A 72,089-nucleotide genomic window follows, 5' to 3' on the forward strand; every position below is an offset into this window, starting at 1 on the left:
GGGTAAGCTTCGGTCCCCTAATCCTTGTTTTATTTTTCAACCAAGCATTCTGACCTTCGGTGTCTCATGTAGGCACACAATCAAATGGGTCAACTGGCGGCTCGGGCTGAAGCTATGTGCCTAGACCTCGAGGTCGTCGAACTAGAGAAGGCTGCCCTAGAGAATGAGCGTTCGGTCCTCCTCGGGAAGGTAGAGCACCTGGAGACGGATCTCCTCCTCGCACCCCGAGAATGCAAGCGAAAACTAGCGGAGCCGAAGTTGTAGATGAAGGCAAGTGTTCAGGAGGCCAAGGCCCGAGGGGTCGAGAAGTATAGGTCCTCCGAGGACTTTCGGGAGGAGATTAAACGTGCCATCACCCCTGGGTTCACAATGGGCGCTACTAAGGTCCAAGACTGGGTCCTCGAGCGTTACCCAGGGGTCTACTTCAAGGACAATGGGCTCATCTTCGAAGAGGAGGATATTGAGGCGGCCCCATCAGCCACCGAGGTTGCCGATGCCAACGACGGAGGCTATAGCGAGGAGGGTGAGGTTCAGTTGCAACGAGAGGTCCCTCTGACTCCTGATCATGGCGGTTCTGATCAGGAGACCCACCCTGCCGAAGAAGAGGCCTTGAACCCGACGGACGCCCCTTGAAGTCACCCCGGGTCTCGGCTCAGATAGCTCTCTTTGTTTTTGATATGAGCCTTCAGGCTTCTTCTTGTAATCTCGGCCTTCAGGCCTTCTTGTGTAACCATGGCCTTCGGGCCTTTTTATGTAATCTCGGCATTCGGGCCTTCTTCTTGTAATCTCGGCCTTCGGGCCTTATCAATGAATGCATTTCTTTTCGTTTGCTCCGACCTTCATTTTTCTTGCGTTCTTTGCGTTCTTTTGGGTAAGGTGGTCTTTAGTCCGTAGCTAGGTGCAAGGAGGCCGAAGCCCATCGTTGCCAACCTTAGGATCTGCACTTCTACTTAAGCACGGCTCGGTCCTTCTCCCTCGGCTTATCCGAGAGGTTTCCCGAGTCCGAGGACTCTGGACTTAAGGGATCTGGAACAAGTATCAAGTGGTTTTCACCAAGTGTTCCCCCTCAGCTTCCAGTCGAAGGGTCTGTTAAACTGGTATTGATCCGAGGTCTAGCCGAGGGCCGATCCTTCGACAGTTGTCGCTCCCAACAAAATCGATGACCTTTGGTCAAGTTCCCTCGGCTATTGGCCTGGGTGCCGAACCAGGTCGGCCTGGCCTTGCCCGTGCCTCAGTCGAGGGGTGGACGCTCTCCCAGCACAGCTTGTTCTTTGCCTGAGCCCCCCAACCGAGGTGAATACCTTCGGTCAGCTCGGCTCGACCTTTGAATGAGCCCCGACCGAGGTGTGGGACTTCGGCCAGCTCGGCTCGGCCTTTTCCTGGGCCTTGCCTGAACCCCGACCGGGGTGAGGGCCCTCGGCCAGCTCGGATTGGCCTTCGCCTGAGCCCCGATCGAGGTGAGGGCCCTCGGCCAGCTCGGCTCGGCCTTCGCCTAGGCGCCCGACCGAGGTGAAGACCTTCGGCTGTATCCATTCAGTAGAGTTAAGGTTACCAGATGGGAGAATTCCTCTTAATTGTCATAAACCAACTTTTGTATTTTCCATGAATAGGATCCTCCAGAGTTTAGGATGAGGAATTAAAACTTAAAAAGTGTATAAGAGCGAAAATTGTAAAAATTACAAAAAATAAGTGTGCTTGCTACTTCACTACTGATAGAATTTTCTTAAGTTCTGAGAGTTCCACGATCGGGGTACCCTTTCTCCCCCCGTAGTCTCCAGGTGATAGGACCCTGGTCGTATTACCCTTGAGACTCTAAAGGGACCTTCCCAATTTGGATCTAGCTTCCCTTGATGTCTCGGGTCTGACACTTCAGCCCTTCTAAGGATGAGGTCACCCATTCTGAACTCGTTCTTTCGAACCTTGGTGTTGTAGTGCCTCGCAACCCTCTGTTGGTAAGCGGCCATCCTTTCTTGCGAAGTGTCTCTGATTTCGGCCAAGAGGTCTAAATTCACTCGGAGCCCTCCATCGTTTTCGTCTTCATTGTAATACTGAATCCGATGGGTAATGACCTCTATCTCCACTGGAAGTACAGCTTTAGTGCCGTATGTTAAGATGAAGGGTGTTTCTCCGGTGGCCAATCTCTCGGTAGTGCGGTAAGCCCAGAGGATGTGGTGCAACTCGTTTGCCCATAGTCCTTTGGCGTCATCCAGTCTCTTTTTTATTCCTTGAAGTAGCATACGGTTGGTTACCTCTATCTGCCCGTTGGTCGGTGGATAGCCGACAGAGGTTTTCCTGTGGTCAATGCCGAGGGCATCACAAAACAAGCCGAAAGTCGGATTGACGAACTGAGTTCCATTGTCCGTCACCACCACCCGAGGGATTCCAAATCTATAGCCTACCGCCCTTTGGAAGAAGTCCCTTACGTTCTTTTCGGTTATCATCGCTAGGGCTTCGGCTTCTGCCCACTTCGTGAAGTAATCCACTGCCACCACGACAAACTTCCTTTGTCTCGTGGCCAGGGGGAATGGGCCTAGGATGTCGATTCCTCACATGGCAAATGGTACTGGGCTCGATAGAGAGGAGAGCTTGGTAGAGTGTAGCCTAGGAACGGGGGCGAACATCTGGCACTTGACACACTTTTTGACTAATGATTCCGCGTCCTTCTTCATTGTCAGCCTACAGACCCTACCTTAGAACCTTATGTGCCAAGGCCTGGGCTCCTAGGTGTTGGCCGCATATCCCTTCATGCACCTCCCGAAGTGCGTACTCGCCATCGGTGGAATCCAGACACTTGAGGTACGGCATGGTGAACCCTATTTTGTACAGTGTCTCGTCCTTCAGAAGGAAGCGTGCCGACCTCATTCTTAGTTTCCTTACCTCGTCCCTATTCTCTGGGAGCTTTCCTTCCTTGAGTTATCCGATTATGGAATCCATCCAGCTTTGGTCGTTCTCGCCTACGAGTAGTACCTCTCGGGGTTTTCGGTGCTTGACTATGATAGCACTTCAAAATACACCGATTGTCCAAGATCTGCGAAGTCGGAGGTGGCCAGCTGTGACAGTGCGTCTGCACTAGCATTTTCTTCTTGTGACACCTGCCTTACCTCGAATTCCTTGAAGGCCGCTATCCTATCTCGCACCGTCTTCAAGTATTTAGCCATCCTCTGTTCTTTGGCTTCGTAGTCTCCGTTCACCTGTCGCACCACGAGCTGTGAGTCGCTTTGCACCACCAGCTCCTTTACCATCAAAGCCCGAGCTAGATTAATCCCTGCTATTAACGCTTCGTATTCTGCTTCATTGTTGGAGGCGTCGAAGTCGAACCGTAGGGCGTATTCTATCTTGAAACCCTCAGGGCTGACCAACATGATTCCTGCGCCGCTTCCTGCACTGTTGGAAGCGCCATCCACGTATAATGTCCAAGTGTCTTCTCCTCGGTCCTCAGCAAACTCCTGGGGGTCATCGGGGAGCGTCGTCTCTGCGATGAAGTCTGCGAGGGCCTGTGCTTTAATTACGGTTCTTGGTTTGTACTGGATGTCGAATTCTCCCAACTCTATAGCCCAGTTTACCAGGCGACCAAACATATCCGGCCGCTACAGTATCTTCTTCAGGGGCTGGTTTGTGAGTACACATACCGTATGTGATTAAAAATATGGCCTCAGCTTTCTTGCTGCTGTCACTTGGGCATACGCCACTTTCTCTGCCTTTCTGTATCTTGTTTCAGCATCTAGAAGGGTTCGACTGACATAATATATTGGCCATTGTTGCCTTCCTTTTTCCTTTGTCAGTACTGCGCTTACCGCCACTGCTGATACAGCAAGGTATAGCTGCAAGGTATCCCCGGTGTTCGGCTTCGTCAGCAGCAGGGGTGCGGCCAGGTACTTCTTCAGTTGTTCGAAGGACTTTTCGCACTCCTCCGTCCATTTGAACTTTTTAGTCCCTTTCAGTGCTTTGAAGAAGGAAAGGCATCTGTCTGCAGACCAGACATGAATCGGCCCAAGGGCGGTGACCTGACCCGTTAGCTCCTGGACTTGCTTCACATTCTGGGGTGACCTCATATCCCGAATGGCTTGTATTTTGACCGGGTTGGCCTCAATTCCTCTCTCTGAGACGATAAAGCCGAGGAACTTCCCTGAGGCTACTCTGAATGCACACTTTGCTGGGTTCAGCTTCATACCGTACCGTCTCAGCACCTGGAACGCCTCTTCTAAGTCTTGGATATGTCGTTCCGCCTTTAGGATTTTTACGAGCATATCGTCCATGTACACCTCCATAGTTTTGCCGATCATCCCTTTGAAGATTTTATTCACCAACCTTTGATAGGTGGCCCCTGCGTTTTTTAGCCCAAAATGCATGACCTTATAGCAGTACAGTCCTCCCTCGGTTACGAAGGATGTTTTCGGGACATCGACCTTGGACATCTTGATCTGATTGTACCCCGAGTATGCATCCATGAAGCTCAGCGCCTCGTATCCTGTCGTGGCATCGATGAGGAGGTCTATTTTTGGCAGGGGGTATGCATCCTTCGGGCAGGCCTTATTTAGGTCGGTGAAGTCGATGCAGATCCTCCACTTTCCATTTGCTTTCGGGACCATCACCACGATGGATATCCACTCCGGGTATTAGATCTCGCGGATGAACTGGGCCTTCAGCAGCTTCTCCACCTCCTCGTCTATTTTCTACTGCCTTTCGGGGGTAAAAGTCCTCTTCTTCTACTGCACCGACTTCTTCGTCGGGCTAACATTCAGATGATGCTCTATTACCTCTCGATCTATTCCGGGCATATCCGAAGCCGACCAAGCGAAGATGTTAGCGTTGTTTCGGAGGAATGAGACGAGTCTTTCTCGCTGTAGCCTTGGAATGGTAGCCCCAATCTGAAATTGCCGAGCGTTATCCCCCTCTTCGGCTTCAACTTGCACCAAATCCTCGGTCGGCTCCCCCCGTTGATAACTGGCATCATCGTGCAGATCCTCTATTGGGAGTGCCTTGCTCGCCTTTTCTTTTCCCCATAAGGTAGTGGCGTAACACCTCCGGGATGCCTCCTGATCGCCTCGACATTCCCCGACACCGTTTTTGGTTGGGAATTTCATCTTGATATGGGGTGTGGAGACGACAGCCTTTATTAGGTTCAATCCAACCCTTCCTAATATGGCATTGTATGCTGAGGTAATGCCTACTACCAGGAAGTTGATGATGACCGTCACTTGGCGATCTCCGGTGCCGGCTCTTACTGGCAACTCAATTGATCCTTCCACCTTCACTGGGATGCCGGAGATTCCCTACAACAAGTGTTCGAATTTCTTTAACTTTCCCTCGTCCAGGCCCATCTTCGGGAAAGCTTCAAGGAACAGGATATCAGCTGAACTGCCGTTATCCACTAAGATCCTCTTCACTTTGCAATCCGCTATAGTCATGGTGACAACCAGGGCATCGTCGTGCGGAGTGTGTACCCCTTCCAGATCATCATCTGAGAAGGAAATAACCATCCCCGTCCTTGCCTTCTTGTTCGGCCATTCCGCCATATGTACGCTTCTTGCGTAGGCTTTTGCTTTCCTGGCTGAGACTGAACTTTCTCCAGCGGCTAGGCCTCCACAGATGGTCGCTATAACTCTAGTTGGGCTCTTATTCTCGTCTCGGAGGCAACGTTTAGCTTCCTCGGGTGTCTGGTCCCTTCGTCATTCCTGATTGCCTCTACGGGCAGGCCCCCTCTTCTCATAGCGACCTCTGCCATCTCTTCGACGGTTATCCCTACGGTCATTACCGTCTTGGGAATCCTCCTTTTCACGGTCTACAAATCGGCCTAGATATCCCCTTCGGATCATCCCTTCTATCTCCCCATTGAGGTGCCAACAGTCTTCGGTGTCATGGCCATGGTCTCTGTGGGAGTGGCAATATCTGTCCATGTTACGTCTCTCGGGGTGTCGCCCCATCTTTCCTGGCCACTTCATGGCCCTGGCATCCAGAGAGTCCTTTATCTGCATCAGTACCTCCGTTCGTCTCTGGTTCAGGGGTGCGTATTTCTCGAACTTCCTTGGTGGAATGGGTGCCCGACCGTGCTCAGACTTTCGTCTTTTACCTTCTTCGGAGGTTTGTTGTCGGCCCTTGAGAGCCTCTCCCTTACCGCCTTCCTTTCGGCTTCTTTATCGGCCTAGAGGGTTTCTTCCATCTGGATGTACTTATCACACCGAGCTCTCAGCTCAGTCAGATTCCTAGGCGTATGCTTCGCCAGGGACCTTTTCAACTCCTTATCCTTGACGCCTCCTAGCAGGGTTGTGAACTCTTCTTTCGGGTCCAGGCCTCTGATCGTGATTTTCTCTTGTTGGAAGCGCTTCATGTAGTTCCACAGTGACTCTCCTTCCTGTTGCTTGACGTTGGTCAAATTCAAAGTAGTCTTCTGAAGGGGTTGGCTACTGGAGAATCCCTTCACGAAGAAGTAGTTAGATCGCTGAAGCTGTGGATCGACTTCGTCGACAGACGGTTGTACCATAGCCTTGCCGCTCCTCTGTACGTCAATGGCAGGGCGAGACACATAATATTTTTTGAGACTCGATGGAACTACATGGCGACCTTGAAGCCTTCCAGATGATCGATGAGGTCCCCAGACTCGTCGTATGTGTCATACTTTGGCAGGCGAAAGCCGATCGGGAGCGGGTCCCTCATGACTTCATCAGCTAAAGCTATGTCATTAGTGAGGTCTGGCTCGCAGGCTCCCGTTTGATTTTCTGCCACCTTCTTAATCTCAGCTTTCAGGTTCAAGATCATCTGCTTTAACCCCGAGTCCTCATGTCTCGGCTCGCCTCCTTGGCGTGGTTCCCCATGTCGATCCTCGACGGCACACCGCGTCCTTCCCCTAGGTGCGGGACTTTCCCCCGTTGCTCGATTTCAAGGATTACGACCAAACCTTATTGATCCTGTACTGCTCCGGTCCTCGTCTCGTCTTCTCACGGGCTGGATGCGGGGGCCTTGTGGCGCTCCGCCGATCTTCTGAGAGACAGCTTTGGAGACCTCCTTCATTGCCTGGGCCATTCGGTCATATTTGTCCTGGAGGGCTTCGAACTACTCCCTTATCACATATTCCTGTGCTCCAGGAGTGGGTGGAGGATCACTATCTCCGTGCACCGAATATCCGACTGAATGCTGGTACCTCACGGAACCTTCCCGACCATCGTCCAGCCTTTCTCATCCGTTTTTCGTTGAGGGAGGGAGCCCTCCTGAAGGTTTCTCCTCCCCCATTTCATGTTTGATGCTGCTCTCATCTTCTTACGATTGTAAGTTCTCCCCACCATTACGGTCGTTCCCACAGATGGCGCCAATCTGTTGCTGCCAAAAATCCGTATGAGTTGACCTGCACAAGCATAGACGGTAGAGGCCCAGAGCTTTGTCCGGCGTTAGTCCTCTGACGCTCAAGTTAGGGATTGGCCGCACGGTTTTTATATAGGAGTAATGGTGTGGGTATTGATGCTTACCTTCTTCCTTCCTCTCGGGCCCTCTTATATAGTTCTTAGGGTTTAGGGTTTTCCCTTTCCTTCCCAGTGTCCTTCTCGGGCCCACCTTCCTCCCTTTTAAAGTTCCACCCGAACACGTCCATCCTTTTGGCGGGGAATATTCTCTTCATGCAGGTGACGTGGTAGAGTCTTTGTAATCCCTATCTGGTTGGCGACACGTGTCCCGGTGGGTGACGCATGTCCTTACCCTACTGAGCGATCGATTTGACCATATCACTTTCCATCACGGATCCATATAGTCGACCTCATTTAGTTGAGATAAGACTGTTGTTATTGTTGTAACCTTGTCGGCTTGCACGATCACTGCATCAATCAAGATAGATAGGTAGACCATTACTAGGAGCAACCATTCTACTTCAATTTGTATCTATCCATGTCGAGCGATACCTATTGCTCAATCCATAACCTAAAATCCTCGACTTACGTCCTTGCTCAAAGTGTGTGTGTCTTACAGTCAAGCTCTTTTCTGCCTTTGCATCACGTAGACCAATGAGAGATTGTGCGAACGTATTTAAGTGGGGGGCAACGTAGTCTTTTCATGTCCACTTATGTTGCAAGCAGGCATGGTTATTTTCTCTTTTGTCTTTTTTTTGTTTCTTTCAGTGAAATAATAAAACAAATAATTAAAAAAAGAAAACCCCAATATCCAGTACATTGGCTTGAAATTTCAATGCTTTGATTCGCCACATGTATAATAAGATAGAAAATTGAAATATGAGCAGGTCAACTAGAGGTCCATCTCTTTACAAAATTTGAGCTAAATCAGTTTTATTACGTGATAGTTGTTGGCATTTAGAATGATGGTGCAGGATTTGGACTCTCTATCATTTCTACTACCATAAAAAAATATTTGCATGGGTGATGGATAACTCAAATACTATTAATATTGAATTTGTTTTAATAAGTCACCATTGCACATGGTCCTCCAAATATTCCATAGTACACTATACTTACGTCGGTGTTTTAAAGCACGAGGGAATAAAATAAATCCATTAAATCGAAGATCACTAGATCATATAACTAAGATAAAATATAAAATTCAACATATTAACAACCCAAGACATGATTTTTAGGAATCACCAAATTTCTCTTTCCTTCATGATCAACAAAGTAGAGATCCTAGTGGGCAAAGAAGCGGGTGGTACTATGACTATCTCCCATCTATCTGGATTGCCTTGATCTTCCTTTTCTCTATAGTAGTAGTGTTGGTCCCTCTCTTTTAGGTTGATACCTGATAGTCTTGGTCAATATCGGATTGATGTTACCAAAATTTAAGGGTAAAAAGTCCACCCCTCCCTCTTCTCATGAAAAACAAAAATTCCACCACAATAGATGCTTTCATGGTGCTCCCCTTGATTCCTGCATTGATACATGGAATCCTCTCCCATAAATAAAATAAAGAAATTCAAATATTACCTATTTGTCGTATAAGCTTAACATTAGAAACTTTTGTTTTCCAATAATACAGGTACATCGAATACTAACCCTAAAATGCAATTGATGATTGATTTGACATGTAACGTTTCAAATTTAAATGAAAATACTAAAGTAATCTTTGATTATGTAAATATTTTCTTTTATTATTAGTTGAATTTTTTTCCTTTGATAAAAAAATAAAATAATAATACACATACATTGAATTAAGAATGAAATTAATTATTTTGAAAATTTACCAAAAAAGAAATTAATATTATGAAATTTATTTTTCAGAAAATATTCTTTTTTCTTTCGATTTTACTCATGATTTGATACCACTAATTGATCTAAAAGATTCATCAGATATCGATATTAGCCTTGGTTGATACTGATATGATCTAGTCGATTCGACCAATCCAATACCATACTTAGAACTCTGAATGAAGCCGTTTCAAATGATGTGTCCATGTCAGAGGGAGAGGCTTCTAAAGAGAATCTTCCATGTTATTACCAATGCTAGAATGAAAAAAATGGTATAATTTATATATAAAAACAATAAAAAAAAAAATTTGGACAAGAGAACCTTGTCCGCTTGCACAACTACTGTACTAGTCTGATAGTTAGGTTGGTCATTACTGAGAGCAACCAATCTACTTCAATTTGTATCTAGCCAAGTCGAGCGATACCAATTGTCCAATTCATAACTTGAATTTCTTGACTTTCATCTTTGCTCAACGTGTGGGTTTTACAGTCAAACTCCTTTCTATCTTTACATTGCACAGACCAATAAGAGGTTGTATAGACATATTTAGGTGAGGGGGTAGCACAGTTTTTTCACGCCCATCTGTGCCTGGATGTAGAGCCACGAGAGCTGGTAGGGGGCTCTTCTCTCTCTCTCTCTATCTCTTTTTTATTTATTTTTTATCTTTTCAAATAATAAAACAAATAATTAAAAAAGGAAAATCCAAATGTCCGGTACATTAGCCGCGGGGGAAACGTTTTCCCTTTATGAGTAGTTAAGAACAGAGAAACGGTCCTCCTACGTCCTGCCACTCTTCCCACCTAAATGTTTTTTCAATCTTTTCTTTCCTTTCATCGTCCGTTTCAAATCTCTGAAGATTTTCTGTTACAATTGCTTCGAAGTTCCATTTCTGCTCTTCTCTCTCTCTCTCTCTATAAATTTCTCTATCTCTCTCTCTGTTTCTTCCATGGCTGGTGGTCTGTACAACGCAATGAGACCATCGCAACCTTCGTCTAATCAGAACTTCGGTTCAAGGCTTATTCTGTTACTCACAGTTCTGCCGCTGACCCTCGCAACCTTTGCTTTCGTTCTTCAATGGAGAGGCGGTCTCAACGACCCAACAACGCGTTGGTCTCCCGACACCCACGAATTTCCTGGTGGTATGGGAAGCTCGGCTCCTCAAGACGTTGCCCACTCCTCCTCCTCCTCGTCTTCTTCTTCTGATTGTGTCAAGCTTCTTGGTCGGAGCTCATTCCCCTCGTTTCCTTACTACCGCGATTGGAAATTCAATTACAATGCCGATCTGAAACCGATGGTGATATTCCAATAGGGATTTGATTGGATTTGGTTGTTGATTTTGGTTTCTTAATTGCGTCTTTTCTGTTGTTTTGGGTTTATCATTTGTGGATTGGAAACGATTCGGTAATCTGGTTTCTCTGCATAAACTAGTTTATAGATATTCTACATTTTTTTCGGTTGGAGGGGGTTGCATTGCAAGCAATAGCTTTCCTGATATAGATGTTTTGTTCCGATTTGTTTTGGGTTGGAATCTGATTCTTCTCTGCGGATTTGGGTATCTGGGTAAGCTTCGATGCCCTTAGTCATTTTGGAGAATAATCGAAGTTGACTTGCAGAATTTTTTTGACTTATAATTTTCCACACGTTTGTTTGGTTGACCGCTTCTGGAGTGGAGATGAGGCGTTATCTGGAATAGACTTGATAGGGATTTTCTGTTTCATAGAAGCTTAATTTACTTATTTATTTATCTTTAGGTGAATGGAAAATTAATTATCAGAAAAAGCAGAATACAATGACAAAGCCCATAGGCATGACAAAAGGGGGACCTGTATGAGAAATACTTTTGCCATAGAAGCACAATTGAATTCAACTGTACGTTTTCAGTTTAGAAATGCTTGGCAATGTGATGGTTTACGCATTCCTGAATAGAATTAGTAAATGAAAATTGAATTCTAGTCCATATTCCAAGAAGCTTTCTACTTGAAATTTGTCTTATGCTTACAATTTGTGGTCAGCAACACCCAATCGACTCTCTGCCTTTCAGGATCTGTTTTTATATGGTTAAGTCAAGGCTATTAAGCTGGCTGCCAACTTGACAACACCTCATTTTAAAGGGAAACATAGGGAATAAGGATTAACCCAAATTTCCAAACTCCACTTACAGCAATATGTCTACTGCTAATGGTATATGGGCCAATTGAAGTGCTATGGAAGTGAATGAATTATGCAACGTCATTTCGTCAAGGAGTATATTTTATATATGTATACAACTCATGTTACATTTGAATGATTAGTGTGCCTATGACTTTAATTTGCATTTTGCTGTTACAATACAGATATGTATTACAACGAGCACTTCAGCTGGCTTGGAGCAGATTCTGCCTTGGATCTTTTACCATAAGGTTCTGGGGATTTCAACATTCTTCCTATTTGTGGAAGGGAAGGCTGCATCTCCCACTGTGTCTCGTGTCTTGGAATCGATTCCTGTAAGTTTCTATCCTCTGTCTTCTGTTTTCTTCATTTTCTGTCTATATAGGAAAGTGGAACTCATCCCCCACTCTTTCCTTTTTCTTTTGGCTATGGTTCACCATTCCAGAATTATATTCATTTGTTCTATCTTTTCAGGGTGTGAAAGTTATATACAGAACACGAGAGCTAGAGGAGCAACAAGCTAGAAGGTTAGTTCATACTGCCATTTGTAGTTGGATTCAGTTTTAGCATAAGTTGATATTACATTGTGCGTTATGGAATGGATTGGCAGGGCTAACATGATTTGTTCTGAACTAGGTAAAAAATATAGACAAATGAAATGCAAAAAAAATTTCAAGTGATTATAGATGCTATACTTTCACATACATACATACATTAATTTGCAAAAGAATGGAAATATTTATGAGGCATTCTATCTACAGCTTAGTAACAACTAGAAGTTCTGCAAAGTCCCTTTAAATATGATATTAAAGAAGCTATGACATGAGATTTACTACTAGAGAAACTATCTTGCACAACCACTTAACAGAACCCTCAAGAAATTGAGTTGATCATTCTTCTTCCTTTGCCTACTCCTAAACACACTAAAATGGAGTAAGATCAGATGGAGGTGGTACTTCCTTGTTAATTGATATTAGGGTCTTATCCATATAAATATTCGATGGAAGAACGATATATTTTTGGCAGTTATGTTTATCATTTGTAGGAGAAATTTTTATTTGACCAAGTCTCTTTCTTAGATGTGGGTGGAAGAACTTAAAAGTTACATTACAATACCTAGATAAATAATATCCAATCAATCTTAGGGAAAATTCATGGAAAGGAAAGAGTTTCTTGAATCTTAGACGGTCTAACTTTATCAAATACTCTACACAAGTAATAAAAAGCACATTTATCTTAGAAAGAAAGAAAATAATCCTTTATGTTTGTTAGAGGTAGATGAAGATAAATTTCAATGGAATAGGTGATAACTAGGTTTTGGAATGGCCAGGTGGAACTAGATAGGCTTCTATTATGTATAGATACAATTTCCAGAAAGATTAATGATCTGGAGAACAATTCCAATAAAGTAAGCCATTGGGCTATCATCTTTATTGATTGTAATTCTTGAACTCTCCTTGCAAAAGCATGGGTCTCTCGAATGTGTGGCTCTTGGACCCTTGGCTAATTATAATCCTGCACAGTGCACCCAACTCACCATGTTGTGCTTCTAGGATTTTACCTTTTCTTTTGGTTTTTCAACTTGCATGCATGTGTGCCACAACTCATTTCGTAAGGGCATGGTTTCAAATCCCACTCTCAAAATTTATTCACTTATTTTCTTGCCATTACCCATTGTGATGGGATAGATTTGTGCTGCATACATGGCTCTAAGCTTATGAGGTCTCCTTGACAATACCTGCCAAAATTGGCTGGTTGGAGCCATACTAAAACCCTTATGTGGGAGACCTGGAGTTGAACAATGTGGCCTCAATTACTTTTTCTTATCATACTATGAAATTGTGGAAGAAGGTTATTGAAGTCCACTTGTGAAGATAAACTACCATCTTGGAGAACCAATTTGGTTTTATGCTAGGTAGATCCATGACATATTTATTTACTTATTCCTGAGACTCATGGAAAATGTTAGAGCCTACAAGAAGGAACTCCATATGGTCTTTATTGATCCCAAAAAATCCTATGACAAAGTCTTAGAGAGCTAATCTTGCATGTATTAGAGATGAGAAGGGTATTGAGAAATATGTAGATATAATTAAATTTGTGTATGAGGACACAATGACTAGAGTGAGAACCCTGGGAGGGCAAGGACGTGATTTCCTAGTTACAATTGGGCTACATCAAGGATTTGATTTAAGCCCTTATTTGTTTGCACTTATCATGGATGATTTAACCTGGGAGATTGAAGATGAGGTTCTGTGGTGTATGCACTTTGCTAATGATATTGATTTGGTGGATGAGACAAAAGCTGGGATTAACACTAAGCTAGAGTTATGAAGATCAACTTTCGAATCGAGAGGTTTTAAGATAAGTAGAATGAAGACAGAGTATTTGATGTGTAACTTTAGCCACACTAAGATGGATAATGATATGATGAAGATTGAGGAGAGAGAGGTAACGCATAAGGATCATTTTAGGCATTTGGGTTAATTATAAAAAAAGAAGGTGATATAAGTATGATGTTTCACAAAGGATTACAATGGGATGAATGGAATGGAGAGGCATGCCTGGAGTCTTGTGTGATCAACACATTCCTTTAAAGCTTAAAAAAAGGTTTTATAGGATAGTCGTTAGATTGGCTATGATGTATGGGGTGGAATGTTGGGCGGTTAAGAAGTGTCATATAGATTTGCTTTGTGTAGTAGAGCTGAGAATGCTGAGATGGATGTGTGGCAAAACTAGGAAGCATAAAGTAAGGAATGACCATATCAATGCTAATTTGGGAGTTGCTCTGATTCATGATATGCTCCGAGAAAGCTATTTCAGGTGGTATAGCCATGTCCAACGGAGGCCTGTGGATGCACCAGTAAGGGGGAGCATTGTTTTCAAGGAGTTGCCTAGGTGACACTTAGGCGTCCAGACGGCTCAGCCTAGACTAGTGCCTTGGTCATCTAGGTGCCTAGGCCTCGACTTGATTTTTTTCCAAATTCATCTCCTTGGGTCACCTTATGCCTCGACAACTATGAGGAGGAGTGATCTGATTCAGATTGAATGGGCTAAAACCTAAAGCCAGACCTAAATGCCCATAGGAGAAGTAGTGAGGAAAGTCATGCATAGTTTAGGTCTTGTACCAAGTATGATCTTGAATAGATCTGATTGGAGCCTTGGAGGCAAGAATCCATGTACCCAACCCCATTTAGGTGAGATTTACTGATTTGTTGTATTATTTCCCTTCCCTTTTACGTATACTATTCTTCTGCTGTCTTTGATCGGATCCATGTAGCTGACCCCATTTAGTTGGGATAAGGTTGAGCTACTGTTGTTGTTGTTCTTGAAGGTGTACTAACCTCTCTAATAGCAATGGACTGGCAAGGAAACTATCTAGTTAAAAGATTGGAAGTCCAGAAAGCATGAGGGAGTGGGGCAGAGTTGTTTCTTCAATGCCAAAAGACTCCCTTGCAGATTTTCTTGCTTCCTTCATTATTTCTAGTCATCTGTTTTGATGAATGCATTTCTCAAATATGTGGAGAGGCCTGTTTGGTAATACAGGGGGTTTAACTAATATTAGAATGCTTAAATTTAACATAAGATTTTATCTTTCTGTTAATTTTTTTTTTTTTTTTTGGGGTACAATTTGTTGGTACCAAGTCTACTTCACTTATTGAGTTTTCTTACTTAATTGGTTTGCCAAGAATTTCTTCAAATAAATGTTTCTATTTGGCAAAAATTATTTGTCACTCTTCCTTGACCTATGTGTTGTAATGGATTCTTATTTATGTGTTAAAATGTCTTTGATTTCTTATCATTAACATCGTCTCTTTTGGATTTTAGCCGGATTTGGAATGAGACTTGGCTGTCAAGCTTCTTTTACAAACCATGCAATCATGAACTTTTTGTGAAGCAATCTCTCAATATGGAGATGGCTATTGTCATGGCAAGGGTATGAAAAGTTCTACTCTCAACTGTTATGTTTTGAAATCATCTTTCTTCTATCTTGGAGAATTTTCTTGACAATGGAACCCTGGATTCTGTGCTGTATGTATTTAATCTTAGGATGCTGCTATGGATTGGATTATCCATCTTGATACCGATGAGTTGATACATCCTGCTGGTTCTCCGGAGTACTCCTTGAGGCAATTGCTCTCAGATGTGCCTTCACATGCTGATATGGTTATCTTTCCAAATTATGTGAGTGAAGCAAGTTCAAAACCATTTTTTCCCCCTTTTCACTCCCTAATCTGGCAAACAGATGATATTTATTCAGTTTGTAGTAAAGAAGTGATCTCTTTTATCTTATTTTCATAAATGAATTAAATATATGTTATTTTCAGGAGAGTAGTGTTGAACGAGATGATATTAAGGAACCATTCAGTGAGGTAAAGTTCGCTCATCCTTTATTCTCTTTCTGCCAAGTCTATTGCTAATGCTCTGCTTAATTTGGCATAAAATGGGCAGAAGTAAAAAAGAAGAATGTAAACATTTTAATCTTACAGTTTGTTTTATTGGAAATGGAAAGAAGGGATGTAAGTACCATAGTGGGAATGTGGGACCAATGTCCAAGACCTATAAGATATGGGAAGTAGAATATTTCCACTACTATATTATACCATTGGGTATTTTATGTTGAAAAGAACATAGCCTAAGAAATTCAATGAGTAAACTTCAAAGTTTGGTTGGGTTGATTGTTGAAATAGACTTCTTTTGGAATCTTGAAAGTTTCATGTATCAAGCACTTATTTCTAGCCAGACTATTTTGTTATAAAAAAAAATTATGCATTAGACACCTATAAACAATAACTTCCTTGTGTAGCTGCAAGGCTATTGTGGGATTAAGTATTGTATGATATATGAGCTGGAAATTGCAGATTCTGTTGTCCACCCACAATGTTTTTGGTTCATTGCTTGTTTTATTAATAGGTCTTTGCCCCTTACGCATTAGCAATCCTTGCCAGTTGTAGGTATCAAGAAACTTGAATATGTCACATGACTTGAAGTTTGAGCCTTTCTAGGTCCTACATTTTTGCTATCACTGGTATAGAGGCCTTGACTTCATCATGATCAGCTTCTTCATTATATATATATATATATTTCTTTGCATAGAAGCTTAGGAAAGGAATGAAGAACCAATATCTATCATTCCTTTCCTAAGCTTCTAATTACCATTCCATATTTCTGTTAATTATTGGGCAGAAAAATTTCTGTTAATTAGGAATGGTAACTGCTTAGTTATGTTCATGGCACATATTTGGATTAAATATGAACCCACTGATATGTAGCTGTATTGTGCTGTCAACATCAAGTTACTTTTTGAGGGGGTAGGGTATTTGGATAAAGCTGGGTTTTGTTGAGTCCCAGCTTGACCTAATAGTAGAAACGTAACTTTTGAAAATATAGAGCTCAAGAATCAAGATGATTTGTCAGTTAACCACCTTTAATTAAAAACAAGCAACTAAGAGTAAAATGCTTTGTTCACTATGTAGCATCTTCAGAATTTGCATATTACTAGGGTGATGGTTTAACTGGTGTTTTGGGAATCATGTTGAAAATGTAATTATGCATTTTGTTTGACAGATTTCGCATTCTTCTATGCTTGCCAACAGGTCTCAATGTTCAAGAAGAATTATGATCATCTCACAAAGGACGTATACTTTGGTATGTACAAAGAGGCAACCCGTGATAATCCGAACTACTTTTTGACCTACGGGAATGGGAAAGCAGCCGCTCGAATTCAGGATCATCTCCGTCCTAATGGTGCTCATAGATGGCACAACTATATGAAGACACCAAAGTATGGTATTCTTTCTCATATTTTATCTTATGTATATTGTTCAAATCTTTCTGCATCCTTAAAATAATTCACACACGCACAGACATTTTTGTATATATGCATAAACATATGTTTAGACCTATGTTGCTATTTTTGGTGATCTTTGATTTGATTTTGCTAGCTTTTTTAGTGCAAAGAATTTTTCTCCCTCTTCATTTTCTTTCTTTCCTTTCATATTTAGTTTAGGGGCCACCTCTTGGTGTGATGATAAAAATCCTGGGCTGCCAGCATGTAGATGTGGGCTTGAATCTTAGGGTGGTCACTATGAGCAAAAAATGCTCAAGGTTAGGACTGACTTTGGTCCACCTCTCCCAGGACCCTATGGAAGCAGGACTTGCACCTGGGTTACAGCCCTTTCTGGCCATCCATGTTTAGTTTAGAATTTGATCAGAAGAGCAGAATCTGTTGCTTTGTTGGTTATATTTTCACTATAAATTATATTGGTTGTATCATTGGGCAGTGAAATTAAAATGGAGGAGGCTGCTGTTCTGCATTATACATACACCAAATTTTCAGACTTGACTTCTAGGCGTGACCGATGTCGCTGTAAACCTACAAAGGAGGATGTCAAAAAATGCTTTATACTTGAATTTGATAGAGATGTAAGTCTTAATGCCTGCATTCAATTTATATTTTCCCTTTCACATGCAAAACGTAGCAAAATTACCTTAAATCCATAGGTGAGGGAAAAGTATTAGATCTTTCTAATTATGATTTACTTTGTTACTTCTTAAGATAAGTATTGAAACAAAAGGTTTTAAGATAAGTAGAACAAAAACAAAGTACATGGAGACTAACTCTAGTAAAATTAGGACTAAAAGTGGGATGGTGAAATTTAATGAAAGGGAGATACCTCAAAGTCATAATTTTAGGTACCTAGGTTCAATCATGTATAAAGGAGAAATAGAGGATGATGATGAACAGCAAATTAGAGTAGGTTGGATAAAGTGGAGAGGTGTTTCTAAAGTTTTATGTGATCGACTTATTGCATTAAAAGGAAGATTTTGTAGAACAGTTATAAGACATATAATGATGTATGGAGCTAAATGTTGGGTGGGGAGAAAAAAACATATAAACAGATTTATTGTAGTTTAAATGAGGATGTTGAAATGGATAAGTGGTAAAACTAGAAAAGACAAAATAAGGAACAAATAAATTAGAGCTAATTTAAGAGTAACTCCGATACTTGACAAGTTTGAGGTGGCATGAACTTGTGCAACGGAGAGACCTTTGAATCATAATTGTCAAGATGTCACCTAGGCACCAGTTAAGCATCCAGGTGCAGTCTAGGGTCCAAATTGACAACATGCCTTATTTGATGCTGGAAAGGTGACCGCCTTGGTCACTTGGGGATCGCTTTGGATAGCTTGGCCCGCCTTGTGGCCTGGGCGGAATGCCATATTGTATGGTGTTTTAGTTTTATTTATTTATTTTTTCCTCTAATTAATTATAACTCTTAACCGTTATGATTATGAAGCACGTGCGATACATGGAATCGTACTTACATAGTTACATGTTCTATAATCTGTTTCTTAATTATATGCTGTTATGCTCTTAGTTTATTGCTTTATCTATCTATGTAGAAAACCAAAGATCTATCACCAGTAACTTGAGAGAACAGAGATGAGGAAGAAGAAAAGAGACGGTAAGGGAGAGGAGCACTCAATGTGTCTGGCGTCTCCCTCCATTATATATTTATAATAAGTAGATCCTAGTACAATCATAGTTGGAATGGGAAAGACAATCCTAGCCTAACTCTAATTTAGGAAACCAGAGATCTAGTCTAACTAGGAAAGTAAACAACCTAATCTAACGTGGAAAGTAACTAAGATAACCATGTCACGATGGGAACACTCCCCCTATCGTGGATACATATTCCAACAATTTATGAGTATGCATATATTATATCCTACTTTATTTATTATCTATTGGTTTTTTCATATTAGGTCATTATTGGCATAATTTTTTTTTGGTGCAACATTATTGGCATAATTATATTATATTGTATTGATGCGTCTACATTAAATTTGTCATATTGCATTACTATTATAATTATATTTATGGCACGAGTACTGCATATAATGCACACCTTGTTGGGCGCTTCGTTGTCTAGGCACCCCTCCACTGCTTTGGGTCGCCTAGACACTTTGACAACTATGTTTTGAATTTATCAGTAGGGAGGAGTTATATGATTTAGTTTGGAGAAGCTAAAAGAGTCAGGGGCAGGCCTAAAGTTACCTTAGAAGAAATTGTGAGGAAACTTGCATATCTTTGGACTGATAACAAATATTGCTTTGAATAGACTTGATAAGTGAAAGAGGATCCATGTTGTCAACCCTATTAGTCCAGACCGGTTTGGGTTGAGTGTTATGACTAAATATATCATGTCTGTATTGATAACATACTCTTTTTTCTTTAATTGATAACAAATGAGGGACAAGTCTGAGTTGAGCTGTGATTAAATTTATCCTGGTTATCTCTGTCCTTCAACATATGCTTTTTCTTTAATTGATGACAAATTTCAGTTGTCGTGTAAGTAAATGGATTAAGCTTTAAGACATGATTTCTCTAGCCCTTGGCATCTTACAGCTTGCAAGACCTGTTATTTGCTAGGACCTGTGACATCATGATAATGCTTCCTTGGAACTGAATATTGTCTTTGGTCCTAATAAAGAAAATTGTTGGGATATGAAGAAAAGGTAGATATTCTTTTCTCTTGATGGTAGGAGTTTAGGTATCAAGGATTATTGAAGCAGCTTGTGCATATACTCCCTCTGGTAGACCTAGGTAATACACTTACTTCTAGAAGGAGTAATGCTACTAGGACCACATCTTGGCAAGCCCAGGAAGCCCTATGACTACCCTGATTCTGTATATTGGTTCTTCAGTAGGTGTTTGTGTAATGGGGAAAGCCATTTTAGCATTTCTCTTGCAACATTTAGATTTGGCTTCGCTACCATAGGTCAGCTGACCTGTCTTGGTTTGCTTGTGCTTTATGACTTTCTTACGCTAGTACCCTCCTGCTTTAGTGCTTGGTAATTGACTTCGCCAAATGGAGGGAACATGTGTCAGGAAAAAAAAAGATTATGAGGGTTAAGATGAAAATTAGTTGGTTTTTCTATGCTGCCAAGTGAAGCATAATTGGATCTATGGATTTTTTTTGGGGGCAATGTAATCTATCAATATACATGCACTAATCATGATCGGTTGAGGGTAATTATTTCAAGTGGTATAGTGTTGTAAAGCAAGACTAACCAGCACCTTGATATGACCTCTAAGAATTGTAGTGTTTACTGATAAGGCCTGCATATTGGGCAGAGGGGAGAGGGGAGAGGGGAAAGGGAAGGGAAAGAAGATATAATGGGTTTGCTGAGATGAGGCTTGGATTTCTTGGATTTCTCATGCATTATCATTGTTTTTTCCCTCTTTCTAGGCCATTCTCTGCTGCCTACCTTGCTACAGAGTGATTAAAACCAACATAATCATGATTTAAAAATTTCCTATTAAAAGCTTAAAAAACTGGTTGTTCTTTATAAGTATTATCAAATATCAAGGCTGTGACTAACATATCATTCTTCTTTTTCTAGAAGTCTCCCCACTTCTTTCTCATTTGAAAGTGACTTGTAATGAGCATTGGCCTTATCCAACAAACGTTTGGTCTTGCAGGCATTTATAATAGCTTCGACTGCAACAGAGGAGGAAATGCTCCACTGGTATGGACTCGTTATATTGTTCTTGATTGTTGATTTGTTTTTGTATGAACCCTAATTGCTAAACCTTAACGAATAGTGCGTCCAACTTTTAATCGTTAAAGGAATGATTCAATGGCTTTGGGTGCATGAAAGTGTTACCCAGAAACCACAGACCAATTAAGGTGTAGTTGTTCCAATTATGGGTGTTCATATCTATCTGTTTGCACTGTTTACTTGCTCCCATCATCTTTATTATTTTTTAGGTACCAAGAGCATGTGGTATGGACTTCTGAAGAACTAAAACTGAAACTTCTGAGGAAGGGAATTTTGACACGCATTTATGCTCCTATGGTATGATTCTTTCTATTGTTTCTTCTGGTTTAGAGATAAAAGAGCTTTGTAGCTCTTATTTCCACATTTTCCTGTTTCTGTTCCTTCAGTTTTGTCCTTGCACTATGCATCTATTTAGTTGCGGGTGTATGCACGAATATGCATATGAACAAGATGAAGTCTCAAATTTCTGTCAACCTAACTTTTTCATCGCTACAGGTGATTATTAAAGGTTTGAGAGAGTCTGGTGTTTTTAGCTCAGTGATTGCATCTGCACAAACAACTCTCTCAAGGGAGAAGTTTCTGTCTTCTGTGGAGAGCAGTAACTCAACTAGATCAACAAAACCCAAAGCAATTTTCTCAAGGAAGTTTGGGAGCAGTGGAGAATCTCAGGCAATGGCAAGAAAGGTTTTGGAAATTTCCGATACTGATTCTCATATGGAGGCAGTTCCACCATTGTCTCCCCCAGGCATGGATGATCTCAACATGGAGACAATATAGACCTCTCATGATTGCTTCTTCTGCCTCCTGTTCAGACCAATGGCTGAAAATTATAGTGTCATTTGGGGGGAAGAATCAGAAGAGTTGACAAGCAGTTTGCAGGTGAGCTTTATTGACGTTTGACTTCATCGAATCTTCCCGATCATTACCCAAGCATTGGTGTACATTTCAGGTTAATGGATAGGGTTAGAATTGAGATATAGTTAGGAAGACATTCTTAATTTACCAGTTCTTTCCCATGGCCTTATCTGGGGCGCTTTGGTTGCCCACTTGAGATGGCCATTGGAGATCTCTGTCTGATTTTTATGTATAGGTGTACTATTAATTCTCTATTGAGATATTGATGGATATTCACCAATGTTAATAGTGCAAATCATTTTTGAAGTATAGAATGTTTATCTTTCGTTTTTTTCCCTCTCTGACCCATTTCTCTTATGATAAAAATATTGGCTACTGTAGCTAGCAGTCTGAGGATATTGTTATATGGACAAATTATAATTGGCTATATTCTTGAGTTTGGCTTTGAAATTTAACATTTTGGCAAGTTTTCATTGTCCATTATCCTTTTATTTATTTTTATTTTTTTGAGAAGATGTTACCCAACAGTTTGCCACATAATCTCTCTACTGGTTTGATAGCTAAATATAAATGGGATGAGCGATTCATTTGATGGTTGGCCGTAAGGTTAAAATGAATATGAAACGGACGGTTGAAAAAGAAGGGAAAAAGTTTCAAAAAATGACCAAAAAACACTATCACATGATCATAATAAATATTCATGAGGACATTAATGAGAGATGGAAAGGTCATTTCTGAGGCCTACTAAATGAAAACATTTCTAGTAATAACGTTATGAATGACTGCATTACCCATCAAGACACCATGACATTGATATGATGTAAGAAAAAATTAGATGGTCTAAGGTAAAATAAGCTTTAAAGATGATAAAAGTAGGCAACACACCAGGTCCAGATGAAGTCCTCGATGATGTCAACCTATATCGATTCCTAAAACCTTGGGAGATAACAAGCAAGAAACGAGGGAGCATGTTCTCAGGTGTCTTTCATGAATGCATTCTGCGACAGATGACAATATTAATTGCATTAAAATCAAATAAGGGCTTACCTTGGAAGGTAAGTCATTAAAATACATTGTCAATTAGGTGTGTTGCCATGGGTGTTTGCTCTTAATTAATAAGATTTTTTTTTTTTTGGATAAAAAATTAATAAGATTTTAGCTTTAGACAATTTACAACAAAAAGAAGCAGTTAGGAAACATGTGTTGTTCTTATTTACACCAGGAGGAACCTTGCAGAGCATTTTTTCTTGCAATGAGAAGGGCCCTAAAGTTGTGGACATATTTCTGGGTCTTATATGGTCAAACATTTCCATTTATGACATGATAAAGGGTTGGATTTATGGTTCTTTTCTCTGTTGTACTTACATCTTTCTTGGCTCCTACCCAAAAAGAGAGCATCAGGGACTTGGTTAGTGGATCAAGTCTCTTTCACGGCGTCTATGCCATAACTATTAGTATCCTTCCTGCTTTCTAATAAGATTGTTTCTTTCTTAAACCCACCTCTCTGTTGGTCCCTTGTATGTTTCTTAAGCACAAAAGAAAAACAAAAAAAAAATATCTTTCTTGACTATAGAATACATTATTTTTTAAGGTAGAGGATCTACATGCTGCATATATAAGATAAATCTATCATGGGAAGAGATACTATATGGTTCTTATGCAAGGTTTCCACATGTTAAGGAAGAGAGCGAATGTCTGGAGGGAAGTGGTTATGTAAGGGCCATACACACCGACACTGAGTACAATCTTTCATAGTGACTACTCATGCGCAATCAGATCTATCCCCCAACCATGGTTCTAAGTCATTCGTATTGGATCGGTCTATGTTGTAAGGTAGCCCCTTCGATTACAAGATAAATCAAAAGGGAAGTAAAGGTAAATAAAAAGTGAAAGTTTTTGTTTAGAAGTGTGGCCTTTGCATCAGCACAAAGGCTAACGAGAAAACCGCAAAAATATCAATGATAGTGAGATTTCCATCTTTCATTGAAGGGTTCACCCTTTCCAGAGTCTTGGCCCTACACTCCTGAATAAGTCATTTTTCTCTTATATAATTACTAAAGTGAAAACTTCAGTAATCATTACTTCACATGACTATGTAACTAATCCAAAAACATTTCAAATATGGTTAATAAATTTTGGGAAACAGAACCCTACCAATCAGTCTGATGCAAGAAATACCTAGACTGTGTCGCTTACACTAAACCAAAAAGTTCTATCATCTCTAAATTTTTCTTTACTTTGCAATCAAATCCCCTTTGATTTGAAAAGTAAAATAAATTTTACATGTGAAAAATATAAATACCAAATATGATAAGAGTTTCAGGATTGGTAACCCAATCATTATTCTAAAAAATTTTACCACTAATTATATTTCCCTTTCTTCCCTCGCAACCAAACTGAACATACATTCAGTTGAGTTTTTTCTTCCCTCGCAACCAAACTGAACATACATTCAGTTGAGTTTTTTCAGTTTTCAAAACCAGTCAAAACAAACAGAACCACAGCCTCCTTTTAATTCATCCTTCGGTCCGGTTATAAAAACTACGGGTAGGAGACCACCCACTACCAACGTCTCCACACCATGTTGGCTGTTGAGCACAAATCAAATATAGGGAGAAAGAACACTAACTGGTCCCGTGGTCATTGCACCAATGCCTGGGCCAGTGGGAGTGCACACAAAAGCATCCAACCGGGGGGGGGGGGGGAGGAGGAATTTCTTTTCATGGTGCCCCGTGTCTGAGTGTAGATGACACAACCAGGTAGTGTTCTTTACCCTAAAAGAAAACTTTGTTCAGGCATTCAAGTAATGTCTCAAGGCTTGCTATAGGAATCACCTGAAATTGAGCATAGGCAGGTCAAGGAATGAGGCTTAAAAAGAGTCATGTCCCAACATTTCTTGCAATAACATAGATACTGTGAGATTCAGAGGTAGGCTGATCACTAGAATTCCATTGTTTTCTCAAAATTACCCAAAAGGAGAAACTTTATCAGATGGCCGCTAATCCTTCTCTCAATTTTGCATGGGAGAGTGGTAGTGCAATTTGCACCAGGCTTTGCGCAATGAACATTTGTTTTAAAACTTTGATTTATATGATGTGGTTAGATCTCAGCTATCAGAGCTTTTGCTTCAACTGCTGGAGAACTTTGCCAGTGAGACATTGAGGACTTTAGATCTTGGACTTTTAACTCAGCCACTGGAATATGACGGACCTTCCGTTACTGCCAGAAAGAAGCCATTAAACATCAAATTTTCATTCTTAAAATGCTCCCAGAAAAGCTAAAAGTTGCAAGAGTGTTTGTTGTCCCAAAACATTAAAACCAAAGCGCATTGGATGGGTTGTCAGGGTCTAAGATTTGGATGTGGTTCAATGTATATATGTGTGCAATTATGAATATAAAAGGAGATCCATGAGAATTAAATTGCTGTTCTAAGTTGTAAGGGAGGAAAAAAAGGGAGAAAAAAAGGGGAGAAAATGGAGTTTCAACCTACCCAGGCTGTCCGTTGTACTTCAGGCAGGAGTTTTCACCCTCTAATGTAGTAAACTTTGAGGATCCAGCCTTGTGTCAAGAACCAAAACATGGAAGCCGAAATAGAATTTTTTGATCATCACAAACTCGAGAGTTTCTGAAAGATTGTATTTTCATTTCCTTTCTAGGCAGAAGGCAGACAGGATTACAGGATTAGGATGGTCAACCAATACCACGACAAAGGTCGACAGTAATTTCCTTAATCGACAGCCATATCATTTTCCTTTGCACTTCTGCTTGACCACAACTTGATAGTCCGATCATGTGCAACTGTTGCAATATACTGTCCTTCTGCAACAGTGAAAAAAAAGAAAAAAAGATTCAGCTGAAAATTCATATTGTTATGCACCCAACACTTGAATGGATGGATATGAAAAAAAAAAAAATAATCCAAAGTGAGAAAATGAACTCACCTCCCACTATATCTAATGATGTAACTTTTCCTTCATGTCCAGATAATGTCTTGACAGGTCTGAAGTCTCGAGCTGACCACACCTAAAGAAGATAAAAATCAGTCATGGTGAGACAATGAAATGCAAAATGGAATACCCAAATCTGGATTTTCCCTCCAGAAAAATAATTGATATTCTCAAAGAAAGAACACCTTGGCCGTCATATCATATGAAGCAGTTGCCAGAAAATATCCTTCTTGAGGCTCAAATTTTACTTGTGAGATAAGGTTTGAGTGAGCTGGTATTATGTATAAGGATTTCTTCTTTCTCAAATCCCAGATTCGGCAGGTATTATCCTCACTGCCAGAGGCTAAGTGATATCCATCGGGAGAAAAGCTGATTCCTAGTACCTGCAGAACGATCAAATATTCATCAAGATCCGTTACAAGAAAACATTACCACTCAAGAAAGTTGTCATATATACATGCCCTTGCCCTCACCGGCTTAACATGTCCTTCCAATGCAAGAATACTTCTTCCCGTACGGAGGTCCCACACTCGAACAAGTGCATCTAACCCACATGACGCCACCAAAGACCCATCACGGTGGAAACATATCCCATAGACACTCCTGCTATGACCTTCTTGAAGAAGCAACTCAACACCAATTTCAACATCCCACAACCTCCAAGTCTTGTCAAAGCTAGCTGTCCCTAAGTACTTCCCGGATGGATGGAATGCAAGACGTGCAAGACGATCAAGATGCCCCTCAAATGTCCTAAGAACATAACCTTCAGTGTTCCATAACCTAGCAGTCCGATCAGCAGAAGCAGTTGCTATGTGGCTATGGACAGGAGAAAATGCAATGTCAGTGGCATGCTCTGTATGACCCTTTAAGGCAGTGACCTTATTTACTTGAGGCATGCTCCACAATTTAGCAACTCCACTCAAGGCACTGAAAAAACACACACACATAAAACATAAATAAAAATCATGCTCAAAACCACCACTGGTTTGATAAAAAATTTATTTTATTGGAACAAAAAAGAGGGATTGTAGGGGAAGATCTTCTGGATTCCAGTAATCTTAAATTATGGAAACTTCACATTAAAGTTTACATGGACCATAATCTGCTCATGCAAGGATATAGATTGTGAAATAGACAAACAAATGGCCTCGAAGACTTATTGATTGTCCAATTAATGCAAACTTAAGTGAAGAACAGAGCGTGTTTTGATATTACAAGGGTTGTGGCCATTGGGCCTATCAGTCTTGTGGATTTATTTATAATGGGGCAACTTAAAAAAAGTCCAAAATATGGGCTGCTGAGGCAGAACTAAGGAATTTAGGCCTTGTGTAGCCCAGTCAGTTTCCTAGTTAAGTAAGTAATTGGTGGAGGTAGAGTTGCTTTAAGCAGTTGAGTTTGATTAGGTTTCTATGTCCAGGAAAACAGAGTTAGTTATTTACTGTTTTTCTTTTCTCAGTAGGAGTCCTTTTAAAATTAAGGTTTTAATTGGACTACAATCACTTATGCCTCATTTTAGATCTGTTGCAAAACCTAGTCTAACAAACCAGGACCGGTAGAGAAGAAGAAAGAAGTAGAGAGAGAGAGAGAGAGAGAAGGGCTCACAGTTCATGTGTATATGCAAACCATGAGTCTTGGTTCTGGTCACAAGAAGACTGATCTCGTCTTTTCTCTCTCCCCTTCCATTAATCGATTTCTTCTCTCAACAATGCGGTTGCTTCGGTTATCTTAGTTCTAATCACAAATTTGATCATTGGGCCTTCTTGCATCTGAGATCCATAATATGTATTTTCAGATTTAATTAGTCATAAGTTGAGTCTATTTCTTTTTTGAGTTTGTAAATATGTAATTCCCCCACCCCAATGGATTTAGGAATGGATTAGTTATTGGTTTTGAAATTGTACTCTCTTTCCCTTCTTGGACAACAAGGCTTTATCTCCCCTCTTTTTTCCACCAATCAAGTCTACTATCTAGAAGACATATTCTCTCGTCTATAGTCAGCATCACCACATTTCTCTCTCCTCAATAGTCAATAGATCCCATCAATCTCTCACATTCTGGTTAGACATTTCTTAACTCAAATCTGGAATATTATCTGTTCAGAGTCTGCTACAATTCTAAACCATCAGATCTAGAATCATATCTGGTCGTTTCAATCATCCGATTAGAACTAGATATTGGAAAGCAACAAACTTCTGTGCTCGTTTGACAGGACAATCCTTTGAAGGCAATATGATAAGGCCCCTCACTGTCATGTTTCCCTAACTTTAATATGGTTGCCATTAGCCACCTCTTGTGTCATTGGTAACTTGGAAATCTAACAAGAGATCAAGAACATATGAATCTGAATTTCCGGCAGAGATTTCTGGGAAATTTATTGACAGGTAGCAGGCTGTGAAGGAAGTTCTGTTCAGGAAATTTAAATTTAATTATTTGAGTTGAAGTCTATTTCTGGTTTGGTATATCTCTTTGTCAGAAGAGAAGTCCGCACTCTTTGGCATTTTTCTAACTGTAACTGGAGTCATATTAGGAGTTACTTTGAGCTTAAGTTGATTCTTAGGGGTACAGTTTAAGTAAAGTCTACATAAAGGGGTCAAGTGGTCAGTTGTAGGCTTTGGAAAGCTACCATGTTGCCAAGGAGATGCCTTGAAAACTATGATACAGATGCAATTGACTACATTGAGCCATGATAATAGAGAGTATGTATCCAATTAGGTGAATCAAATGGGCAGAATTAAAGCTAAGAAAGGAAGTATACCTGGTGGCAAGCAGCTTCCCATCTCGTGAAAAGGAACAACCAGAGAGTGGTCGATCATCACCAATTTCACTGCAGTCGAGGACCAAGCTACTTGTCTGTCAAGTAGCTTGAGAGCTGAATCCATCTCTGCATCAAGATCTTCATCTGGATCATCCCTTCTCCTCCTTGCACGTTCAAGCCGCAAGGCAGCCTTCACAATAGAATACCTACCGATATTAACCCGAGCCTCTAAAAGTTCTCTTGACCCTTCAGTAAAAAATGGGGACTCTTGAGGCCCTTCTCCGTCACCCTCACCTGCCGCTACAGAAGTAGCAGCCTCCTCATCCTCATGAGCTTTCAACAGCTTCTCCAACTGTCCTTCAGCTTCAAGCTTCACCATAATCATTCGCAGCCTCTCCCTCCTTTCCATCTCCCTTTCTCCACAAAAAGTGTGATTAGCTCACCAAGCCGGCGGAGACGGGCATGGACAGCTGAGTCATTAGTGGGCACAGCAAGTGCATAAGCACGCCGCTTCATCAGAAGTTCCTGCATTGCTTTTTCCTGCCTCTCTCGGATCTGTTTACTCTCTTGTGAAATCTCATAAGCCGCAGATGAACCATGAGTAGCATCACGGTCTGAATCCGAATCAGAGCCATTTGCTTCAGTGTTTTGTGGGACAGGTGGACGAACAGGAAGTGGTGCCAATGGGCGGGGAACTGGGGGGAGGGATTGAGGGTATTGAAGCTATAGACGGCACAATCAGTGGTGGGATTGGTGGGGGAATTATAGGTTGGGGAACTGCTGCTGGTGTTGGAAAAGCAACTGGAGGAACAATGGGAACCAGAGGCGGTACGGGAGGAAGATCAGTGGCTGAAGCTGAAGCCAGATCATTAACAAGTATCTCTGTTAAGAAGGCTCTGAAAGAGAATTGCTCTTACTGGGGTTTTCTTCCTCTTCCATGAGGCTCTAAACAAGAAAAACCACAAGTTAAAAGTACAAAATCCACAAGGTTTTCAAAAATTACACTCCAATAGGTTCTTGCACCCCATCTAAATTAGTGAGAGAGAAGTAAAACGGATTATTTTGTTTTGTCATTTCATGTTGTTTCACTTGCAAACACAATTTATTACCATGCCATAAATAGAAACATAACAGAAACTCATTTGTACATTGAAAAGTTAAATGAAATAGGACAACCGATCAAAAATATGGGAAGCCCATAATAGAACCAGAAAAGAGCATTTACGTAAATGTTTGTTGAAGTCATGGTAAAGAAAAATAAAAGACAGCTATAACTAAGGATGTTCTTTCAAAGAATACTCAAACAGCACTCAAGACATAAAGTTCAAAACACTCACAAGCTCATTCAAACTCATCCAAACAATATATAAGTTGAATAGTAATATTTGATAATGCTAAGCAAAATTACAAATCCTACAACTCAGAAGATTTCGATCCCAACAATCTAATGACTACACAAAAGTGTGTTAAACTAAAAACGGCAATGAGGGGAAAGAGATGAGAATTAATTGCAAATATCCGTTCTAGAGGTTGTTTTGGCGGTGAATTAAAATCAACAGCATATGCCTCAATTCAATAGAAGTAGCCAAAACTAAGCAAAACCAAAAAATTCAGCAATACTAACCTCTTTTAAGTATTGAGATGAAGTTCAAAAGTTGAAATTTCAAGTAGAACATGGTACATTATAGCTCTTCCCCCACGCCCACGGTCCCAAACACCCCCCCCCCCAAAAAAAAAAAAAAAATCTACCAACTTTTAGCAATTTGCAGCTTCGAAATTGGTTTTGGTGGGTTTTAGGTCATGGGCTTCACTGAGGCCGACTTGGTTTTTGTATGGCATGGTCTACTTCTCTGTATGTAAAGTTTTCTTTCTTTGCAATAAATTTCTTATACAAGCTATAAAAATTTTTTTTTTTTTGGGGCTTACAAAACCACATACTTCTGGATATTAGGGTTTCTTTAGCCTAAGCCAGTTAAAGGCTTTAAAACTATAATTACACAGGAAAATGTAATCCCTCTTACTGGAATTTCCCGTCCGGCACCAAAAGAGGGAGAGATTACCAGGTAATGCCAACCCCACTACTACAGCCTAGGTGAACAGAGCTCTAATAAATCTCTTCCACAACTACAAAAACTGGAAGAAATAACGAAGCTAAGCTAATGCCACTTGCAAAAATAAAACCCATAATAACAAATCAGGAACTAGGTTGGGTTTGAATATCCTCAATCGATAAACAAGAGAGAGAGCTTCAAAATGTGTACCTCGTTAGTTGCAGGGAAGGTGGTCCGTCGTCTTTGAGGCTGGTCCAACAAAAGCTCCGACTGGTTCGTCTCAGAGCTAAGAGAGACTAGGAGAACCCGAAATTTCTACAGGGCAAGTCCAGAGTTGCTTCGGATCTTCCTGGGATTTTGTTCACGTATCGATGCCGGTATCTGTGTGTAGGTCACCGGCCAATACGAATACCGATATCTGTTACATTAAATTACATTCAATAAATGATAAAAAAAAAAAAAAGAATTTATAGCTTATAAATGGTAGGGCTAGTAGAGTTTGAAAATTACATTCTGCTTGGTCCAATAGTTGAATGCACGATCATGACATATTTGAACCCTTTTGCCTATTTATATTGTAAAATATCGAAGAAAAAAAAAAAAAACTTGCACAAAAGAAATTCTTCATGTAAAATAATTTTACACCAAAACGAATGTCTTCGAATCTTCAAGCACATGTTTTGATCTAAATACCCACAAAAAGTCATTAGTAAAGAAGAAATTTTAGATTTTATATAAATGTATAATTTAGTTTGTCTCGTAACAAACAACCCTAGTACATATCATTTTAGAATATTGATTAGAATAAATTATAATCGTCAACTTTGATTACAATAAGATTTTTCCCTTCTAAAATATTCAGAGTACTATTTTTATCCTCAAAAACCAAAGCTTTCTGGTATTCTTTCACCTTCTCAAGTTGTATTATTCTTTACAGTCCATATCTCTATTAGTGTCATTTAGCTTTCTGTTATACTTCTCCATTCATTACATGGCCCTCCACTAATATTTTAATTACATAATGAAATAAATGATGTGAACTAAGGTTTTCTGTTTTTTCCCCCTCATTAAACATGTCTTATATTACATACACCACAATGGGATGGTATTGTAGAAAAGAGACGGTGAAAAGTAAAAATATTTGATCTTGAGTCCTGGGGACAACATGCTAAGGAGAGGGACTAGTGAGAATCCTAGGGCTGGGGTGACACAAGGACATGTGTCCAAATCTTTCCTGTCCTATAATCACTCTTTGGTCCTCTCTCTCTCTCTCTCTATATATATATATATTGATGTAAGATCAAAATCCAGGATATCAATGCTTAAGCAGCCTCCTGGATTCTATTGTCCCCCACAAATCTTTCCATTTTCACCTATGATGTTCTTAAAAAAGGGTTATGGGATGGCCCACTACTTATTGACTGCCAATTGTGACAATCCCTCTATGTAACTATTCTTTCTTTTCTATCCATTTCACGACATCCAAACACAGCCCAAGGAACAGATCTTAGTTGGCGTCCAAATAGTCAAGCCTCCAGTTTGGTACGTATCAATTATGAGAGAGAGAGAGAGGGGTAGTGGCTATCATATGACACAGTCCAAATCCAGATAAGGACTGGCAACACATAACAAGGGGAAAGCAGTAATAAGGACCATTAAGGATGGAGGGAGAGACGGACGGGTGTCTTGTTCTTTCTCAAAGCCATAATAATTGGAAAGGGCAGAGGACTGAGCACTGTAAGAAGGGGACCCCATATATCTGCATGTGGGCAATGGCAGTGGGGGCAAAAGAAAGCAAGATCACATATTCTAGGAACCTCACCTAGAGCCGACATCTTCCCCCTTCACCCAACAGCCTCCTCCTTCCTCCACCTCGTACACAAAACCCAACCCCTCTTCTCTCTCTTCACTTCTCCCTCACTTCTCTGCTCTCTCTGTTAGGTGCAACGTGGTACACTTACCCTCTTTACCGCAAACATCACCCACTGAACTAATCAAGTAACAATGGGGCAATGTATGTGTGGACAGGGCAAATTTAACAGTTACCTTCCAGCATTTTGAACCCATCCACAGTGAGTCCACATCCTCTGCAGCTAGTGGTGAGATGCGGTGAGCATCGGATGGCTGAGAGCATCTAGACACGCACCACAAGGGACTCCAACCATCCGATACTCACTGCACATCTGCTGCAGGCAATTTTCCCACATCCACAGTACAGTAGTCACTTGACAGCTCTCCTCTCCTCTCCTGTTGGAGTGGAAGCGACACCCGACAATAATACACTCACCCTGACCTCACCACCAACAATTCCATTCCTCAATCTTGCAAGGCCTGAGGATGCAGAGATAATGTTAAGAAACAAACAGTAGAGTTAGTAGTGTAGTGTAGTCCCGTACACCTGTGACAGACAATTGAACTACTCCAAAGCCTGTTTGTAGTTACTAATTAAGAACCCATCAACACCACCAAAAAGATTAACAGAGTAATAAGAGAACAGGTAGAATAAATTTGTTGATATTCCAATAAGATTTCATCAATCAAGAGCAAGATTACAGTTTAGAGATAAAAAAAAAAAATATGGCTGGTTTACATACATCAGCCTCTTTTGCTGGCAAAGTACCAACCAAGCTTCAACCAAAATTTCATATGGACTCAAAACCCTTCCGAAGCAGAATATTTGCATACACAAATTGAAATAATTCAAACAAGTACCTAGTATATTGTCCCATTCCAATGTGAGGCTGAATTGCACACCGGAGTGGGTTAGAATACTCAGTTATACAGCAACAAAAATGATAATAAAATAGGTACACATTCGAACTCTAAGAAACAGGTTTCTCCCAACTCCATGGGTTGCCGCCTGCTTCCCTTGATCCATGATGACTAATTGGCCCGCAAGAATGGATTGAGTTCCATTGTTGTGAAGCCAAGGGCTTTTTATCAACCAGGGGGCGCTCGTAGAAGAAATTTACCCTTTTCCTCCCTCGACCATTCTTCCACCCATGATCAGTCTGGTAGTCAGCTCCTTGAAACCTTGATGTCTTATACCTCGACATGTTGCTGTACTGGTTGGCACCATCTCTCTTCCATGTTCCCCCCCAATTACTATTGCTCCTGGGTTCTGGATTCTCCCAGTTATGGTTATTGTTATTGTTCTCCCACTGGTTGCTATCCCATGAGTTAGCCCCATAGTCTCCCCATGTGTTGTTACTCCCCAGTGTATTGTTTCCCCGAGCACATTCCCGATCCCAAGGATTGTTGGAACCATTGGCATTTTGCCCACAATCTTGCAATCCTGGTCTCAATGAGTCATCAACAGTTTTAACAGGATCCTCCTCAACATCACCCCATCCAGAGCATGGAACTGGCATATTTAAGAAGAATAGAGAATCACCAATAAGCCTAGACTTCCCCTCAATGTCATCTTCATCTGGAGGAGCCAGTTCTCTCTCTAAATCCAACAAAAGCTCTGGATCAATATCAGAATCCCAGTCAACTTCATCGATGTATATATCAGGGTCAGGCAGGGAAATGCTGCAGGGAAGGCCGTTGATCTCTGCCCAAAACCGGTTCTTCGCATTGTAGAATGCCTCTTCACCAGCTGAATCATTCCACTGAAGCACATTCTCATAGAATGACATCAACTTCTTAGCTTCCAAGAGTTTTCCCCATGGAATTAAACCAACTGAGGTGCAAAATTTCTTCTCCCATGACGGTACCGTAGGATGCCAGGCCCCTGAAGATACGAAAGGAAAAATAGATTAGACCCCTTGAACAATCCCACTATGAGTTGATCAAAACAGAGAAAAAGAGAAACAGAGAGTAATCTATATAACAACAGAACCACAATTTTAAGAACTGGATTTCTAACATAGGATTGAATACCACAGTGATTTAAAGGATCTAAGTTACACATTTCAAACTTCTTAAAAAAAAAATCTCAATCAAAAATCTTTGATCTTTTACCCCAACGGAGAGAGGGTAGGTAGAGAATACAGAGTTGAACTGAGCCAATTTACAGTTCAGGTAAAGATAATGCTCTCATGCAACAAAACCCACTATCCTTACAGTAGAAAGATTTCTTAAAAATTATTCTAGAGTAAAATAAACCCAATAAATCTTCATTCAGTGAAACAGATTTGTTTCCCAATAAGCAGCAAAGATTCCTTAAAAATAAAGGAGAACTCTATGTTCAGAAAACGCACAGACAGAATAAAATATAAAAACAAAAATAAAAAACTAATAAGCACAGATACATAGAGTTCTCCCGAACGCAACAAAAGTCCTAACCCTAGCAGACTTCCTTATACCCAGTTTCAGAAATATCCAGAAAAAAAAAATTTCCCACCATTTTTAACCAAGAAACCTGAGAATAAAACACCCCCGATCTTCAAAAAAAAATCATTGTCTTCCCAGATTAAAACAGTACAACACTTCTATCACTTCAAAAACACAAATCGAAAGAGCAAAAACAGAGCAACCAGAACCCATCAAGAAGAACCCATCCATGAAGTAATTTGAGCAGTCAACATACCAGGAGGGGGTTTTCTGCTTTGCGATCTTGTGGGTGTTCTAGGCGATTCTTGATGATAATGTTCACCCACTCCCTGACGTCTTCTCCTATCATCCATAGTTTCGATTTTCGCAAAAAAAGAAAACGAAGACCCAGAAAACGAATTCTTTCCCACAGATCAACAAGAGAAACACCCCAATCCCCAAACCGTTAGGGAACAGGAAATCAGAAATTTTCTTCGAGTTTTGCTTCGAGAATGACAGAACAAACTTGGGTTTTGGATCGATCGAATTTATAGAGATTTAAGGAATTAGAGATAAATCAGGAAAAGGAAACGTAGTGTAACAACGGTTTTAGAAAGAGTAGCGTTGGTTCGTTTAGGCCCTCCGTGGGGTTTCCGTTGGTTCAACTACGAAGTATATAGAACACATGGAATTATACTATAAGTTAGACCCTTATTTTGTATTAAATTACATCTTTGCCATCTAATGGTTTGAATTGAAATAGGAAACTATTTTCGTCCCATTTGTATTTGGGTTTCCTTTTCGGTGTGAGAGACTCTCAAACTCAGAATCTAACACGATCCGTGTCTTTTTACATTGACATTAATACCCCTAAGAATTGCTTAAATTATGTGATCTCACAGGTGTTTGACAGGTGGCAGATTTTGGCCCTTTTCAAAGATTCGAAGGGTTTTACGCGCGTTAATTAGGCTCCAAGTAAGGGCAACATGTGGAAAGGGTCGACCGTGTCTTTTTCCGTTCGGATCCGACCCAATTTGATTTGGAATCAATTGGAGCTGATTGGGTGTAAAGATGGGACCCACAGATGGGGCACACATTTCTTGGAACGCAAGAGTACATACTACATACTACAGACTACATACTACATACTACATACCAGTTCTGTGACTAAAGAGGATGTTAATGGGACTTGATAAGCACTCTTCTAAGGAGTAATGCCACCACAACAAGCCTTGGATCGGTTCTCAGGGCATGTTTAGGGTAGCTTCTATGAGGATTGGGCTTTTCTCTTGAGTGTTGATTGTTCAGGTTTTGTCTATAGCTATTTAGATGATGACACATATTCAAGCGTTGATTCATTGACTATGCTTTTATCGATAAGAATAGAGGTATCATGCGTGGAGCCATTGTATCAATGCTTGGACACATGTTGGTCGTTTAGATAGATATGGGTCGACTTGGGCTATGAGCGCTTAGAAGAGGAGCTGGATTTCTTCTATGAAGCCCACACTTTGAGGTTTGGTCAAATTAGATTAAAAATCGGCTGATTTTGATTTTGATTTCTGTTGATTCTTTCTTGATTTTTAGGGTTCAAATTGAATTCTAGACAATTTTAATTGGTTTCTGATAAAATTGGAATCTAAATTAAAATTAGGGTCAAATTTGTCAAACATTGATTCCATTGTTAATTCTACTTACTTGAACCATGATGAAGCCAACTAATGGAACTGTGTTTCGGATTTTTTGAAACAAGTGATTGACCAAAATTAAGTGTTTTTTAAATGTTTACTATTTAGGTTTCGTTAAAAAGTAAACCTTTGTAATTATTACCAAATATGATTGTGTAATAACAACTACAACTCGGCCTTATCCCAATTATATCAGTTAGCTGTATGGACCCTTGCCTTTCAATCAACCTTACTCCAAGTCATATTTGATACAACGCTTTCTTAGAGTCATTGTAAGTCTATCATTGGCTATTTTAATTCCTTCAATCTAAATCAAATCACTCTTCTGTACTAGAGCATTCAAAGACCTTTTTGAACATAGTCATATCACCTACAACCACTTTTTCATAACTTATTATGTATCAAAACTACTCCCCAATTAGATCTAATGTAATCATTCTTAACTCTATCATTTCTACTTTTTGCACATATCTATCTCAACATCTTCATATTACATTAAGTTTATCCACATGATATTTCTTAATTGCTCAACATTCTGCACTAAGACATCATAGCCAATTAGATGATCGTACTCTTATAAAATTTAATTTAAGTAAAAGGAATATTCAATAGTGATAAATTTAGAATGCAATCATAGCCTATCGTATAATTGTGTAAAATTAAAATTTCTTATCATATTCAGTATTGATAATTTTTTTTAATTAAGTTTTTGTTTTACTTTCCAAATCAGATACAAAGTGTGAAATTTATTAAACAAATCAATGATATAATCATGCAGAGTAATGATTACATAAATTTATTTAATAGATTTAAAATTTTTACTTTCTTTTCTGTTCCCTTCGATTTTCCTTGTAAACAGACGGAACCTTATGCATAAAAGGAGAAAGGGGATGGCAGTGGTGCTGGGTATAATGTGCATGAGAAACACGTATATCAGTCGCTAGGATTTTGATACTAGAATATCCATTATTATATCCTCTATCAACTATGGTCCCGGTTTGGTATGCCCATGCTATTAAGGATTCGGTAGGAAATAACAAAAACACATAAACCAACTCTTTTAGCTGAGTTGGCAAGAGACCTTGTGGTTCTAAGCTTGATTTCTTTTATTTCTTTGGGGTCACTCATACAGGTGAGTGTTTAGTACTTTTTATTGCTTTCGATGAAAATTGAATGATTCTCGTTCAACCTTGATATAACTCATTTCATATGATTGTATGATCAATATGAGCATACGGGACTAACCCTTCGATATCCGTGGTTAAAAAAAAAATTCTTATAGGAGGTGCCAAATTACATGAGGATTGATGAGTCAGACTAAGGGTTTCAAAAATGTACAATTTAAGCCTAACTTTAAGTTAACAAAATTTAAGTATACTAGGCAGGCTTTGGGCTAAACCCTATTCAGAATTCAACATTGTTCAAGCAAGCTCAGTCTTAGTTGTAGTTAAGGGTGTCAAAGTTTAGCCTTAACTGGTTGGATCGATTAAAATTGATCGGTTTAGTGTGGATTGAACCAAATCATTATTGTTTTGGTGATTTGGTATTTGATTTTATCGAAGTGGTAGAAACCAGGGTTCTAAGTATCGATATCAAATTATCAAAAATAAATTCATTAAAATAAATGGGATCAGTATTGTGAGAGACTGATATCAATACTGATCTAATTTTTGAGATTTAAAACCCTAGTAGAAACCAAAACAAACTAGACTGACCAAATGTGTTGCTTGAACCGAAAATTGGACCTAGCCAAGACCAAACAGGTAGTGGCCCGATAAGAAATCAAAAATAGAAACGCCTACATTTTCCCATTAAATTCCTTATGTATGCAGGTAAAACTGAAAATCACACTGAACCAAACCAACTAGTCGACCCAAACCAACTAGTCGACCGATAACAAAAATCAATAAAACCCAATCAAACTAGATCAAAACCAAAATTGAAAACTTCTTCAACAGTTTGGTTCAAATTGAAACCAATTCATTGGGTGCTATATTTTAAGAGCCAAAATCATGTGGTTAAATAAATCCTCCTCTATTTGTTGCTAGCTGAGAGTTTCTTTCCCTTCTTCTGACTTTGACTCTGACATTGATTAATATTTTTACGTCGAAATATCTGATCAACAAAAAGAAAATCATACCAAATGAACCGATGGATTGACACTCTTAAATAAACATCCCTAACTCAAACACAAGGACTAAGAGTAAGATTTAAGATTTTGTGGTGTTGAGGTTTAAGATTTTGTGGTGTTGCTCATCAAAGTTGTCACTTGGGATCAGTAGCTATCAACGTGGTAGCTGAGATCTTCAAGTTGGAAAGGTAGAACACAACACAAAGGGTAAGAGTAAGGTTCAAGACATTGGAGAATTGAGAGAGGTATAGTGACTCACAAAATGTGTCATTAGTGGTCTGATTTGGGTCGGGTTGATGGATTCGGGTCAGGAATTTATTGTCCTTTAATGGGTTGGGATAATTAAGTAATTTTAGGGCAAACAAAAAGTAAAATGGAAAAGGTGAGAAATATATGTTACTAGCTTTATATACTTTTGGTTTGTTTCAGACCAGGTTTATAGCTTGAGATGGAAGTTAAACTTGAGTTAAGGGGGTAATCCAATCAATCCATGGGTGGGTGGACTAGACAAGTCTGATAAAATGGTAAAAGAAAAGTTATGAAGTGTTTACTTTTGGAAGCTAGGGAGCAGCACAAGCCCAAGCCCTCAGTAGAGGATCTGGGTAATTGTTAAACTTCTTTTCAGTATCTGTGTCAGTTATGTAGATGATGGACCTGACACTGACAAGAGCCCAGAGTCGTTTTTTTCCTATATGTGTGTCTTGTTAGGAATCTAGGGTTGTGTTTGGGGCTGTCATTGGACCCAACCTTTTTTGTTTTTTGATAAGAACATTGGACCCAACCTCTCCTGACTTTTTTTTCGTAATTGGATCCCATCATAGGGGTGATGGGTATTTTTCAACAGAACCGTTCGTAATTGGATCCCATCATAGGGGTGATGGGTATTTTTCAACAGAACCGTTAGTAATGAGTCAGATATTATTTGGTCGAAAAAAAAAAAAAAAAGGAAAAAGATTGATCTGATACTCCGTCCTCTTGTTTAGGGGTGTCAATTGATTGGTTTGGATTGATTTTGGTTAAGTGAAATCAAAACATGATTTAACAAAGATGTATCAGTATGAAAATAAAAGGTGTTTTTTTTTTATTAAATGAATTTTAGGCTGTTATCGATTTTTATCAGGTTATATTGATTTAGGTTTGGTTTGGTTTTGGTCCGAAACATGATTCAATATGCTCATATTGATTTTGATTGATTCTATTTCGTTAATTCTGGTTAGGTTTTGACACCTTAATCTAGTTAGTGCCTCTGCCCCTCCAAGTTTCAAATTAGAAAGAAGGGAGTAGGCTTTCTATGTGGCCCTACTAACAAAGAATATCTAGTTAATAGATTCTTTTAATGCCATGGGATAAGGAGTAAAAAAAATGGGGGTGTACATACTGTATTTTTTTTCTTTTGGTGTGAAGAGTGTACCTGCTACATGAGATTCGTAATATTGCGGGATCTAGGGAGGGTCAAAATGTATACAGCCGTACTCTCACTTTGTAGAATCATTTAATGTCACAAAATAAATAGTATAAGACTAGAATTTGGTGGCCATGTAAATCCTATGGTTCTCTATTTATATGTTAAGTTTCGATTTAAGCAAGGTTTTGGATATAGAAAAGTGAAGCATTTAAAGAGTCATATATGGAGTATGGATTAATAGAGGGATGCATAGACATATATGGGAGGGAATATGCCATTACATATGAGGATAAATGATTGAATTGAGGCACAAAATTGACATATTATTAATCCAAATCATTCCTTGAACATCTGACAACTAGAATTTCCACATTATCCTTTCACATAGTATGTCATCTAAGAAACTATAGTGGTTAACCCAACAGTGTATCTTTTTGCTATCCACCCTCCAAAAAATATACTTTTTACCATCTAAATCGATTTCCAGATCTTCTCCAACAATTAGGCTACTATGAGAAGCATCTAACGGTTGGAAGGACCTAGCCATGTGTTGGGGTGCATGCCCGGGTTGTGTAGCCCTTACACTAGCATAGGGAGGAATGAGAGTGTGCACAAGGACTTTAACAAATATAGAGTTTTGTGATTTTATAGGATGATGTCTAAGCCTATGATTCGCATCCATAAGACCACAGGTAACGTTCTCTTGCCCCCAAAAAATTCATGATTGCTAAAGTCGTCTTATGTGAACCCTAGTCTTTTGTACAAAAGGTGATAATGACCACAGGGATGCACCTGGCCGGCTAGGCTAGATTCCATGAAATGCACATCTACAGATAACCATGCATGTCATCTTCGGAATATCATCAAAAAGATGTTTTCATAAAGTTCATATGTTCCAAATAGGTACCACAAAAAATTCCAAAAAATCCTTTACTTAGATTTTATTGATGGAGAGTCATTGATTCTTGTAAGTTTTTTTCCCTCCTTATCCTTGATTGTGACATGCAGAGGTTAACCCTAGAATTCAAATCCAAGGGATCCTAGTGGTCCAACTAAAAAAGTCCCTCCCTATCAAGTATCTAGGTATGAGAATCAAATCAGCCAATTCAAATTAGAATCAGTCGTGGCTAATCTTGATTCCATGTGATCAAGATTGTGTTTCTTATGGGGTTTTTTTTTTCTTTTTTGGTCGATTAGTTTTTATTCATGGTCTATTTCGACAGATTCTTCTTAATTTGAATTGGAATCAGCTTTGAAAGTGGTGATGATCTATTACAGACATTTCCGGCTACTTGACTATGCCTTTTATCAAAATATATATTTTTTTCAATCTTATTTTGCATCACCTAAATTTATTATAGTTTGTTTAATTACAATTGTAGACAAGAGAACTAAAAGGAAGGAAAATCAATTTCGAAAAGAAAAAAGGAAAGTTTGTAATCATGATTGTGTAATGTAATTATAATTACAAATCATAGCATTTTTGATGTTATATTACTTCACCTTTTAAATCAAAGGGATTTGATTGCAAAATAAATTAAAATTATTGACTATCTTGGGAATATTAATTCTAGATTTAATTATACAATCAGGTGAGATAATGATTATAAAAAAGTTTTCACTTTAGTATTGAATTAATTTCATTTTCATTTCTCTATTTTTACTATTTCCTTGCAGCAACTTTTGTTTGGATGAGAGGAAAAATAAAATGAAAGAAAGTGATAGGTTTTAGAAAAATAATTTGGTAAGCATGATCTAACACATGATTGTGTTAGCAACTTCAAATCATTCCATATTCGTTTTCTGAATTTTATTTATTTTGCACCTAAATCCCTTGGATATGAAAAGAAAAATAATGATGCATATAAAATATATAATTTTAAATATGACAATAGATTTAAATAGGGTGTACAATCAGATTATGTAATGAACCTAATAAAAACAAACATATGGCTGCTAGAATCTTATGTGGGCCCTAGAATTTTGTACATGGGATGCTAATCACTACTAATATTAGACTGCTAGTCTTGATTATTTAAAATGCACATCTAGTGATAACCATTCATGTCATATTCGGAAAATCATCACAAAGGTGTTTTTATAAGACCCATTTTCCCTTCATCCATGGTGAGGAAAACCTCTTAGGCCATCACATCTTACCATTGGATAGGACTGGGGAAAGATACTTTCAACCACCCTCCATCCACATTCTTAGATGTCATTGATTATTTTTGAATCTTTTGAAGTTTTCTTCTCCTTATCCTTCGTATGGTGAAATACTCAGGGTGAAATAGAATTTAGAAAAAAAAAAAAAAAATCCGTTTCACTTTACCCCCATCAAACCCTCTATCACGGTTCTAGGAAAAGATCAAATGATCCCGATTCCAAGAGATCCAGATCGGGGTTTTTAAGATAATTTTCTGATTCTTCCCGATTCAGGCCGGTTCTTTCTGATATATGAGCGAAATTTTTCCATCTTATTTATGATACTTAAATTTACTAAGGCTCCTTCTAGTTGCAAGTTATTAAAAGAAAGAGAAGGGAAGAGGAGAAAAGGGAAATAATTTTAAAAATAAAATTGAAGTTTTGTAACACGAATGTATAATGTACGTAAAAACTCTTATTATATTTAATAAATATACTCTTCAGATGTATTATTTATTTTACTTCACAAATGAGATGGATTTGATTGCAAGGTAAAGTAAATTTATCACCTACTCTGAAATGTTTTGGAGCTAATTACACAATTAGTGAGGTGATGATTATGTAAGATTTCCACTTTAATATTCATTGGATTGCACTTCCCTTTGCTTTATTTTCCTTACAAATGCATTATTAGGTTGCAAGGAAAATAAAGAGAAAGGAAGTGATGATCTTCAAACCAAGATAAAAAAGAAACTTTTGTCAGGGAAGAGATTTGCTGCCAGGTGGCATGGCACTATGCAAGTGCGAGAGCCGAAGAGAGCATGCTCATGAAGGGAGGGGGTGGGTTACTGGTTATTTCACTACCCTATATGAGAGGGCAAAGGGGGAGTTGCTGGGTAGCATTCTTTTTACCCTTTTGTAATTATACCCTAGAATAAACTTAATAGCATGTATTCACTAATCTAATTTTTTTTTTTTTTTTTAATGGGAATTAGTATTTCAGCACTGATATGCATCTTTGCATCTTTAGAATCGGTACACCGGATTCTTTCAAGTCTTAATTCAGGCAGTGGGAAGTGTTCCCGATTGATGATGCACATATCTCTCTTATATACATAATACTAAAAATAGAAAGAAAAAGAGATTTATATTCATTTTTGAGATTAGGAGGATCACATTTTCGAATGATCAAAGTGATCAGAGTGATAAAATTCCTGTTACATTGAATGGGGGACAATATACTAGAAATTAGTATTGATATGGGAATTAGTACTTCATCAGCACCGCTATGCATCTTCGCATCTTTAGAATCGGATCACTGGATTCTTTCAAGTCCCATTTAGGCGGTGGGAAGTGTTCTTGGTTGATGATGCGCATATCTCTCTTATATGTAAAATACTAAAAAAAAAAAGAAAAAAAATATTTGTATTCATTTTTGAGATTAGGGGCATCACATTTTCCAATGCTCGGAGTGATCAGAGTGATATAAAATTTCTTCTATCTTGGATAGAAACAAAGGAAGAAGATGTCCTGATAAGATACAAAAAATAATATACCCTTTAGAGTTTTAAGTATTACTTTATAAATAGACTTGAATTTTTAAAGATCTCATAAGCAATCAGGATACACACCTCAATTAGACAAATATACCACAATATATAGATACTTTGAGCATCTTTGGTCCCTTTGCTTGTGTGACTTTGAGACATTTATATATCTTAAGAGTGGGGGAAAAAAATTAGTTATAAAATCCAACCCTAAGTGAGATACTAGATTTCTAATGTTCAGATCCATAATAGAATAATGCCCTTAGGCTTACCCTAGAAATTAATGCTTTCACATTTGCAGTTTGTAGTTACATTTTAATTCCATAATTGTCAACATTAATTATTATGGACAATAATTAACATAGATTTTTTCATTATGATTCCAGAGATCTTTATTTGTACTAACCATCAAAAGACTAGTCTTTATATATTTCTCCCATAATTTGAGCAATTTTGACTTTTATTACTATTGTCCATTAAATCTCACAATGCATACATAAACACATAATACAACAAGATGAATGTGATCAAGAAATCAAGCCAAAGACTATAAGGTGGCTCGTTTGGATTATCATTCTCAATTTTTTTGGATGGTTAGAGAGGGAAAGTAATTATGCACAAAACTAGTTCATTAATCCAAACGACCAATAACAATGGTGCCATTTAAATTTTTTTATAAATTACAAAAATATTCTACATGTCGCAAATAAAATATAAATATATAATAATAATGTATAAAGTAACTCAAAAAATTTATTAGAACACACAAATACAGCAAACTATTACTAGGGAGATGCTAATAGATGCCACCCAATGCAGTAATTCTTCCACTCTTAACTGGCTTCCATTCCATGGGACGAACCCTTGAGTTAAATGCTAGCCTAGTGGGAGAGAGCATTCCTCCACTGGCACATACAATTAGGTCTTTCTTTGTCAGTGTTATCTTCACACTTAGGCTATGTTTGAAAGTCAAAAAAAAAAAAAAAAAAAAAGGCTATAGACACATAAAAACATTATTGTGTAATCATAAATCTTGTCTTATTATGCTTTTATACTATTTTCTTTTCTTGCCTATCAAAGATAGTCTAACACATAGGACCAATTTTTTTCTTTTCCCACACTCACGAATCACAGGGAGAATCCTTTTGACCAATAGGTTTGTATAGTGCCCTTAGGATATAGAAAACAATAAGAGATATCATTGATTATTAATAGGGGGTAGAAATTTAAGAACCTTGACATTGTATTGTTCCTTTATCACACCGTGAAGTAAAACTTTCCCCAAAAACATATTATATAAGTAATGCTTATAAAAGATACTAAAAGTTTATTATGCTCACCAACTAGCATTATAGCCTGAAGACAAGCTATGTCGCCCTAGTACTACTATATTGTTGGAGATTTGAATTAAGATAATTTATTAATTAGGTACTAAATAATTGATATTATATACTATGATTATTATACAAGATTAAAAATACCTTTACCTATATTAATCAAAGAGTTCATATCTTGATGGTGAAGTGATTCTCTCTCTTCACCGGAGTCCTTGTCTTAAACACAACTTTTTTACTTTTCATTTTTGTATTGGTTAGTTGTAGACCTGCAATGGTACTAATTTTTGTTATTTTTTGAGTCCCAAACCATAAGAAAGCTGCCATCTTCAATTCTAGACAAAAAAATATAGTAACATGTGTTGCAAGTTGTTTATGTAGCATGTGAACCAATGATGTACAAGACATATAAGAACAGAAAACCTTGTTCCTGTTTGACAACACAGAGGTGCTACCCATGTAGACAAATGCTATGCATATGACATATGATTAACAAACCTAATGTTCTAGCTAGTTTGACAACACATATGAATGCCTCATGGTACTATCTAGGTAATATAAGGAGACTAGCTTTGTGGGTTTAGAAAGCGTGCACAAGGCACTTGCTTACAAGCAGTCGTTTTTCCAATCACCACCTAATTGTGTTGGTAACCTATGATGTCTTGCACTAAGAAGACTTTGACTTTCCTTCACTCTTATAATGGCCAAAAACTCCAAACACCTGGAGAAAAAAGAAAGGTGATGAGAGAGAGAGAATACATTTTTTCTTATATGTTTTAGTTTTATTAAAATATTTTTTATCTGTGCAAGAGATCGCTGTCTAGTCATATGACATTTGCATAAGTGTAAGGGTTGATGAACACATGCGTAAAGGTGTAGTAATTTTCCCTCAAATTCTAATATAGATTCAATCGATTTTTTTTTTTTTTTTTTGCTAACTACTGGTATCCAAGCCTTCGGCTTAATTAGTCTCGCGGGTCCACACTGACTCCATAATCGCATGGATCGGATCATAATGGAATTGAATGAGAACCATTCAATTTTCACTGAAAGCAATGAAGAGCACTAAACACCCCTATGTGAGTGGCTCAAGGTGTGCCTAGTGAAAGTCGAACTTAGGATGTCTGAGTTTACAGCTCGTACCAAGTTCGTTGCTCACCAACTGCGCTACCCCCTTAGGTTGATCGATTTGATACTGATTCCTCAAAAGATAAACAAAAGAGGTGTGCATTTAACAACTTTTGAGAACAATGAATTATCATCAGCAATATCTTTTTTTTTTTTTGTTACCTAATCACCCACTTGGACTTAATTTTTCCGTTTTTATCGTCTGCTTAATTTGATCACCAATTGCTATTGTCATATGAAGAGTAAGATAGTAAAACCCAAAATTTAAGTTACTTAAACAGTTGAGCAATGAGTTTCTAATGCCATGACTTATGGCACCAAAAGCTTGTCGTAATGGGAATTCCAATCTAATGAAGAAAACCACATTTTCTTAGAGAGTTATTAAAAGTGATATCTAACCCCAAACTTGGGTGTGGTTCTAATACCATGTTAAAGTTATAAGATTAAAAAGACATAATTAGTATATGAAGTCATCCAAAGTCGTAGAATTACTAACGTGAAATTATTCAAAAGACAAAGTATTAGCGTAACATGTGCAACACATACAACAAACTTTCAACATCAATAGAACTATTGATAATTGATATGACTTCTAACTCGGGATTTGGCACCTATTCAACAATTTCTCTCTCTAATCAGACATAGTCACATATCCCAACACATAGGGGCACGTAGCCTAGATGATTGACACAAAACCCTCGACATGCATGTATTTGATTGGAGAGTGAATGATGCCTCAATTGTTGGAGAGAATCTGGATCCTTAACTCGGTGGCAGGTAGATAGGTAATTGACTCTCCCGGGGCCAAATATTCTTGAAAGGGAAATTATCCAGTACCACCTCTAAATTTGAAACCAACTCGGAGTAACCCCTAAAAATGAAAATAGTGTCTAGTAGACCCCTCACTTTATTAAAATTATATCTAAAAAACCCATTTTGTTAGGTTTAAGGTGTTAAGTGATGATATCATCGGTTAGTTTTTTGCTAAATAGCGAATCTACTTTTATAGGTATGTTAAGTTACGATATTGACCTTCACCCCAATTAGTAAAGCAGAGAGACTTGAAATACTTTCTTAAAATCGACAGCAATTGCTCCGACATCCCTAACCTCTGATCGCCGCTGCGCTGCTCTGCTCCGTCGCCACTGCGCTGCTCTTCTCGTTGTTCTTCTCCTTCTTTCTCTTCTTCTTCTTTTCTTTCTTCTTTATCTCTTCTTTGTTCTCATTTGCGTCTCCATTGATGAGCTTAGCGTCCACTCCATTTCCTAGCTCGTTCTCTTCTCCATTCTCTGCCTCGGTTTCGGTTCTCTCTCTCTTCTTCTTTTTTCCCATTGTCGTCGATCTCTGTTTTTTGTCCTTCCTCTTGTCTTCTTAACAAAGGCGCCAAGGCTCCCAGTTGGGAAATGATACAGTGATTCCAGAATACACTATTTGAAATGGCCGATGGCCATAAGCTTGAAGAAAGCGTTTGATTGGTATATTGGCAGGTCGAGGTTTGGGCCCGTAGAATGGTTTCAAAATCGGAATTGGATCGATCCAGCCGATTCAAATCGGTGTTTGATGTCCTCTTCTGCAAGATCCTGATGGGATTGTGCCTACGGTTTTAACAAGAGGTAATAAGCTCTTGCAAAAGGCATTATGGACTGAATTTAAGAAAGTGCCTTTTGCTTTGAAAAAGCCACTAGGAATTACAGAGAAGCCCCATGAATCTGCACAATCTAAAGAAGGTGGCGAAACTGCCACTGAGAAGGGGAAGATTGTGAATGCATAAATGAGGGGATTTGAGGGAGACAACAGAAGAAGAGAGAATGAGATCAAAAGGTAGAACGTGGAGCTTTATATGACACTTCTGGAAAATTCTTAATGCTCCGTCGCCAGATCTACTCAAATGAGTTGCGGCCTTCTGCTGCTGCTAATGGTTTACTCTCCCAGCTAAGGTCACAGCTGAGAGAGTTTGAAAGAAAATGGGTTCTTTTTAAAGTTTAAGGGTAAAAGGGACATTTCTCACTTTTAGTTAACGATGTTACGAATTAGGGGTGCGGTAGACATTATTTTCATTTCTAGGGGTTACTCCGAGTTAGTTTCAAATTTAGGGGTGGTACTGGATAATTTCCCTTCTTGAAATATAGTAATCTGAGATCAGTAGTTAGTAAAAAAATGTGACTTAGTGACTCTTTTATATGCCTTGCCACTAAGAAGACTTGAGTTTCCTTCACCTCTATAATGTCCAACCACGTTGGAGAAAAGAAGGAAGGTGAGAAAGGGGATAATTTTTTTTTTGAATATATATTTTATTTTATTTTATTTTTTCAATGTTTATTCTGATTTGATTTGGGCAAGAGATCGCTACCTAATCGCGTGATATTTGTATCAGTGTAAGGGTCGATGAGAGCACGTGCAAGGGCATCAATACGAAAGGAATTTTTTTTTTTTTTCATAAAGGGTGGGAGTTAATTTGGTGCGCCCTGTGTTTGGAAGTTGGGGCCACACAACTAAACACCTTTATTTTTTTCCTATTAATTTTTTAGGGGATCATTATAAGGCTGTGTAACCCCTATATCAGTAGGGGGCCAATAAGAGCCTGTGTGCATGAAACATCTAATAAGAGTGAGATTTTTTCATTTCATGGGGGGCGGGGTAGTCATTCCTCCCTTTCTATGTTTGGACCCAGGCTCCATATTACTTGATACCCTACTTTTTCATTAATTTTTATCGAAATCATTTTTTACAAGGTTACATGGATCAACATGAAATTCTAATCGATAAATTACTTTAATCTGTAATTCTCATCTTTACTATTCAAGCATATTAGTATTCAGGTTTGATAATTGATGAGGGTATATCTCCCTGGCCACGGCACGGTCAAGGAGCGTCCTAACTAATGCTGCACTGCTACTCCAGCCCTTCATCAGGCCGAGCTGCCACTTCGGCCCTTCATCAGCTTGAGTTGTCACCTCGGCATCTCATCAGGTTGAGCTTCCACCACGACATCTCATCAGCCCGAGTTGCCATCTATGCATCTCATCAAGCCGAGCTTCCACCATGGCATCTCATTAGGCCGAGTTGCCACCTCGGCCCTTTATCAGCCTGAACTGCCATCTTGGCATCTCATTAGGTTGAGCTTCCACCACAGCCCCTTATCAGCCCGAGCTACCACCTTGGCATCTCATCAGCCCAAGTTACCATCTCAGTATCTCATCAGCCCGAACTATCACCTCGACATCTCATCAAGCAGAGCTTCCACCACGGCCCCTCATCAGCCTGAGCTACCACCTCGGCATCTCATCAGGTCAAGTTGCCACCTCAGCCCGGCATCATCAAATAAAGCTCCCAGAAACGTGCTCTCATCCACTCTTACATTCAAGAAATGTAATCCCTGATCACAAAGACGAGACTCTATCCACTACACGTCATTAGAGTCATCCACCCCTCCCATGGTTATCAGTTTCGAGATAAGAGGGAAATATTCTTCTAGTATACCCTAGGATCTGGAATACTTCTAGCATCAGAGAGTTGTTCCTCTCCAGGACTCCACGCCCAGTAGGACTCTCCACGGACTTCGCCCGTTCTCCACTCCATTAGTAGCCTATAAATACCAAGGTAAGTCTCCATTGAGGAAATCGATTACTTTTTTTTTACTGAAAGCTCTCTTGAACATCTGCTGTGGAAAGATCTGACTTAGGCATCGGAGAGTCCCATGTCGGGTCAGCCCGGATCTCCCCTATCTTCTCTTCTATGCAGGTCTGTTGGAGCATCAGGAACTGCAGGGAAGATCATCCGATCAATTTTTACCACATCAGATTGGCGTCGTCTGTGAGAATGCGTTACAAAAAGCTACCTTGAATCAATGCAATTAAGGAGTGAGAAGGTCATTTCCTCTACAACAACGCGAGTAAGGTCCACTCATGATTTACCACTTGAACATCTTCATTCACCTCCAATGGCAGAGTAGGAGAATGTTCCAGCGGAGACCCCTCCACAAAGACCCCAGCGAGCCCAGCCTGACGCGGAAGTTATCCCAGGAGAGGGAGATCAGTGCGAGCAAAACCCTCAGCAATCTTGTAATGTCCCGTCATCCCAAGTGACTCACCCGAATATGGAAGAACAGATGCAGAGCCTGCAACTGTAGGTGTTAGCAACAAACACACTGGTACGGGACTTCATAGCTCAGTTCAGCTTGGCACTCCTTGTGCCCCGCACTGGTTTAGATCAGCTGCCTAGGTCGGCTCCGGATAGACAACCTCACGATGAATCACCTGACAACAGTGCCACCCCTCAATCAACAACCAGGAGGGGATCGGTCAGAACATCACGCACAGTTCGTTCGGTACCACCCCGATCTCCTACCGAGAGACGCCGACAAGGGCCCCTTTCTACCCAGAATGGGAAGGCTCATCGTTCTACTTGTAACCAGAGTCCAGAGACACGTGATGCCCATAGATCCCCACCCAGGGTGGGAGGAAGCTAGGGCTCGCCTCAAAGGCTCACTAGAGGCATGCGTTCACGCAGAGAGGAATGTGAGAACTCATCACAGAGGACAGCTTGGGAAGCACCACCCTAGGGAGGTCATCAAGGCTCACCTCCCAGGCCATCCAGAGGCACACTGCAGCAAGGTTAGGATCGGCCAGGTAGGCACCAAGATCGAGGAAAAAGCCCCAGAAGAGCTGAAAGGGAATGTCACTCCCAGGATCACCAAGCCAAGGAAAGAATGGACGACTTGGAGAGCCGCATCCAGTGTCCCACTAAGAGGGTAGAAGGAATGCAGAGGCAAAGGCACCCAATCGACATAACGGTAACCCCGACCCATAATGCACTATCCGATGAGCTAATAGATGCCGAGCTGCCTCCAAATTTTGTGATACCCGTCTTTAACACATATGATGGCACCACAGATCCCTATGATCATCTTCTATACTACAGCTTAGCCATAACAATCTGTGATAGGTGAGACGTAATTCTTTACTGAGCTTTCATAGCCTCATTAAAAGGAGCTGTGCTGGTGTGGATGTCAAACTTGTGGTCCCGGTCTATCCGCAGCTATGAAGAGCTGATGAGAGCGTTCCTCACACGTTTCCAAGCTAGTATGAAGCAGAAGCAAACTATACAAAACGTGATGAACATGAGGTAGGGAGCAAGGGAGACTATAAGAGAGTTTCTTGCCTGATTCACTAAGGCGACGCTAGAGGTAAAAAATCTACCAGAAGGAGTGGCGTATAGCACATTGTGCAACAGAGTAATGCACTCTGATCTGGTCCAATCTCTGGCCCTTGACTTACCGGAGACAATGCCCAAGTTGTTGAGATGGTGCAATCAATATGCCAACATGGAAGAAGTCCTAGCCACTAGGGGAATAGCCGATAGGGGTGATCAGTCAGAGAAGGAGAAGAGAAGGCCTCTGAGGCCTAGAGACGATTCTCGCAAGCCAAAGAAGAACAAAATAGATCTGTCGCTTGACACAGCTGAACCTGAGCGATATGAACTTAATCATTCACGAAAAAACCTGCTCTTAGAGATTTAAGACTAGAAGTATTTTCACTGGCCTAGGCCAATGACGGCTAAACTAGAGGAGAGGAACCCCAACCGGTACTGTCGATACCACTGAGACTATGGACATGACACTGAAGACTGTAAGTCTCTGAAAAGGGAAATTGATGAGCTCATCAGGGTACTATACCTTAATAAGTATTTGAAGCAGAAATATGATGAGAACTGGCATGAGCCGAGGAGAGACGAGGTCGGGCCGAGCCAAGATAGAACCTAGCTGCCTAAGGAACCAACCACAAACCGAGCTGAAATGTACGATAACCAGCCTGTGGGTCTAGCCATCCTGACAATCATGGGTAGACCCATGACGAAATCAGTCAGAAAAGCTAAAGCTCATGTGTTGTTCGTATGTATCACGGAATAGCCCATTAAAGCCCTCAAACTGGATCCACCCATTACATTCTCTGACAGAGACCTGGAAGAGTTGAACTGGCCTCACAATGACGCCATCGTGGTTCAATTAGTGGTGGCCAACCACCCCTTCCACAGGGTCCTAGTGGACACAAGAGCCTCCTTTGACCTTATATCCTACGAAGCCATCATAAAATTGGGGTTTGGCACCAGAGCCTTAAAGTCGGCCCCAAGACCCTTGTACGAATTTTCAGGCATACCAGTAGAGCTAAAAGAAGTTGTAGACTTTCCTATAACCATCAGACAGGGAGCTCAGACGGCCACTACCATGGTTACTTTTTTGGTCGTCAAGATAGCCTCACCCTACAATGCAATCCTTGGCCAACCTGGTCTCAATGGCCTTAGGGCGATTGTGTCCACTAAGCACATGAAAGTCAAATTCCCCACCAGTAATGGAGTCGGAGAATGTAAGTCCAGTCAAAAGGAATCTTGGGAGTGCTATGCCAACTTCATAAAGTTTGTCAAAAATCCATATTCTAGCCTAGCATGTATGGTAGAAATCATCGATTACCGAGATGAAAGCCTCCTAAACTGAGCCGAGCCAGTTGAACAACTGTTCACTCTCCCAATTACTGAGGCCAAGCCATTAAAGACTGTTTAGCTCAGAGCATTGCTGAGCTCCCAATGCCGCGATGAAATTTTAAAATTCTTTGGTGAAAACTCTGATATTTTTGCATGGAAGGCTTCAGATATGCCAGGCATCTTCAGGGCTGTCGTTGAGCACACTCTGGATGTTAACCCTAGCTTCAAGCCTATCCAGTAAAAGGGCAGGAACTTCACGACTGAGCGGAACACCATCGTCAGTGAGGAGGTTGACAAACTCCTAGCCGTAAGGTTTGTGAGGGAAGTAAATTACCTAACCTGGTTAGCCAATGTGGTCATGGTTCTGAAGTCCAATGGAAAGTAGAGGATATGTATAGACTACACCGACCTGAACAAGGCCTATCCCAAGGACTGCTATCCTTTGCCCAGAATTGACTCCCTTATAGACTCGACTATAGGCCACGAAATGCTTACCTTCATAGACGCATATTCTGGCTATAACAAGATAAAGATGAAGGTAGAAGATGAGGAGAAAACTGCATTCCTCACCACTCAGGGCAACTACTCCTACATTGCAATGCCCTTTGGCCTCAAGAATGTTAGAGCCACTTACCAAAGGATGGTCAATACAATGTTCCAAAGCCAGATTGAAAGAAACATGGAAGTTTACGTTGATGATATGCTAATCAAGAGTGTGAAAGGCATTAATCATGTGCTAAATGAACCCTTCGATGTCCTACGGCAGAACCAGATGAGACTAAATCCTACCAAATGTGCATTTGGGATAACCTTTGAAAATTTCCTGGGCTTCGTAGTATTATAAAGGGGAATAGAGGCTAACCTCTCCATAATCAAGGCCATTCAAGAAATGCGCCCGCCAAGAAACATTCGTAAGTTCAGAAGCTGATAGGGTGCCTAGCCGCACTGAACAGGTTCATGTCCCAAGCTGGAGGCAAGTGTCTTTCCTTCTTCAAGCTACTAAAAGGAGGAAAATCTAACATCAATTTCATTGGACAGAGGAATGCGATGCGATTTTTGACGAAATCAAAGCCTGCCTGAGCAGGCCCCCTCTGTTGATCTGGCCAGAGCCAGGAGAGGTGCTACAGCTTTACCTCGCTACTTCCACGATAGCCGTTAGTGCAGTTCTCATAAGAGAAGAGGGAAAGATCCAGAGGCCCATCTATTATGTGAGTCATGTGTCCCTGGAAGCAGAAATACGGTACCCAAGAATTGAGAAGTTTGCATTAGCATTGATCGTGGCAGCCAGGAAGTTGAGGCCTTACTTCCAAGCACACACCATAGCTGTACTGACTGATCAACCACTAAGGAAGTCACTTTACAACCTTAGCATAACAGGGCATATGGTGAGCTGGGTTGTCGAGTTAAGTGAGCATAATATTGAATTCTGACCGAGAAGCGCAATCAAGGGCCAGGCATTGACTGATTTCTTGGTAGAATGTACACAGACTGAAGAAGAGGCAACAACAGAGGCCAAGCCAAATAGAAAGTGGAAACTCTTTGTGTTACGGAGTCTTGAGGAATTCGTGATACAGTACGCCCTCATATTTGCATTCACCTCATTAAACAATGAAGCAGAATATGAAGCCCTGATAGCATGAATCAAACTAGAAAAAACTGTAATGACAAATGTCCTGGTCACATATAGTGACTCATAGCTAATTATGAACCAAGTCAATGGGCAATATGAGGCCAAAGAAGAGAGAATGGCTAAATATCTGAAAGAAGCACGTCGTCTGATGTCCACCTTCAACACGTTTGCAATGGTACAAGTTCCACGGGAAGAAAATACAGTAGCAGATGCCCTCTCCAAACTAGCTACAGCAAAACTTGGGGACTGCACAAGCTCGGTATACTTTGAAGTACTAGACAAACCTACCTATGAGTAAGAAGTGATGTGCAATAATATGCAGCCAGCCGAGCCGAGCTAGATGGACCCCATTATAGACTATTTACGAGATGGACATCTCCCAGGAGATTAGATAGAAGCAAGAGCAGATAAAAGGAGAGCAACCAAATACACCCTCCAAGGTGGAGTATTGTACAAAAGAGAAATATCTTGGCCCCTGTTGAAGTGCCTACCGTCAAACTGAGCTGAAGAGACACTCGGTGAGGTTCATGAAGGAATTTATAGGGGACACATGGGAGGAAGGGTACTAGCCTACAAGGTGTTGCGCCAAGAATTCTACTGGCAAATATGTAGCAAGATGCAATGAAGTTCATCTAGTAATGCTTTAAATGTCATGTACACACCCCAATACCGCACATTTCGACTATAGAACTTAGCTCCATAATTTGCCCGATCCCATTCATCCTAGTATAGCTCAAGAAAGGCAAGGCGGTGTCCAGTTCTTGATAATCGCTATTGATTACTTCACTAAATGGGTGGAAGCGCATCCCCCAGCCAAGATCACTAAGCAGGCAGTAGAAAAGTTCATAAGGGATGACGTCTTATACCGCTACGGTGTCCTAAAGATACTGTTCACAGACAATGGTCGATAATTCGACAATTGAAAATTCAGGATCTTCTGCAGTAACTTTAACATTGATTTCCAAAACATTGTTGTAACACACCCACAATTGAACGACCAAATAGAAAAGGCCAACCACATACTTCTGAATGATATAAAGAAGAGGCTGGACCAGGAGAAGAAGAACTAGGCTGACCAGTTACTCAGTGTACTTTGGGCATATCGTACCTCAGCTCGGACCCCTACAAAGGAGACTCCGTTCCGATTGGCATACGGGACTGAAGCATTAACCCGTGTAGAGGTGACCCAAGCTTCGTTCTAATTAACAATGTTTGAAGTATCACAGAATGAGGTAGGGCTCCAAGCAAACATCGATTTCATAGATGAAGTTCGAGAATAAGCTCTAGTGCGAAATGAAACCTACAAGCAAAAAGTGCGGCAGTATCACAACCAAAAGGTTTTGCCATGAGGATTCCTAGTAGACTACTTGGTCCTTAGAAAAGCAGCTACAACAGACTCGAGAAGTGAGGTTAAGCTAAGTGCGAACTAGGAAGGCCCTTATATAGTCTCCAAAGTGGTTCGCCCTGGTACTTACCACTTACAAACTCAGGGGAGTACAGCTATATCAAGAGCATGGAATGTCAAAAATCTAAAAAAAATTTACTAGTATATTACATTGAAGTCCTGCACGACCGGGTGTTAGTCTTATAAATTTTGCATTCTCAGCACCTTAGTTTTCATACTTCAATTATTCAATTTCATTCATGGAGCGGATTGGACTCTATTTCGAAGCAATGTATTTGTTACAAGTGCATGCCACATATCATTAAACTAAGAAGCTTCTCTTAAATATCCAACTCGTTTAAGGCTAAGCCTCAGCTTGGCAACGTCTAAGATCGAGCTCCAGCTTGGCACCATCTAAGACCAAACCCCAGTTTGGCATTCCCAAGACCTTAAAATCTAAGGCATTAAGATTGAGCCTCAGCTCGACAACATCTAAGACCAAGCCTCAGCTCGGCAACATCTAAGACCGAGCTCCAGCTTGGCACCATCCAAGACCAAATCCCAGTTTGGCATTCCCAAGACCTTAACATCTAAGGCATTAAGACCAAGCCTCAGCTCGGCAATATCTAAAACCGAGCTCTAGCTTGGCACCATCCAAGACCAAACCCTACTTTGGCATTCCTAAGACCTTAACATCTAAGGCATTAAGACCAAGCCTCAGCTCGGTAATGTCTAAGACCGAGCTCCAGCTCAGCACCATCCAAGACCAAACCCTAGTTTGGCACCCCCAAGACCTTAACACCTAAGGCATTAAGCAACGTCTAAGACCGAGCTCTAGCTCGGCACCATCCAAGACCAAACCCCAGTTTGGCGTCTCCAAGACCTTAACGTCTAAGACATTAAGTCTGAGTTTCAACCCGGCGTCATTACGGTCCAAGTCTAGGCATAACACTTCAGAATATTAAGATGAATAAGACCAATCCAACCTCAACTAGATAATGGAACTATGCTTACAAGGGAATGGAAGAAGCACAGTGAATGAAGAAAAAGTATTTTTCATTAATAAAGGAGGGAAGAAACCCTCTTAAGTACACTACTCCCAAAGGAGATATTTACATTTAAAAAAAAAAAGAAAGAAAGAAAATTACACCACTCCCGCAAGGGGAAATGGAAGGAAAAGGAGAAGACAACATCAGTATTGCAGAGATTGGGGGCCTGACTCAAGAGGGAGATAGGTGGTTCATTTGGCTGCTTTAGGGTCGGCTTGAGTCACCTCTTCACAGACCTCGGCTTGACCGACGAGTTGCATTGAAGGATCTGGGGTAGGAGCACATTGCTCATATTCTGACAAATCATAGTCTGGCATCTTGCCAAAGACGAATTGAATGGCATCTTTCGAGCCAGCCTGAAATGAAGAGATGTTGACGTCAACTAACCATTTCTAATCAACTTCAGAGTTTAGCCACCTCTCAGCAGCGACCTCATCGTTCAATGCCAGTTCGGTCTGATGCTTCCTTTCCAACTCAGAAATTCGAGCTGAAAGTTCAGCTTCCTTCTTTTTGTTGGCCTCCTGAGCCTTGGCCAGCTCGCTCTAGAGTGTGTCCTTCTCCTTCACCAGGTCGTTGTTGATCCTAAGTTGCTTAGCAACTTCACGCTCTAGCTCGCCAGCTCTCTCCTCGATATCTCTAGCCCTTTGCTCCTCAAATTGGGCCTTTTTATTCTCATTCTCCAGCTGACCCATAGCCATCTGGAGCTCCCCATGGAGACACTTCACCTCGTCGTCAGTCTTAACACGATCGACGGCCATGTTCTCAAATCACTGAGCAGCCTCAATCTCAAAAGCAAAACTCTACAAAGATCCAATGGAGTAATAAGTACTCGAAACACCAACTGAACACGAAAGCGAGAGAAGTGGGAAATACTTATGTCACCCATCCGAACGTAGATCTGATCCGCAAAGTTGATGTTAGACAACTTCTTCACGTTGGCAATGTCCCTCTTGGGATGACTCCAGCGACGCCAAACCCGAGCAGCTATAGGGTCCAGCCTGGTGTCGTTCTCCATCAAGTCCACCCAGGGATCCACGGGTTGCTTCCTCGTTTGGGCCACCTTGGGAGGGTTGCAGTGCTACGCCTCGTCCACGGGCAAACCCCTCCTCTTCTAGCTGTTTGAGCCTATTACAGCTCAGTATGGTGTGCTGGTTTGCCCCAACGCCTTCTCTCCAGAACCCATAGGCTCCTTGCCCTTGAGAGAGCCCGGGGTCCGGTGCCGAACTGAGTATTATACCCCTGGGGGCATCTCCTTCCCTGGCTTGCCCTCAGTAGTGATCGGTGAGGCCTTGTTACCCACGCCAGGGGGAGGGGCGGCCTTCGCGCCAAGGTTTGGGCTTGGTGCAACCTTGGCCTTGTCGATGGTCTTCTTGGCGGCTAGCTCGGTTGCTTCCTTCTTTCTCGCTTCCATTGCCTCAGTGGCAAGGGCTTTGTTGTTAACCTTCATGTTTACCACTACAAAATAAATATGAGCCGAGCTGAATTACTATCAAAACTGAGCTGAATCTAAATGAGAACCAAGTTGAATTACTATGAACCAGACTCAATCGAACCCTCACTAGGGACTTCACTCAGTTCTCACTCTCGAAGGATGTCTTTGTCCTGTAGCATTCAAACGTCCACGGCCTCCCCACCCAAATACATTTGATATGTTCGGAGGTCAGTTGGGGAGAGCTTGGGAGCTAGGTTCAGCACTAAGAACATGGGTTTTACCTAGTTGCTCTTGAAGGGATTCCCCTCCATCGTCACGTAGAAGTACCTCTCCTTCCACTTCTTCACCGAGGAGGGCATATTGATGAACATCTTTAGATCACTATAGGGACCGTCTCTGTCCCTCTTAGTGAAGTAGTACCACCCCGAGGTGTGCCTCTTCACCAAGAACATCTTGTGGAAGATGTCCAACATCGCAGTCCGGCCCAGCTTTGAGACGAACACCCCAAAGCCAAGAACTGTGCGCTAGGAGTTTGGTGTAAGCTAGCTTAAGGCAGGACACCAATGCTCCAGGATCGAGCTGATCAACTCGGGCACCAGGATCCTAAGGCTACTTTGGAAAGCGACGTCATAAAGGACCACCTCGTCCCCAGAGGCATCTACACGTTCATCCTTGTCTGGGATGTGCATCACCACGTAATCGGGGATGCCATACTGACCCCGGATCAGGTCTAGAACCTTGGGCGTAAGGATGCTGGGGGTGTTGACCACAATTTTCTTCTTTCCAGAGGATGAAGCAGAGCCCTCCCTCTTGGACTCTGCTAGGCCCCCCTCAGGGACTTTAGCGGGTGATGGGCCTGCCACCGAAGTGCTCACTGTCGCTGCACTAGGGGCTTGAACTGGGGCAACCAAGCCAGGATCACCCCTGGTCGGGATGGTCCTAGGTGAGACCACCTCCACAGACTTAGAGTCTGAGTTGTTGCCCGAGCCTGAGCTACCGCCAAAACTTGAGCTGTCATTAGAGCCCGGACTACTGGAAGTGTCGCCATTGGAGGATGAAGGATCAGGAATTGGGCACTCTAGGTGGTTTTTCCCCAGGCCTCACGGTCGTCAAAGGGGTCTGGTTGGACGAATTCGGATCACACACATATACCATATCAGGATCACCGGGACTAATGCTAGGAAACACGGAGGGCTGAGTAGAAAAACGACGAGTCACAACCATAGTGCGATCTTACTTACTTGTTGTAGGATGAGCTTGACTATGGCGTGCTGGAAAGGACGAGCTGATAAGGACGGGCAAGTAGGAGAACCTTGTTGTTCACGACACTGGGGTACTCTGAGACTCTGTGTATGTCCACGCTGAGGATTGAAGCGAGCTGAGCTGACTTTAACATAAGAACAAATGACAAGACTTCTGGAAAAAAATGTATCCTATTTATAGGAGAAGACAGTGGAGAATGGATGGTTGGATCTGGATGAGATCAATGGTGAACCAAAGCAGCCTCTTCGCTTGCCAGAGGTGAAATTATGGCGCCGGGACACATGACAGAACCAACATGTTTCTCGCTGAGCGAACTGCGCATGATCACGAAAGTCAACCACTTTTAATGCTCTAGCTGTCCGAACCGAACTACTAGAGAGGGGGGCTAGTGATGAGAGTATATCTCCCTGGCCACGGCATGGTCAAGGAGCGTCCTAACTAATGCTGCATTGGTACTCCAGCCCTTCATCAGGCCGAGCTGCCACCTCAGCTCTTCATCAGCCCGAGCTGTCACCTCGGCATCTCATCAAGCTGAGCTTCTACCATGGCATCTCATCAGGCTAAGCTGCCACCTCGACCCTTCATCAGCCTGAGCTACCACCTTGGCATCTCATCAGGCTGAGCTTCCACATTGGCATTTCATCAGGCCGAGCTGCCACCTCTGCCTTTCATCAGCTTGAGCTGCCATCTCAACATCTCATCAGGCCGAGCTTCCACCACGGTCCCTCATCAGCCCCAGTTATCACCTTGGCATCTCATTAGCCCGAGCTACCACCTCGGCATTTCATCAACCCAAGCTGTCACATCTATACCTCATCAGGCCGAGCTTCCACCACAGCCCCTCATCAGGTCAAGCTACCACCTCGGCATCTCATCAGGCTGAGTTACCACCTCGGCCCGACATCATCAAACAAGGCTCCCAGAAACGTGCTCTCGTCCACTCTTACATTTAATGAACACAATCCCTGATCACAAGGACGAGACTTTATCCACTTCACATCATCAGAGGCATCCACCCCTCCCATGGTTGGCACTTCCGAGATAAGAGAGGAATATTCCCCTAGTATACCCTAGGATCTAGAATATTCCTAGCATTAGAGAGTTGTTCCTCTCCAAGACTCCACGCCCAGTAGGACTCTCTATGGACTTCCCCCTTTCTCCACTCCATCAGTAGCCTATAAATACCAAGGTAAGCCTCCATTGAGGGGGATCGATCATTTTTTTTTTTACTGAAAGCTCTCTTGAGCATCTGCTGTGGAAAGATCTAATTTAGGCATCGGAGAGTCCCCTGTCAGGTCAGCCCGGCTCTCCCCTGTCTTCTCTTCTGTGTAGGTCGGCTGGAGCATTAGGAACTACAGGGAAGATGATCCGGTCAATTTTTGCCACGTCAATAATATTTTTTTCCCTTAAATTCTATTATGGATTTGTCTAATCTGTTACTAATTTCTCAAACTATGAACAAGGGGTCTGTATTTAACAATTTTTGAGAACAATGACTTGTCACCAATAATGTTTTTTTATAATATCAAGTCACCAACTTGGTTGGACTTAATTTTTCCATTCTATCATCCGCTTAATTTCTTAAGTTTTTCATTTTTATCATCCGCTTAATTTGATCACCAAAAGCCATTATCATATGAAAATTAAGACAATAAAAAAAGTTATTAAAAGTGATATCTTACCCCAAACTTGGGTGTGGTTCTAATACCATTTTGAAGTTAGACATAACTAGGCTGAAGTCATCCAAAGTCCTAGAGTTACTAACGTAAAATTATTCAAAAGAGAAAATATTAACGAAACATATGCAACACATACAACAAATATTCAGCATTAGTAGAACTATTAAAGATAAGGGATATGACTTCTAACTGAGGGATTCGGCTCCTATCCAATGATTGCTCTCTCTAATCAGACATAGGTACATATCCCAACACTTGGAGCACGTAACCCCAGATGATTGGCAAACAATCCCAGGCATACCTGTGTATGATTGGAGAGTGGTTGGAATGTCCATTATTGAAGAGGATCTCGATTCCTAACTCAGTGGTAAATAGCCAGGCAGTTGAGTCCCCCTGGCAAATTTTCATGAAATATAATAATCGGAGATTAGTAGTTAGTAAAAATTGTGGCCTAATGGCTCTCATGGGTCCTTTGTCTACCTCCCAAGTGAATCTCTGAAAAAAAAAAAAAAAAAAAAAAAAAAAAAAAAAAAAAACTACCATTTTCAATTATACTATGAAAATTCATGCGTAATCATGTCATGTTGAATGTCCAACTAGACAACTTTAACTATATGTGATGTGGATCCAATTGATCTTCAGAAATATTTTTGGATCTTGCATTCTCATTATTCTGGGCCTTTTTTCATTCTTGTCTTTAATGAATAATTGGGGTGAAACGTGGTTGAATTGATAACTCAAGATGTTGATGTGATCTTTGCACATTTTAGGATCCGACCATATAAAATAAATTTTGATCTGAGCACATTTTAGGTTCCAACCATAAAAAATGAATTAAATTTGATTCAAACAACTCGATGCCTTTAGTTGTTTGTAACTCTCTATAAGGGCTGAAATGAATAGGATGTAAATCGTTGTCGCCTTTTCTAGAAATAATGAAGTTTGGTATTTATGGGAGAAGACTCTGGATCCTAGTTAGTTTATTCGCGTTTAAAACGGTGTCCCGTTTTTTTGCCGTTTTAAACACCGTTTGCCGAATTTTTCACAGAAAGTCGGTAAAAAACAGGAACGGGGCTATTTGAAGTTTTTTTCCCGTTTTAAACGCCGTACCGTTTTTTTGACAGTAAAAAACGGATTTTAAAAAATATAAACTATTTAAAATAGAAATATTTAAAACGGGACTATTTATTTTGATTGTTATCTAGGTATTTAGAGAATTATTATGCCAATTTATGTCTATATATTGCCCTTTTTTTGACACCGTATTATTTAAATATAAACGTTTAAAACACGTATCGTCCGTTTTTTATTTTTACCCGTTTTTACCGTATTTGACCGTATTTTTGACCGTCCCGTTCACGTTTTGATCCGTTTAAAACATACCCATACCGAACAATGTTTTTTTGCCGTTCCCGTTTTAACTAACAGAGCTCTGGATCTCAAGATGTTGATGTGATCTCTTAGAGACCAACACCAGCTCCGTTTAAAGCTTGGGGTTACTCAAAACAAGAAGGGTATGTATGTATGTATGTATGTATGTATGTATTATTATTATTATTATTATTATTTAATTTTTAATTTTCTTTTGGCGTAAGATGTAGGATTTTATTTTGACAGGCTCATTATCCAATTGGAGAAGTTTTTCTTCATCACGCTTAAACATAACCGCACAATTGAAGGGACGAGAGCCCACCCCCTAACCCTCCCCCCATCGAGGGATCTGGCTCCTTTCCTTATCCTCAATCGCCCATGTCTTGCCTTGGTCGCCTTCGATCACCTGGAAAGATGAGAAGAGATCGGTAGTTGATTTTACCTAGGTTGCCTTTGATCACCGGCGTCAGCAAAACCACGCCTATGTAGAAGGAGAAATAGATAAAGATTAGATTCCATACGGGGAACACAGTCTCTACAATGCCTACAGTGAGCTTCCTCGCTCTTGTTCATTAGGTCTTGAGCTTTCATTTTACGACCTTACTTGGAGAGAAAAGTCTACGTTGTTTCACGAAAATGTGATCGGATTTAGATGTCGGACGAAAAATGCCGGTGAAAGGAGTGCAACAAACGAGGTGGGAAGAGAGGGAATAGCAAAAAAAATAGAGGATAAATCTTGAGTGGGCAAGGACATGGTGCTTGGGTATGGGTTTTGACCTTATCTTTTGCAGTAGAAGCAAGCGCTATAATAATATCTACAAATATAGAATTTCTAAGGATTGATATCGGCCCTTGCCAATACCAATACCAATACCAATACCTCTGATATACCACTATTACTCCAAATTATCATTAGTCGAAGGTATATAGCTCGACCAAGTTGATCGACAATATATGACTCGACCATGATATACCAAGAAGGTATGAGGAAGGACCAACAATAACACAACTCAGCATAAACCACTTTGCTTCGACCATTTGCATCTGATGTGCTCGATGAGCCCACATCTGAATTGCAAGTCTCGTCCCCATGTGATGAAAAGCGTCCATGTCATCATAAGATTGTGACATTTATAATCGTCTCTAAACTTAACTATATCCATCTAATTGAACCAAACATTAGTTAAGTAGTTATTTAATTAATAATAGTTAAGTTAACCATTATGAGATCGACCAATTTAACAAATGAAATGGACGAACTTAGCAATAGGTGAAGGATTTACATTGACCTTAAAAGGGACAACCTAACTACTAAGAGAAACCACTAATATCTATATAAAAGCACTTAACAAATTTGAAAGATAAGACCCTCAACGTATTGAATACTTTGCGTTTTATATCTCTCTAAACTAAAACTTGATTTGGGTTTGGAGCCTTTTTACCGAAACTCCCTCCGAACCAGTTTTTAATCTGTGTTATGTAGAACCGTACGAAACAGAATCATGCTAAGGAAGGATGTGAATTGTCTGTACAAACGCCAGTAGGAAGTAGGATATGTTCTGTACCCCAACCCTTGTCTTGTCTTGTCTTGTCTCCACCGAATTCTAGAAGGATCTCAATTAGATGGGACTAAGGCCAAAAGTACGGACCACGTTGGGGTCAGCTTTCCTTTGTTGCTCAGATGTGTTACCCCACTGGCCAGCAATGTACGGTGCAGGAACATGTTTATTAAAATCGCATGCGTCCTTAGTGGGCCTATCTTTGTCAATTTTGGTTTGGAACGGCCGAACAGGGAATCTATCCATTAATACCCGGAGATAAATGGGCTCACATGATTTTGGGCTAAGGTTCTAAAACTCGGATCTGTGTCTGTTACAGATTAGATGGTTGGAGAATTACAATTTTCCGTCCACCATAAAATGAAATTTGAACTGGGACCTTTCATGCTAAGGGAAGGATGTGAATTTAAAATCCAATTCAATTGGTTCCAATTATTAAAGATATTGTTCAGATTTTAACTGCGTTTAATGATCGTTGTTTCAATCATATTTTAAGGAATGTAAACATTGTTGTGTATTTCTTTGCTAAGGAGATCTTATCATTGACGGGTAAGAGAGTGTGATCAATTTTCACTCATTGGTTTCATGATCTTTGTGTAAATGATGCCTTGTGTTCCTCTTCTCATCAATTAATTTTTCTTTTACAAAAAAAAAAAAATTGAAATCCAAATTGGTCACTGAAACCGAATCGAGTCGTTTACATTGAAACTGTAAAACCATTTAGTAAATGGTTTGGTTTTGGTTTCAAGATTAGGACAGATTCGTTATATGGGTTGGGTCAATTTTTACCGTTTAACCCGTTGGTTTTAAACCGAATTGACACTGATAAAATCGAACCATTTAAACTGTCAAAATCGATCCAATTAACCCGTATAACAATTAAATGCTTGATTATTTTTACAAAACATAATGGTTTAATTTAGGGAGGAATTAAAGACCATAGAAGCTATCTAGCAGTCTATTCAATACTTTGCTCCTATTATGTAGTTATGTAGTTATGTAGTTAAATCTTTGCTTGTTCAATGCCTCATTTAATTTGATACAAGATTGAAGCGTTTATGAACAAAAGCAAATTTTAGTAAGCATGCGAATAATCTAACAAATCGATTACTAATCGTTTAGAAACCGTATGGAATAAACGTGATCAAAACAGTTTAAAATCTTGAAACCGACACCATTAATGGAACCGAAGCCGTTTACTAAATGATTGTGGTTTCAGAAAGTGCAACCGTTTAGTAAATGATGTGGTTTTGATTTTAGCTAAATAAATGTGAATCGAACCAAACCACACCATATACACCGAAATCAAACCGATTAACACCCTTAGGCTAAGGTGTCCGTCAACATAATGGACACCCTAGGAACTAAAAAGAAAGTAAGAAAGGGAATGCCTAATATTTGAGATGATCGATAAGATTGGCAGTGGAATTACAATTTTTTTTGCTAAAATAGAATGAAATTTTTTTTGCTAACTATTAACTTTACATACAACTTTTTTAGCCAACAAGGAACCCCTCAAATCTGTCCCATTTTATGATTCAGGATCAAGAACAAACCTTCATTAAATGCAGCCACACCTAACTCATGTAACAGATCAGTCGCGGGAAAACTTGAATTGGAGACTTTTGTTAATACATACAAGTAAATAACCCATGTTGAGGCCCCACCCCAACAGCCCGCCAAAAAAAAAAAAAAAAAAAAAAGAACCTCATGTTATGATACATGTCTTTATAATTCTTTAATCTAAAAGGTCATTCTTATATCAAAATGGATTTATATTATGCCAAACGTGTGCTTATCAGAGATGTATAGATGGAGAATCGAATATGGGATCGTGTGCTTATCTACACAATCCCCAATTCGTCCTAACCATCTAGACAACCTACAGATGGGTATCATTTACTATTAATGAATAATGAGTAAACCATTGCTGAAGCAAACCTTGCTTTAACCCTTCTCATATTGTACTAATCATAATTAATTAAAAATCCATTTTGGAGTTATACCTTGCAGATGTTCACCCTAGAAAATATTCGAGACAATATCAAATTTGCATCATTCCGGTTAAGGGATCACTTAGGATGAAAGTAAATGTAGTTATGGGAATTGATTAAAGATGGATGAGAAAAGGGTTCATCTTTTCCTCTCTAAAAAGGTAACCTTAAACCAAAATTACTTTACGGAATTCGCCCTCCAACTAAGACATAATCTTTGGGAGTCCCGCTCTAACGCGTTGGGTGTCCAATGTGGAATCTAATAATTGAAAAGACTCAAACATGCACTCCAATTAGGATGCCCAATGCGTTGAAGAGGATCTTAATTCAAACTTTGGCACACTACAATCCAAAAATATATATATTTTTTATCTATTTATTATTTTCTATTTCAATGATGGCAACTTTGCATTTGGAACTTGGAATTCTTAAGCCCTAAGTCTGAATATTTAATAAACGTTTTAGGCTCAAGCTTGGTCCAATTAATATTCAATTGTTTTAAACAAGTTTGGGTTTACAAAACTACCCAAAATAGTGATTCTTCATTCTCCACATATAGTCAGGTATTTTTTATAATTAAAACTTTGAGTGTGTAGTTTTGTAAACCCAAACTCAACTTTAAGTACTTTTGTTAACTTAAACTTTAAGTGGGTAGTTTTGTAAAGAAAAATCTAATTTTGAGTATTTATGTTAACTGAAATTTTTGATGGATAAATTTATAAAAAAAAAAAAACCCAAATATAAATAATCATGTAATTTTTCCAAATAAATCTGAAAGAAAATTAAGCCAGGTGACCCTAATCAGTTATTTGCTTGTGGGTTCTTTTGCCATAAAATCAGACTAAGAATAATTGAAAACAAGGGAAGGTTGGGTGCTAAAACCATCCCCCCTTAAGCTGTCCATGCTTGGATGACTTTGATGATGATGTCCCATGTGACAAGCCTTCCAAAGATAGATCCCCAGCTGTGTTGGCCATTAGATATTTCCCAATAACTGAAAATTTAAAATATTTTCTTCCCCTTAAAGTTTAGATATGAGATTCCCTTGATTGGCTTTCCTAAAATCAAAGAGGGAAAGGGGGATGTCTTTGCCATCTGTTTCCAGCTTTCTAGAAGGTTGAGTCAATCTCCGCTAAGGGCATGGAAGAGATGTTGGGCTTGGATCAGCTGGCACTGAGCGTGGGCTGCTGAGTTGGTTCAAGTCCACGTGTGCTATTACGGGCCCTGATCCTTGCTGATCTTTTAAGACATCTTCACAGTGCTTGGAAGATTTTTTGGAGGTGGCTGTAAGTGTGGGGCGATTTTATAGAGGGACTACACATAGAGTGGTTTTGATGCGTTTTTTTCTTTCATATTTTAAAAGTAATTTACAGCATTACCTTGGAGAATGTCACAATTATAAGATCACCCCTTTATTCCATCAAATTATACTCAGACATTTTACTATCAGTCATTGTTAAAGAATATACCTTATATGTTGATGTTAGTAATTATATTTTATTTTAAATATCAGAATGTTTTTATTAAATATGAAGTACTTAAAATACCCTTGTAATAAATCTATTTCACCCACATAGATTTACCTTTCTATTAAGGGTAATTTACAGTGCTATCCCCTAGAGAATGCCACAATTATAAGAACACCCCCTCTGTTTCACCAAATTAGACTCAGACCCCCTAACGTCAGTCACTACTGAAAAATGCTATAAAATGACACTTTTGCCCTTATGGGTGAAACGCTGATAAGTTATCAATTTTCGTTATTACAAAAATACCACTCTTTACCATTTTACCATTTCATTCTCCTTTCTCTTTCTCCTTCTCTCCTTCTCTCAATACCTGCAATTTGAGATAACGCTCGGCATTAGCAAAGTAGGCACAGAAAGGGTAAGCATTCATCATGAAGTACAAACCCATCTGTCGGAGAAAATCCAGCATGGGGTTTATCACGGTCTCGATTAGCTCCGGTTTGAAGTCTTCAAGACAAGATCTCGGTTGTGTTTCCTCTCTTTGACTTCTTCTCCCTCTACTGGGGTTTTCTTCTTAATCTCTATGTGGGTTCAAAGATTATTACTGATGCGACAAAAATTGCTTGGATGATCTTTCCTGTAGTTCCTGGTGCTTTGGCTGACTTGCACAGAAGAGATGATAGGGGAGAGCCGGGCTGACCCGACGGGGGACTCTCCAATGCCTAATTCAGAGCTTTCCACAGCAAATGCTCAAGAGAGCTTTTCCAATAAAATGAGTGATTGATCCCCCATGATGAAGGCTTACCTTGGTATTTATAGGCTGCTGATGGAGAGAGAAGGAGGGGCGTTTGTGGAGAGTCCAGTTTAGACGTAGAGTTCTTGAGGGGAGTGGCACTGTGATTCTGGAAATATTTTGGGTTCTAGGGCATATTCTAAAAATATTCTCCATTGATCTCGGAGGTGCAAGTAGTGAGAGGGGTGGATTCCTCTTATGACGTGTAGTGGATAGAGTCATGCCCCTGTGATCAGGGATCACATCCCTTGAATGTAGGAGTGGATGTGTGCACGTTTCTAGGTGCATTACTTGATTGTGCCGAGCCGAGGTGACTGGTAGCACGGTCTGATGGAGGGCCAAGGTGGCAGCACAGCCTGATGGAGGACCGAGGTGGTAGCATGACCTGATGGGATGCTGAGGTGGCATCATGGCTTGATGAGATGCCAAGGTGGCAAAACGGCCTGATGGAGGGCCGAGGTGGCAGCACAACCTGATGAAGGGCCGAGGTGGAAGCACGGACTGATGGAGGGCCGAGGTGGTAGCACGGCGTGATGAAGGGCCGAGGTGGTAGCACGGCCTGATGGAGGGTTGAGGTGGCAGCACGACCTAATGGAGGGCCAAGATGGCAGCACGGCCTGATAGAGGGCTGAGATAGTGGGTCAGTCCTGTTCAGGTTTGCATACACGCTTTAGCCGTGCTGAGGAATGGGACATATTTTGCCTCATCAATTACCAAAGAGGAAGGGGAACCGCCGGAGTGAGGTTTTCAGATCAGTGGACTATAACTCTGCTATTATCTCTCCATTTTCTCCGGTTTTTGAACTTTGCAGTTCCATAAAGGTTTGAGGGAAGATGTTTAAGTCTAAGATGAGATGGGTTGCTCTCATTAAACTTGTTCTCTCTATTTTCTCTTAATGTACTCATTTTCTACTTTGTATACTGGGAAAAACATTTATGTGTATCAAGCTTCAATCAGAATCTTCAGTTGGCGACCCATCTTTGAGAATGCAGATCTTAGCATAACTGTAATATGCTCAAAACCCAACAAAATTTCATCTTTTTCCCCCCTTTTCTATTCCTTCAAGTTCATTATATTTTTAATTCTGATAGTTTTTGGGTGGGGGCATGACCTTCTTTCTAGTCTTTTTTCTCCTTGGAAGAAAAATTTACTTGAGCTAAGATGAGAACCTTAATGGCCGAATTCGAGTTTTAGCTTAAAATTTCAGTTGTGTATTCATATGTTACCTTATAAATGTAGAAAACATGTGACAATTCCTTTTCTGTTCGCTTAAAGGAGCTTCTTGTTCGATTTCAATTTTTGAACTGACAAAATTTCTGTAACAAAAGAAAGGCTTAATTTTGCCCAAGATGATGTTTTTATTTTTTAATTTCACATTCTGTTCTCACCTTTTTGTTGGTGTTAATTAGTTCTATTTTGTAAGGGTATTTTTGGTACTTTATATTTTATAAGGACATTTTGATATTTAAAATAAAATATAATTGCTGACATCAGCAAATAAGGATATTACTTAACAATGACTGACGGTAGGGGGTTTAAATCTAATTTAGTGAAACAAAGGGAATGTTCTTATAATGGTGGCATTCTCCAGAGGGTGGCGCTATAAATTACCCTTCTATTAACTGCTATATTTCGGTTTCCATCTTTTTGTTTGCTTCCTCCTTCCTTAGTCTCTCGTTCATTGTACTCACAGCTTCAATACATTGCAATGTATTAGCATCTTTAGATAAACCCTCAGAAGCTACTATTTCTTCACATTCGAGCAGAAATCTGAATCTGAAATCGAAGCTCGATAGCAAAACACCTCTGTGGTGCGTAGCGAAGAACTACGACGAAGATTCATCTTTGCAGACGGCTTTGGATTGGACTTGTGTGGACAGGTAGGTGCCGCAACAATAGGAGGTACGTGTTACGATCCAAACAATCTCCAGAATACGGCTTCCTATGCTTTCAATGATTACATCCTCAAGCATGGAATGACGAGAGGAAGCTGCAATTTTGGGAATGCTGGAGATCTCACCTCCTTCGATCCAAGTAAGCTTCTTCTCCCAATTTCAATCACTTTCTTCTCAAACTGAAATTAGGCCATTAGGGTTTGTTTGATAAGAAAACAGAGTTCTGGGCAGTAAAACCCCTTTTGATTTTCATAATTTCAGCAAACAAGAAATGGAAAAGTCGTTTGAAAAAATCCCTATGGGCCCTTGGGGTGAGTGTGTGTTGCTAGTGTTTTTCGGATTGGTAAACCTTGATTTTGGTAAGCATCTTTGAAATGCTTCGCAATTCATACTTATGAGTTGGGAAAAATAGTGCTGCAAGCAGTAAATGGAGAATGAGAGAATGAGAGAATGAGAGAATGAGAGAAAGAGAATGAAATGGTAAAATGGTAATAAAAGGTATTTTTGGGATAATGAAAATGGATAACTTATCAGTGTTTTATTCATAAGAGCAAAAACGTCATTTCATAGCATTCCTTAATAGTGACTGACAGTAAAGGGCCTGAATATAATTTGATGAAGTAAAGGGGATGATCTTATAATTGTGGCATTCTCCAGGGGGTGGTAGTGTAAATTATCCATTAATTAATTGTGTGCCTAGTACTAACTCACGATTTTTAGTCCATTCCTTTTTTGTTTTGTTTTTGATTTTGTTATTGTAATTATTATTATTATTATTATTATTATTATTATTATTTTTTTTTTTATAATAGCAATGACATGTTTGGAGCCAATTTTGGTTACTTTGTGTGTAGCCATGGTTTGAAGTATCAGTCTCGTATCGCCCATATTGGATTGGTACTGACTGAGGTTGTTCCTTGGTCCCTGATTGATCCAGATCGATTATCTGTATCATTTCAGGGTTAAAATTATAAAAAATTAATATTTAAAAAAAAAGAGCAAAATTGATCGATACCCATTGATCCGATTTGATCTGGATCGGTATTGGTAGATAACGATACCGATACCATCCCCTTAATCCATGTGTGTAGCTAGCTTTCTCTTCTTTTATTTTATGATGTAATTTGTAATTAAACTTAATCGTAGGTTTTAGTAGGTTCAGATATTAGAATTAGGTTTTTTTTTTTTTTATTTATATTTATATATATATTTTTTTTTTAAATATAAGAGTTTTGTTCATTGAGCTAGGAGAAGAATTGATTAATGAAAATTTACCGAGTTAAGTATTTTGGGACCTCAAAGTGTTCTATCCCCAGAACTATTGAAAGTTATGCTGCATCCTTGAAGAATTGTAATCTTCTTGTATTCTTGAAGAGTCACATTAAACTTCCTGAAATCATAGAAAGTTTTACTACAGTCTCGAAGCATTGTAGCTTTTCCTATTGTTTTTTTTTTTCTTTACTATTGTGTTCGTGTTACCTGGCTACACACCTAGTAGAATGTGTTCTTGACTTTTTCAATCCATCCCTTCTAACAAGGTTGCATTAGAATTACAAGTGATTGACCGAAATGCCAAAACAATTGACTGACCAATTTAGCCACTAAACTAAAAGTGCCGTTAAGCTCTAATGGCGAGTCAGTACAATTGATTGAATCCATTAGGTTATCCAGCGGCCAAAGCCTAATAGCCATAAACAACTAGCAATTTGACCATTATAAATATGGCTATAAATAGGGTTTCATTAATCCTCTCTACTAACCCGAATTTGTGACTGTAATGATTAAGCATATGGAAAAAGGTTTATAAGTTAAGGGAGTTGCACTCTATCTAGAAAATACACCCTATACAGAGGATTGTAAGAATGCCTTGATTTGTATGTCGATCTTTTGTTTTAGTAAATAGATAATATATTAAAACAAAAGAAAAGAAAACAAAAAGTCAAGCCACAAAGGAGA

The 72,089-nt window shown here is 40.0% G+C and overlaps 3 protein-coding genes across 3 annotated transcripts; 1 reads left to right on the top strand and 2 right to left on the bottom strand.

Annotated features, from left to right (window-relative positions):
- Nucleotides 1-9,965: 9,965 nt before the first annotated feature.
- Nucleotides 9,966-22,085, top strand: LOC122061135 (glycosyltransferase-like At2g41451). Its single transcript, XM_042624334.1, has 11 exons — nt 9,966-10,471; nt 11,511-11,660; nt 11,800-11,852; nt 15,154-15,262; nt 15,376-15,510; nt 15,654-15,698; nt 16,923-17,110; nt 17,610-17,751; nt 20,816-20,862; nt 21,105-21,192; nt 21,391-22,085. Exons 1-11 carry the CDS (start codon nt 10,124-10,126, stop codon nt 21,670-21,672), a joined length of 1,587 nt encoding a protein of 528 aa, XP_042480268.1. The 5' UTR covers nt 9,966-10,123; the 3' UTR covers nt 21,673-22,085.
- Nucleotides 22,086-25,334: 3,249 nt separating this feature from the next.
- On the bottom strand, nt 25,335-29,027 carry LOC122061150 (U4/U6 small nuclear ribonucleoprotein PRP4-like protein). Its single transcript, XM_042624352.1, is given in 6 exon segments — nt 25,335-25,569; nt 25,692-25,773; nt 25,883-26,080; nt 26,171-26,624; nt 28,453-28,550; nt 28,553-29,027. Coding segments are annotated over 6 exon segments (1,233 nt in total). The 5' UTR covers nt 28,862-29,027; the 3' UTR covers nt 25,335-25,477.
- A 3,962-nt stretch (nt 29,028-32,989) lies between these two features.
- Nucleotides 32,990-35,392, bottom strand: LOC122061212. The gene is made up of 2 exons (XM_042624421.1): nt 35,038-35,392; nt 32,990-34,239 (listed from the first exon to the last, which is right to left on the bottom strand). Exons 1-2 carry the CDS (start codon nt 35,132-35,134, stop codon nt 33,326-33,328), a joined length of 1,011 nt encoding a protein of 336 aa, XP_042480355.1. The 5' UTR covers nt 35,135-35,392; the 3' UTR covers nt 32,990-33,325.
- Nucleotides 35,393-72,089: the final 36,697 nt, after the last annotated feature.

Source organism: Macadamia integrifolia, chromosome 14 (genome assembly GCF_013358625.1).
Source record: "Macadamia integrifolia cultivar HAES 741 chromosome 14, SCU_Mint_v3, whole genome shotgun sequence".
Lineage (NCBI taxonomy): Eukaryota > Viridiplantae > Streptophyta > Magnoliopsida > Proteales > Proteaceae > Macadamia > Macadamia integrifolia.

What these genes read in the sequence shown, in the direction of transcription:
- LOC122061135 (XM_042624334.1), top strand. Translation starts at nt 10,124, where the DNA reads ATGGCTGGTGGTCTGTACAACGCAATGAGACCATCGCAACCTTCGTCT. An exon ending in GTGTCTTGGAATCGATTCCT is followed by an intron (nt 11,661 to 11,799) that starts GTAAGTTTCTAT and finishes CTATCTTTTCAG; the next exon opens with GGTGTGAAAGTTATATACAG. An exon ending in GAGGAGCAACAAGCTAGAAG is followed by an intron (nt 11,853 to 15,153) that starts GTTAGTTCATAC and finishes TTTGGATTTTAG; the next exon opens with CCGGATTTGGAATGAGACTT.
- LOC122061212 (XM_042624421.1), bottom strand. Translation starts at nt 35,134, where the DNA reads ATGGATGATAGGAGAAGACGTCAGGGAGTGGGTGAACATTATCATCAA. An exon ending in AAGCAGAAAACCCCCTCCTG is followed by an intron (nt 34,240 to 35,037) that starts GTATGTTGACTG and finishes TCGTATCTTCAG; the next exon opens with GGGCCTGGCATCCTACGGTA.